This window comes from Lissotriton helveticus (assembly GCF_964261635.1).
Source record: "Lissotriton helveticus chromosome 1_1 unlocalized genomic scaffold, aLisHel1.1 SUPER_1_unloc_11, whole genome shotgun sequence".
NCBI lineage: Eukaryota > Metazoa > Chordata > Amphibia > Caudata > Salamandridae > Lissotriton > Lissotriton helveticus.
The window spans coordinates 309,053-381,141 of record NW_027611650.1 but is presented as its reverse complement, the minus strand read 5'-3'; the positions used below and the strand labels follow the sequence as shown (position 1 = coordinate 381,141).

The following is a 72,089-nucleotide window of genomic DNA, read 5'->3' as shown; positions in this document are numbered from 1 at the left end:
CCAACACCGTTTTTTAGCTCATTGCACCATCCAAGTTTCAGAACCTGGCTGTATGCAAATTAGTCTGTCCCTGGCCCAGTGCATCATGGGAACAGGGCAGACCAGACTACAAAAGCCAATTCTTACACTGGGAAGGAAACAAGCTTCCGGGGACCGGTTTCTGCCATTTCAGGCGTCTTCGGCCCGGCTTGCTTGAATCCTGATGGTGCAATGAGCAAGGGACTCACATCTGAGTATACCCTTCCACGCTTAGGGTGGACAAAATAATTTACAACAAGGGGTGGTGATGGACAGAGTCTCTGAATTAAGCAGAGTACTCTCACCCAGTCAAGAGATCAGGGCTAGATCCAACACCGTTTTTTAGCTCATTGCACCATCCCAGTTTCAGAACCTGGCTGTATGCAAATTAGTCTGTCCCTGGCCCAGTGCATCATGGGAACAGGGCAGACCAGACTACAAAAGCCAATTCTTACACTGGGAAGGAAACAAGCTTCCGGGGACCGGTTTCTGCCATTTCAGGCGTCTTCGGCCCGGCTTGCTTGAATCCTGATGGTGCAATGAGCAAGGGACTCACATCTGAGTATACCCTTCCACGCTTAGGGTGGACAAAATAATTTACAACAAGGGGTGGTGATGGACAGAGTCTCTGAATTAAGCAGAGTACTCTCACCCAGTCAAGAGATCAGGGCTAGATCCAACACCGTTTTTTAGCTCATTGCACCATCCCAGTTTCAGAACCTGGCTGTATGCAAATTAGTCTGTCCCTGGCCCAGTGCATCATGGGAACAGGGCAGACCAGACTACAAAAGCCAATTCTTACACTGGGAAGGAAACAAGCTTCCGGGGACCGGTTTCTGCCATTTCAGGCGTCTTCGGCCCGGCTTGCTTGAATCCTGATGGTGCAATGAGCAAGGGACTCACATCTGAGTATACCCTTCCACGCTTAGGGTGGACAAAATAATTTACAACAAGGGGTGGTGATGGACAGAGTCTCTGAATTAAGCAGAGTACTCTCACCCAGTCAAGAGATCAGGGCTAGATCCAACACCGTTTTTTAGCTCATTGCACCATCCCAGTTTCAGAACCTGGCTGTATGCAAATTAGTCTGTCCCTGGCCCAGTGCATCATGGGAACAGGGCAGACCAGACTACAAAAGCCAATTCTTACACTGGGAAGGAAACAAGCTTCCGGGGACCGGTTTCTGCCATTTCAGGCGTCTTCGGCCCGGCTTGCTTGAATCCTGATGGTGCAATGAGCAAGGGACTCACATCTGAGTATACCCTTCCACGCTTAGGGTGGACAAAATAATTTACAACAAGGGGTGGTGATGGACAGAGTCTCTGAATTAAGCAGAGTACTCTCACCCAGTCAAGAGATCAGGGCTAGATCCAACACCGTTTTTTAGCTCATTGCACCATCCCAGTTTCAGAACCTGGCTGTATGCAAATTAGTCTGTCCCTGGCCCAGTGCATCATGGGAACAGGGCAGACCAGACTACAAAAGCCAATTCTTACACTGGGAAGGAAACAAGCTTCCGGGGACCGGTTTCTGCCATTTCAGGCGTCTTCGGCCCGGCTTGCTTGAATCCTGATGGTGCAATGAGCAAGGGACTCACATCTGAGTATACCCTTCCACGCTTAGGGTGGACAAAATAATTTACAACAAGGGGTGGTGATGGACAGAGTCTCTGAATTAAGCAGAGTACTCTCACCCAGTCAAGAGATCAGGGCTAGATCCAACACCGTTTTTTGGCTCATTGCACCATCCCAGTTTCAGAACCTGGCTGTATGCAAATTAGTCTGTCCCTGGCCCAGTGCATCATGGGAACAGGGCAGACCAGACTACAAAAGCCAATTCTTACACTGGGAAGGAAACAAGCTTCCGGGGACCGGTTTCTGCCATTTCAGGCGTCTTCGGCCCGGCTTGCTTGAATCCTGATGGTGCAATGAGCAAGGGACTCACATCTGAGTATACCCTTCCACGCTTAGGGTGGACAAAATAATTTACAACAAGGGGTGGTGATGGACAGAGTCTCTGAATTAAGCAGAGTACTCTCACCCAGTCAAGAGATCAGGGCTAGATCCAACACCGTTTTTTAGCTCATTGCACCATCCCAGTTTCAGAACCTGGCTGTATGCAAATTAGTCTGTCCCTGGCCCAGTGCATCATGGGAACAGGGCAGACCAGACTACAAAAGCCAATTCTTACACTGGGAAGGAAACAAGCTTCCGGGGACCGGTTTCTGCCATTTCAGGCGTCTTCGGCCCGGCTTGCTTGAATCCTGATGGTGCAATGAGCAAGGGACTCACATCTGAGTATACCCTTCCACGCTTAGGGTGGACAAAATAATTTACAACAAGGGGTGGTGATGGACAGAGTCTCTGAATTAAGCAGAGTACTCTCACCCAGTCAAGAGATCAGGGCTAGATCCAACACCGTTTTTTAGCTCATTGCACCATCCCAGTTTCAGAACCTGGCTGTATGCAAATTAGTCTGTCCCTGGCCCAGTGCATCATGGGAACAGGGCAGACCAGACTACAAAAGCCAATTCTTACACTGGGAAGGAAACAAGCTTCCGGGGACCGGTTTCTGCCATTTCAGGCGTCTTCGGCCCGGCTTGCTTGAATCCTGATGGTGCAATGAGCAAGGGACTCACATCTGAGTATACCCTTCCACGCTTAGGGTGGACAAAATAATTTATAGCCAGGTTCTGAGCTGGGATGGGGCAATGAGCTAAATAACGGTGATGGATCAAGCCCTGATCTTTGGCCCTGATCTTTGGACTGGGTAAGAGTGGTCTGCTTAATTCAGACACTCTGTTCATCACCACCCCCTTTTCTGAATCGTTTTTGGCCACTATAGGTGTGGCAGGGTATACTCAGACATGAGTCCCTTGCTCACTGCTCCATCAGGATTCAAGCAAGCCGGGCCGACGACGGCTGAAATGCCAGAAACCGGTCCCCGGAAGCTTGTCTCCTTTCTGGTGAAGAATTGGCTTGGTAGTTTGGTCTGCCCTGTTCCCATGATGCACTGGGCCAGGGACAGACTAATTTGCATATAGCCAGGTTCTGAGCTGGGATGGGGCAATGAGCTAAATAACGGTGATGGATCAAGCCCTGATCTTTGGACTGGGTAAGAGTGGTCTGCTTAATTCAGACACTCTGTTCATCACCACCCCCTTTTCTGAATCGTTTTTGGCCACTATAGGTGTGGCAGGGTATACTCAGACATGAGTCCCTTGCTCACTGCTCCATCAGGATTCAAGCAAGCCGGGCCGACGACGGCTGAAATGCCAGAAACCGGTCCCCGGAAGCTTGTCTCCTTTCTGGTGAAGAATTGGCTTGGTAGTTTGGTCTGCCCTGTTCCCATGATGCACTGGGCCAGGGACAGACTAATTTGCATATAGCCAGGTTCTGAGCTGGGATGGGGCAATGAGCTAAATAACGGTGATGGATCAAGCCCTGATCTTTGGACTGGGTAAGAGTGGTCTGCTTAATTCAGACACTCTGTTCATCACCACCCCCTTTTCTGGAACATTACGACAAAGCCAAGACAAGACCTGACAGACATTCCGTTACCAGATCCTGACCTGACACTTTATGTGGATGGTTCATGTATGAGAACTAGTACAGGAGAACTAGTAGCCGCGTATGCAGTGACTACTGACACCGAAGTTATTAAGACACACCGCATTGATACCCTGTCCGCTCAAGCAGCAGAGCTAGTTGCTCTGACACAAGCCTGTATACACGCCATGAACCTGAAAGTTAATGTTTACACAGATTCACGTTACGCATTTGGAGTTGTACACGACTTCGGAGTGCTCTGGCAGGAGAGAGGTTTCATGACTTCTCATGGAACCAAGATTCAGCATGGTCTCCTTATTCAAGCTCTGTTAGATGCCATACACTTACCGACATCTATCGCTATCATGAAGTGCAAAGCACATACGAAAGTTACTGACATTATTTCCCAAGGTAATGATCTAGCAGATCGCACAGCCAAGCTTACAGCACAGACTCCAGACATTCAAGTTAACATGACACACACTCCAGATCCGACTACATGTATGACAGTTAAGGACCCTACTCAAGATGTCATAGATATCCAGTTACATGCTACTCCCGATGAAATCAAGAAATGGTCCGAACAAGGAGGGGTCCAGACAGATCAAGGATGGTTAACGAAGGGTAGAGCCACATGGTTTCTCCCCGACTCTATGGTTCAAGTCATCATTAATACCGCACATAGTCCAGCACATTTAGGAGAAAAAGCTATGTTAGACAGTAACCAGAACATTTGGTTCAACAAGCATTTACGAGCTGCAGCCAAGCAGAAAGTCCGTACCTGTATGATATGTTGTCAGTTTAATCCAGGTAAAAGTGTCCCGGTGGAACAAGGTGGTTTCCAGCCTCCTGACCACCCTTTTGAGGTCCTCCAGATGGATTATATTCAGATGGAGCGATGTCGAGGTTTCAAGTATGTCCTTGTAGTTGTATGCGCTTTGTCCAGGTGGACAGAAGCATATCCAGTCCCAGATTATACAGCCGCGACCACTGCCAAGCAGTTGGTTCGTGAATTTTTCCCTCGATATGGACTCCCTAGAGTCGTATATTCTGATAACGGTCAGCCATTCTCATCTGAACTCATGAAGCACGTTTCCCTGTTGTTAGGGTACCAGTGGAAGTTTCATTGTGTACGCCATCCTGAAGCAGCCGGTCTAGTCGAGAGACATAATCAGACTCTGAAAATCCGAATCGCCAAAGTATGTAAAGATAAGGGTGTGGACTGGCTAGTAGCTCTGCCAGTCGCTTTGTTTTATATGCGCATGGTCGCACATTCCAGATCAGGTCTGTCCCCGTATGAGGTCGTATTCGGCCGCCCCCCTAACATGTGGGGTACTCCTAGACCCCGAAGTATTACTGATGTTTCATGTAATATGCTGACAGATTACCTAGCTTCCTTGATGTCTGCCCTCAACTCATGTCGTTCACAGGTTGCTGCCGCATTTCCAGACAATACCGAGGTGGCACCGCATGAAATCGTTCCAGGTTCCATGGTGATGGTCCGTAACTTTGACAGATCAAGTCCGCTGGAGCCTCGATGGAAAGAGCCCCGTCAGGTCCTCCTCACCACCCGTACAGCCGTGAAGTTGGAAGGCCGAAAAGGATGGATACACCTTTCTCACGTTAAACTTTTTAAAGGACTGAAACCCGTCTTTAAGAACATTTCCCAGGATTTTAAGGACTGCCAAAATATTGCTCTTAAGGACTGTCCCGCAAAAGACATTGATACAACCCCTCCCTTGGTAGAGAAAACTCCGCAGCAGGAGTATAAGCAAAAACTACGGTCTAGTAAAATAAGTCAGTCAGTTTGATTGTCTAAGTCCTCCCCTAGGTGAAACGGTTAGACTGTTTCTGACATGTATAAAATAGACCCCCATAGTGAGAGAGTTAGTAAAAACTCAATCAAATGTATCGTTTTTCTAAGTTTCATATTATTGATCAGCATTATGATTTCCTGCACCAGTTATGCCTTTTTCCTATATTTTCCAGTTCTTCATGTAAATAAGTCTGCTAATGCTACAGCAGAGCACACGTTTAGTGATCTGCCTCCTCACGAATATTCATACCGCCTTGCTATGCGTAATAACTCATTTATCCGCATGTTACATTACTCACACCAGACCAGCAATGCCACTAATTGTTGGGTGTGTGGTCGACTCCCCCCTTTCCAGACACCGAAGGGAGTTCTGCCACTCTTTCCTTATCCTTTTTCCCATAATGGTTCGTGTGGAGCATGGTCCACGTTAACGTCATCCTCAACAGATATGTCTTTTCTTAACAGTACATGTTTCCCAGACAAGAAAGGTTTCCCCCACAGAACAGGTTTAGATCTAGAAAATGAAGTATATAATTTAGGTAATTATTCGTCGAATTTCATGGTCCTGAATGTTCAGTCTGATACTACTCCAGACTCACCTGCTATTTCAGTATTACCAGTCAAAGGCGAATTATGTGTCCGAAATTATGGTTCTGTACATGTAGGACATAGTGATTGTACTACTATTGTCAAGTATAGTGACAGTGGGAAATCTATTTTTAAAGCTTCACGTCATTCTTATTTTGTTTGTGGTCAAACTGCATATGTTCGTCTGCCCCTCGATTGGGAGGGAACCTGTTACATTGCCTTCCTACTGCCACCTGTTTTTCTAGCCCCACCTGACTACCATAGGAATTCCTTCCTAGTACATACTAGACACAAGAGAAACCTCCCGATTGTCGATTATACTGAAACTGCTGCAGAACAATTCATTGATATTGATAAAGGTGTGTTCCCTTATTTAGGTACAGTTGTAAACAGTAAGCTAATTCGTAGGTTAACAAGAACCCTTGAAGCAGTAGTAGATGAGACTGCCTCCGCTCTAGGTAACTTAACCGAAGAGCAATCCTTTATGAGAATTGTCGTTTTACAGAATCGTCTCGTCCTTGACGTCATACTGGCCGATAGGGGCGGGGCCTGTAGAGTCCTCGGATCTAGTTGCTGCATTTTCATTCCAAATAACGCGCCGTCTGTTTATTCAGCTATAGCCAGACTTCATAAGATTGCCCATCTGTTACACCAGAATCCAGGCACCTGGACATGGTCCGGTTGGTTGTGGAATATAATTTCCGCCTGGGGATGGAAAGTCCTGTCCTTTCTAGGTATCGCAGTAGCGATCATATTCAGCTGCTGCCTTTGTATACAATGTGGCCCTGCGATTTGCGGTATGTGTGCTACCTCTTGTATTCCTAGTCCCAAGCCCCGTTCTAAATCCCGTTCCAAGACAATTCGAGATGAACAAATGGTACTGTATGAAATGATAGATGGTATCATGAATATTGATGTTTCCTGATGGAAACGTAGTGACAAGGAGGGAATGTGGAAAAGTAAATTTTGCCATGTTCTGTGTCCCTACGTGTCATCCATCATATGTTATGTGTGCATGACCAATATGCATATGTTATTCCCCATGTCCGATTAATGACGCAATTATAGTTGTGTCCACCTCTAGTATGCCAGTTTCCAGTCCTCGTGAATACTACGGATATCAGGCCTATGTAAAGTAATGTTGCCATGTTTCTCAGTGTGTACGTTATTTCATTATAAAGTCCCCGTTTCCAGGCCTCAACAGGGCCCGGACATCAGATTCAGCTCCTGTCTCCTGAAGCCTCGTTAAGGAGCGATACAGCCCCCACCTGTATCCTCGACCTTTCACTTACTTCCTGCCTCGCAGTGCCCGGTGCAGCTTGGCTCTGCCTCTGAGTCTGCCAAGACTATGTTATAGTTCCAGTTATCAGTTCAGTCCTCCTTCTCTGCATTCCTAAGCTACTGAACTGAACTGCATCAATAGTTTCCGTCATTGTCTAGCCTTCTCGTCTCCACTTTAGAGAAATACTGTATTTAATGGTCATTTAATATTCTTCATCACGCACTACATGTAGAATAATGCATGGTCCAGTCTTAGAATCAAGTTAGCCTTTCCCCTCCTGACTTCTAGTTTATATCAACATGTTCCCTAAACATCAGATACTAGATAGGGTTTAGGTACATGTCGCTCCGACCCTCCAGACTTTAGTCTCTGCTCCTAGCACAGAGTTCGTAGCCCCCAGCTTCTCCTCGTAACACGTCATTGCCAGTTTGCGCGCACCATCAGGTTAGAGGTCCCGGCTCCTTAGGTAGCCCCCTCCAATGTTTCCGCCCCATTCATGACATATTCTGTTACGTCTGCACCACATGTCTATGTATACGCCCAGTTACACCTACTTTTACTGTTATCTTTCGCGACTGCTACGCGTCACGCCTTCTGCTCCACCCACTGCTACGCCTACTGCAATGTAATGCTATGTGTTTGCGTTTTGTATATAAGCTCATGTATTGTTATTAAAAGTTAGCGCGCTCATCCCAGACCCAGCCCCAGCAGCTGCTGGGCCCCTGTTCCTATGCAGGTTGTCCTGTTCCTGTCCTTATGCTGTATTAAACCTGCAAAACTCCTACTACCTCGAATCTTGACTCTTATTTATTGAGCTATCTGTTATGATATATGTCTAGTCAAAAATAGGGTATTATTTATTTATTTACCACAGCCAGCGTAGTTTTCGACAAAGTGGCTGGCACTATACGAGGGCTAGTACCGTTTAAATCTGCAGATACTGCATTTTTCGGTTGCTGAGTTTCTATCTGACTTTTCTGGGCACTCTTTTTTACCGTAGTGGTAATACCACTACCTCCGGTAGCAACAAGTTGTTTATTATTGCCTACAAGACTCTCCAATAAAAGGGTATTTTTGGATGTTAAGAACTCTAGTTGATCTAATTTTAAGTTAATAATTTGGGTTCTTTCCACCAGGGGAGTCAATAGACTTTTTACCAGATTTTCTAGACTAGCCTTAAGATCCTTATCCTGTGTGCAGTTTGGATTTTTATCATGCACACTAACGGTTGCTACGTTCAAAAAACTTTTTCCCCTCTCCAAGAGCTGGGTTTCTATATGTGAAAGTCTCACTTCAAGGGGAGTTAACAGTTTTTTGAGTGTTTCCCACACAACAGTCAAAAATTCCACATCTTTCCCTTTTATGATGCAAAGTGGGACATCACTGTTTCACTCTCTATTGCAAGATTATTATTTTCATGAGTTGCTGCCAGTAGTTCAGGGCTGAGTTTTGGTCCTAATTCGGGTAGCTGTGTATTGCTCACTGTGAGTGGATCTAGGGATGGGAAGGGTGGTACCTTGGTGGATAGCTGAGCCCTCGCAATCTTGGCTTTTTTCCTTGCGTATGCTGTTATATTATTACGCTTCCTTTTATTGTGTGACCCTTGTTGTAGGGTGAAAGAAGTACCCCCGCCCGATTCCATGTATTTGGGTATTCTCGACGTTCTCAAGAGGTCCCCCTCACCCACCTTCTCTTTCCCAACTACCTCACCCAGTGAAACACTTAAAGAATTTGTGGATACTAATGGCGACCCCCCCTTTGGTATGGATGTAGTGGATACTAGTGGCTGGTGAATATCATCCTGGGTTACAATCAGGGTAGGAGCAGGACCAGTTGGGCGATCAGGTGTTTTAGCGAAAGCTATAGACCCTAATGAAGATTTTTTGGCCGACACTAACTCCTGCGATAGCCTTCTTGCAGCATCTAGTTCGATAGACACTCTGTGCTGCATTTTGGCAATCTCTGTGTCAATGGCTGAGTGGGTCTTAGTAATAAAGTCATCTAATGTACCATTTTTTAGTTTAGACTTAGCCACCCTGTCTTTGTATTCGCGGGTTGACATGGTCGCAGGTTAGATTTCAGCTGACGGTACGGATATTACAGTGGGATAGGGCCAAGGACATCGGCCCGGTCCAGTCTCTCTCAGCCTCGAACGGCCTCAAACGGCCCGCTCTTTGCCCGGTCTTCGCCCCGAGCTGCGGGAGTCTAAAGCTGTGATATAGGGGGCGTTTTGGGCGGGTGGGCGGGCCAGCAGGGAGAGCGGACCGGATGCTGGCTATCGGTCTCGCAGGGACTCCTGGTTGTTGGAGTCCCCGCACGCTCGCAGCCCCGCTGAAGCCTCTCGCCCAAAACCGCCTTACCGCTCCTTTCCTGTGAGTTGCGCTGCCCCAGGCACTACTGTACGATGCGGCCCCTGAAAGACAATACTGCCCTGTCCACAGCGAAAGCCCTTGTGAAAGAGTACTTCCCTAGATTCGGAATGCCTAGAATGGTCTGGTCTGGTCTGATAATGGGAGTGAATTTGTGGGCCGTGTGATGAAGAGAGTGTGTGAAGGATTAGGTATCCGGCAGAAGTTCCATGCTGCAAATCACCCCCAATCAGCTGGATTAGTAGAATGCTACAACGGCACTCTTAAGTTAAAATTGGCCAAAATTCAAGCGAGCACAGGTCTTAAATGGCCTGACGCTCTACCCTTAGCACTCCTATCCACCAGAATGACTGTGCATTCGCGAGTGAAACTCAGCCCCTACGAAATTATTTTCGGCCGCCCGGCCAACATATGGGGAGTGCCTAGGCCCAAAAAGTTTAGCGAGCTTGAGCACCCCGTTCTACTTGACTATCTGTATGAATTGACGGCTAAATTGCGTGTTTTACATCAACAGGTCAATGACACCCTGCCTCCGGTCTCTGAGACTCCGGGACACAGCATTGACCCTGGATCCTGGGTACTGGTGCGAAACTTCCAGAGGACCAGAAACAACCAGCCCAGGTGGACAGGGCCACACCTTGTCCTTCTCTCTACAAGATCGGCAGTGCGAGTGGAAGGGAAAAAGGCCTGGATCCACGGGGTCCACTGCAAGAAGGTACCTCTTCCTCTGCCATATGACCAGTGGGTCCAGGAAGGTGTCGGCGACTCAGAAACAGACACGGTACCCCGGTTCATACCTTTCAGTGATGCACAAGTAAAAGGAACTAACTCTGAGCGCGAAAACGAGAACATTCTTCAAGAAGGTGTGCCACCGTCAAAACGATTGAACACTTCAGAGCCTGAACTGTTGTTCCAGGACAACACAGTACCGGGAAGACAAAGATACGATTTGAGACCAAGAAATACGAACTAATAAATTAAACTTCTTTTTTCCACTTTAAGGCAAAAACGTATGGACTAATAAAAAAATAATTTTTTCCCTCCAAGTACTTTTTTTAAAAAGGCAGTTCCCCCATCAGAAGAAAACTTGCTCATTTTTGTTTTTCGAACCGCCATCCGGGTTCCGCTGCTAGGGCCGCGGTTGCCAAAAAAGTCTTTTGGGTGCAGCTAACGACGTTAGGTCGGGAGTTCTGGTTGGTCTAAGGGAGTTACCCTGGACTGACAGAAGCATCTTTTAGCAGAATCAACCTACCACCGCGGGCAGCACTCTAGAAAGGATGGAGTTTTCTGAAATGGAAAGGCCTGCCAAACAAACGAACTCTAGACGCCAGTTGTGTACAGTGGCGACAAGAAAAAGTTTTTTAATAATGTGCATTTTTATGATATCTAGTGTGATGATATTTCTGATAGGACTCTCTTTTCATGTAACACTCGCACCACCTGCATCCCCTACACCTCCTCCTACTACTGTTTCCCCTCATTCTTTCCACTCCCTTCCTGGCCATGAATCCCATAGGAGATTAGAATTCATTAATAACTCCTTCATTCAGCTCCTGCACCAGCACCAGTTAGTAATGAACACAACTAACTGTTGGGTATGTGGACTTATGCCTCACACGACGGATAAAGGTATCCCTTATCTAGTTCTACCTTTCAGTCATAATGGTTCTGTGTGGGCATACAGAACAATGTTCATATATGCACGAGAAATCCAACCCCTACGTTCTGTAAAAGACAACCTCAAGACTAGCGCCCTAGTAAAAGGCATAGTTGACATGATTAAGGAAGTAACTTCTTATGAAAATACCCCTAATGACGAGATACTTGCATATGGAGGTTGGAACGTGACCGGATATGGAGTTACTTTAAGTGAGAAACAGCAAGCGAAGAGATCTTCCCCGATCTGGATTGTACCCCATCAAGGTAACTTGTGTCTGCAAGGCATTGGCAGGAATCCCAGAGCTCAGTTAGGGAGAAGTATCTGTACAGAAACATATGTTTTTGGGTCTCAGACTTCCCCTGCGTTTTTAGCAGCTAAGGGTACTTATTTCATCTGTCATGATAGAGCCTATACATGGTTGCCCCCTGACTTCTCGGGCTCATGTTTCGTTTCGTTCCTGTTACCTCCCACCTACACAGCAGCGGCGGATTACCACAGGACAAGGGTAGTTAGAGGTGTCTTGAGTAAAGAAGACACTGCAGGTCAAGAATTTGGGGACTTTGCAAGAGGTTTTCTGCCGTTCTGGGGACCCATGGTAAACAGCAGGGACATAAGGCAATTGACAAGGGTAGTTGAGGCTACCGTGATTGAAACTACTGGTGCCCTTAGTAACCTGACTGCTGAGCTCCAGTCGGATCGTCTTATGACCCTTCAGAACAGGGTTGCTTTAGACGTCATACTTGCAGACCGAGGTGGGGTATGCAGATTGATCCAATCTAGTTGCTGCATTTTTATCCCAGATAACGCTCCAACAGTGTACCAAGCCATCTCCAAACTGCATAAGATTTCCGAATCTATTCATGTGGATAAAGGAGATGGTCATTAATGGGGTGGTTCTGGGAACTAATATCCAGCTGGGGATGGAAAATCCTGATGGTCATTGGGATGGTCTTAGCCATCCTTTTCCTGTTCTGTCTGTGTGTGCAGTGTGCTCCTGCAATATGTGGCCTTTGTGTCACATAATGTATAAGGAAACCTGTATCAAGAGACGAGCTAAGTACTAGGATGATGTTACAGCAACATCTCAATGACTTTAGGAATATCGACCTAAACTCAGATTAGCATGAGAGTAGGTTAAATTGCCTATGTAAGGGCTAAAGGAGGGTTTGTAGTACTGAAAATCCAAACTCGTGTAACCATTCAGACGCAAGAATAAAACTTCATCGTACCACGACAAATTTAGTATCAAAAGACCGAGAATGGCAAGTACATTATGCACAAGCATTTTCGCCGCATTCGAAGGTTGCTTTCACCTCGAAATTGTCACATATACCCTGAACCCTTGGCTTCCATTTTATATACGGCAGCCATTTTGTATGTTGCCCTTCACATAGGCTTAATCCAATATCATAAGGACAAGTACTCCTTGATTGACTTTTTCGTGACCTGGGCAGGTTTAAACCATCGCCCCAGGCCAACCCATTTGGTCAGTTCCTCTCCCAGTGGCCGGTCAAGATAGCATCTAGGCGCACCCAGCCATAAAGCCCTTTCATCACATTCTCACCCTGCCGAATCTTGCCCACACCTGACCCCGCTCCTTCTTTCCTACTTGTTTTATGATGAGAACATGCTCATTTTATTGGGGAACACCGATATCTGATTGAAATACCAGACCTTGCAGAGTAGTTTATTATGTACCAGACAAACGAAATGTGAGCTTGTCATCATAACTCTGTTACTTATTTGTGGTCAAAATATGTGAATAGTATCCTGAAAATCTAGGAATGTTTGCCTGAAGCTTATTATTTTGTATAAAAAGAGAAGCCTGACTTCGTGATTTTGAAGCAGTCTCCTGAGAACATACTTCCGTGTGTTGTACTTCTAGGACACTTGTTACCTTGGTTGCAGCCAATAAACCGATCTTTGACTTCACCTAGAAGACTCTGAGTTTCTGTGGTCTGAATCAGGAAAAGGACTCGAGGTCTTTGGGTGTGTATTCCCTGACACCGCTGGGTTACCGGTTAAGCACCGGTTCTGAAAAACCCAGTACCTCACCTCCACGACGTCATGGCGACCCTAAAGACAATGCAATCCTCAATGGGCACGATCTCAACAGAAGTCTCCCTGATTAGAGCGGACTTCGCAAAAATGTCAGACCGCGTTGTGGAGGTCGAGAAGACAACTACCGACCTCGTAGGGGACACATCGGATCTACAGTGTAGAGTCAAAAGGTTGGAAGACGACAATCTCATGCTGAGGGCAAAGCTGGACAACCAGGAAGGCCGCTCGAGGCGTAATAATGTGCGCCTGATTGGTGTGCCAGAATCTGAACGCGGCCCGGCCCTGGACCTCTACGTTGAGGACCTCATAAATAAGCAGCTCCAACCCAAAGGACTGTCGAACTATTTCTCGGTGGAACGTGCCCATCGAGTACCTGGAGGAAAGCCAAAGACCGGGGCGCCGCCACGGCCCACCTTGGCCCGAATTTTTAACATCAGGGACCGGGACGCCATTTTACTAGCAGCGCGCACTCGACCGCCGATCAAAATTGATAACTCAGAAATCCACTTCTATCCTGATTACACAGCGGCAGTGGCTCAACAACGCCGGGGCTTCACGGAGGTCAAGAAGGAACTACGTGCTCGGGAGCTAAAGTACTCGATGATTTTCCCAGCGAAATTACGTGTGGAACCCGAAGGAAAGACTTGGTTCTTTGACACACCTCAAGCGACCAAGGAATGGCTAGAGGGATGGTGACCGGCGAGAGGTCCGCGGAACCGCAATATGCAACGGAACCACGGAGATAGAAGCCCTCGGCTAACCGACGACACAGACTGAACACGGATCATCGCAATACAAACTCTGACACTGTAAACCGACCTTTTAAACTTGAATTTTCGAATAAGACGTCCGCCCACTCTTTTTCAACAGGAAGAAAGTTGCCGGACATGCAGGGAGAGGGTGAGGCGGCGGGCCGCCACTTGCGGCCGGCCAACTATGGTGAGATTCTGGTCGTACACGACGAGACCCACGCAGGTAGGACTAATAGTTAAGACTGGCACTGCACAAGTACTCTCTGAGCGGAGGGAACCTCAGCGGACACAGAAGTCTCACCCCCACGAACAATCTTCATGTGTTGGGACTGTAAGCACTCTGCTCAGTTGGGGAGGTGGAAGGTTTATTGTCCGCCGGGCAGGGAGGCAGTGTGGGGGGTAGGGGGTTTCTACGTTTTGACTTTGTTTAGTTTATGTTTTAGTTGTACGTTTTTCACATGGTTGGCTCTTTACATGCACACGCAGCATACGCACCAATTCTTCTTCAAGCACTCAGACACAATGCCCTGGCCGCAGCGACCCTGTATGGGCAATCGGGCACGGTCCACGCAACATGACACCCACCTTCACGGCACACTGTTGGAAGTACAGGGGCTTAACCTGAGCTCTTGCACACCCCGGACCTCGGTCCGCGTCTGGAGATATGACGAACATTGCATGATGTGTGAACTAGAAAATGTATAACAGAACGACCTAATTGTATGTATCCTAGAATTGAAACCTGAATGAAAAGTATGATGTGTAACATGTTGAAAAGCCAATAAACAAAAAGTTAAAAAAAATAATAATAATAATAATAATGTTTTAGCTGAGACACAATACGGGTTTAGAAAGAGGAGGGGTACGATCGACCACGGACAAAATTCACCCTTACTGCAGCAAAATATGTTTGTGCAAAAAAGGGCCGTTTTATCTGGCTTTTGTGGACTTGTCCACGGCCTTCAACTACGTAAACCACTCAAAATTGTGGGTTGTTTTGGAGTCGATGGGCGTGGACAACTCCATAATTCTTTTTATTAGGGAGACATATGGAGAGGCTGTGGCAGCAGTCAGATTTGGTAAACAGGAGGAATGTTCAGAATTATTTAAAATTGAAAAGGGGGTGCGACAGGGGTGTGTCCTTGCCCTTTTTCTTTTTTTCCTTGTACACCAATAACTGTGATGAAGTGTAGACCGCGCAGTGCAGAGATGTTCCATCAGCAGGTGGCTTATCGCGGCCTGCTCTCTTCTATGCAGATGATGTGATTTTGATGGCCAGGACACCGCTGGCCCTACAGCGCTTGATTGGATCTTGTTCAATATTCAAGGCTGAACTGGGTCTGCTTGTTAACAAATGATAAACCTTTGTTATGATAGCGGGACTGGGAAGGAAAAAGTATTCCTCTGGAATGAGTAGAGTCCTTTAAAAGGTCGAGCCTGAGCCAGCGTGCAGTTGCTGCTGTGCAGAGATCTGTGGTAGTTCTGTAAGGTTCGGGGAGAAGCTTCGCTCAATCCCCCGCCCTTATTTTTGATTGGCTTGTTTTTTTTGTCCTTCGTAAATGCTGGCTCCTGATTCATTATGAGGCTTATTAGTCCCTCCTTAGTATGGGCATGTAGCCATTTGTATCCTCCTATGGCTACTAGCACCTTTACTTGGTTGTTTTCTTTTTAAAGACCTTGATTGATGTCGAAAGTTGTTGGTCACAGCATGATGCCTACATCCGTTGGCGGGCCGGCAGTGCGATGTATTATTCTGTAAAGCATTATAGGCCAGGAGGTTCTACACAGCAAGCTGCCTACAACCACTTCGGGCCAGCCGCATTAGGTGGGACGCGTTCAATTAGGAGCATTAAATGTCATAAACATTTTCTTTAGAACATAAAGAAAAACAACATTGCTACTTTATGCACGTTTGAGAGGAGAAGGTGCCCATTTACGCTGATTCATGCTGAACATACAATCAAGTATGTGATGTTATCCTGAGTACTGGTGACAAATTGGCTGCTATACTCTGATCTAAGCGAGCTCCCACATGTATTCACATCTCTACCTGTTGTCACCGGTACAAGGCTCAGTAGCCGTGTCTTTGGTGGTGGTGTCCTCCAGGAGGTAGGTCTGAAGGGATCCCATATATCGCGTGGGCAGGAGGACGGTGGTAGTAGTTTGGAGTAGACGTGTAATTGCTCTTGACAATAGATAAGATTGTGTAGCTAATGTTTGAACTTTGGGGTTCTCCCCCTTCCCCACCTGCAGGCAACCCGTCGTTTGGCCAGGAGGAGTGCTAGGGAAGGATAGCGCTGCATCTTACCGGCGAGTGGCTCAGTGTACCCTAGTAGTGTGGTTAGGGGTCAGCAGGAATATGTAGACCAGTCATTTGGTCCAGTGCCAGCAAGACCTCCGTCCAATAACTTTGTATGGGCGGGCAATCCCAGGCAAGGTGTCTCAAGTCCGCCCCGCGCAACCGCAATGATCACATTGATAGTTATATTGAAGGTGCAGACGGTTTAAGCGTGCCGGTGTGTAATAAAGGCAGTGAATTTATTTGTAGTGAATGATGCGCAATCTGCTTCTGGCAGAGATAGCTCCAGTTTGGTGGCAGCAGAAGGACCATTGTTCTTAAGTGAGGGGTGACCGCAATTCCTCCTCCCAGAGACCCTTGGCTGGGAGAAGGCCGTAGTCACGGTCGCTTTGGATGGTGCGGTATAGGAGTGACACCACATGTGTAGGGGTAGTTTGTTGCAAAAGGGTGTTGAGGGGTGAAATAGACCCTCCTGTGGTGGTCACAGGCCACCGAAACACTGTCTGTCTAAAAGTAATGAATACAGATGTGAAACAAAGGTCTTACGTTGAAGTAGCACTTTCATTCATCAAACCCTTAAATTAGTAAATTAACCATGCAAGAATTTACAATTTCAAAGTACATTTAAATGTAAATAAAGGGTGAAATGTCATTGTCTTGAGACACTGCACCAAGGCAGCTTAATTTGAGGGCGTGCTTCTGCAAAACGATCACAAAATAGACGTGTAAACGGTAGAGAAAAATAGCTTTCTGATTTATATGAAAGAAGAACCTTTTTTAAGATTCAATAATGCTAAGAATGCACATGTTAACCCCTTCCACGCTCATGACGAGCTGGGCTCGTCATGAGGTAGCCTCCTCGCACGCTCATGACAAGCCCAGCTCGTCATGAAACATGGGAATAAGTAAATCTCAGCACAGGAGGGGAAAATGCATAGCATCGATGTGGTTAAGTTATGTTGTTATGTTATGTTACATGGTTTGTATAGCGCTCAGCTGCCCCAGCCAAGGGGCGTCCCGGCGCTGTCACTGGCAAGGAGGGTACCTGTCACCACTGAGAGCACAGCAGAGCAACAGCTAAACATAAGGAGCTTACTTTATAGGAAAAGGGTGGGTCCTAATCGCCTTCCTAAATGTTAGCAAGTCCTCCAAACCACGGATCGGGGACGGCAGAGCGTTCCATAGTTTGGCGGCAAGATAGCAAAATGAGCGGCCGCCTAAACGGGAGCGCTTCACCCGAGGGACAGCAACCAAGTGCTGACCCTCCGAGCGCAGTGATCGCAAGGGAACATACGGGATCAATAGCGAAGAGAGCATCGGAGGAGAAGCAAGCTTCAGAATCTTGAAAGAGAGGACGAGAGCTTTAAATTGTATCCGCTTTGCCACAGGAAGCCAATGGAGTTTGCTAATAGTCTCGGTCGTAGGATGGAAGCGAGGGAGACCTACCAGAATTCTTGCTGCCGCATTTTGTATGCGCTGCATTCTCCTGATCTCTGCCTGGTTGGCTCCTAGCAACAAGGAGCTGGCATAGTCCAAGCGAGAGAGAATAGTCGATTGCACTATTAGTTGGTGGGTAGGAGGGTCAAAGAATTTCAGAATGGGCCTGAGACCACATAAGAGCCCAAAGCAAGTAGCTGCTGTTTTTTTAGTGTGGGTGGAAAAACTGAGAGAGGAGTCTATCCAGACCCCAAGATTTTTTACTTAAGTTTTGGGGTCTGGGATTCTTCCTAGTGTGTTTGGCCACCATTGTTCACCCCAGGAATTGGCGTTTAGCCCCACTAACAGAACTTCTGTCTTACTCGCATATAGCTGCAGGTAATTGGCAGTCATTCAATTAGCCACGGCCATCAGGCCGTACTTAAACCTGGAGGTGCTCAGAGTGGAATCATCAGTCAGAGCAACCACTAACTGCGTGCCGTCTGCGTATGAGATTATGGACAGTTCCCATTTTTTGGCGACCGCAGCCAGTGGCTGAACGTAGAGATTGAACAAAGTAGGGCTGTTCAATAATGCTAGGAATGCACATGTTAAGTTAGGAGCAATTGCAATAATGTTTTAGAATAAGGGCAATGCAGAAGAAAGAGAAAGAGACAATTTTAAAGTACCAGAAACAATTAGAGTTTCAGCCAAAGATGCTTAGATAGAGGGCTGAAGGAGACCACACAGGCATCAGTGACCCAAGGTGTCACTGCAGCGGGGTAGTCCATCGAATGGACTGAGGAGCAGATCTTTATACTCTTTCAATGATGAACCATTGACCACAAAATGACAACATTATCAGGTTACTTTGACCTAAAGGACAGGATTAATTTTGTTCACTTCTGGGAAATATTTAAGAAAATAGAAGTGCCACCCACTGCAAAGGGATTCAACAACTGTTAAAAGAGCAATTTCAGAGCTGTGTGATCTAAATCCATTTTGCGAACAATCTAATATTTGATTACGTTCAAAAACATTTTGTTAAGAGAATGTTTACATGTTTCTCCACAACCTTGGACAGAAACAACAGAACAGAAATGGGTCGATAGTTTTCTGGCTGAGTGGCATCTAGCGAAGACTTTTTTAGAAAAGTGATAACCTTGGCATGTTTCCATGATATTGATACTTCTTCAGTGCTCAGCAAGAGTTTGGCTAATTCTAGAAATATGGGTGTGACGCTCTACTGAAATGTAAAAATATAATCAGGTTTAAATGGGTCATCCGGAGATCCAGATTTCACTTCACGCATTAAGGTGGAAATAGAATCTGCGTCAAGTAGAGCCAATTGGTCCAGGGTAGCCCATTGCGAGTTATGTTATGTTAACAATCTTTTATATAGCGCACGTACACCCAGAGGTTTCATGGCGCTGACTTGCAGATGCCCGGGTGGTTGGAGGATTATGCATGGGCCTGAGTGAAAGGAGGGGGTGACCAGAAGATGGAGATTGGCGGACCGGAGGTTGCGAGAAGGGACGTATCTGGGCAGAAGAGTGTTGATGAATTGGGGGCTGCGGGAGTGAAGCAGGGATGTGGAATTCCTATAGCCCGACGCCCAGGACATATTGTTTGGGGTCAAGGGCAACAAGTTTGAATGTGTATTTTGTCCGTGGGACAAGTAGGCCCAACCCCCTGCAGCACAAACCCTTTGGCTGCCAGTTTGCAGTAGCACATTAAGGGCCAGGGAAGGGCACTGCCTGAAGTTAAGTTATTATTTGTGTGCCTATGTTAATGCTGTTCAAACTTGTATTTATGGTTCAATAATTGAAAGCCTTTATTATTAGGGTGAGTGCTCTAAATAAACGTAAGTTCTGATCGCACTACTGACAGTGGTTACAGTATAAAAATGTGTACTCACAGTTTCAAAGTTTAGCAATATGAGGCTATGCATAATGCTCCCAGAATGCTCTCTGATTAGATGCAAATATTTGCAGAAGCTTGAGAGCAAGATTAATGACTCTTTGCTTTCAATATAAAGGGTTCCTAAATAAATGAAAGTAGGCAAAAAAACACATTTTGCTAAACTACTGTGAAGTTTCAGGTACCGTTTTTTTGCAGCATCATTTAGTAAAATGTGTTGATGCATGCTAGTATTTCGCAAAAATATTCATATTGGAAAATCAGTGTAACCAGTTTCAATAAGATTATGAGAAACGTAAGAATAAACAAGCATTGGCAAAGCCAGTAGGTCTGAAATTAGTGATCAGCTTTTTAGTTTTGCCAATACGTGACTTGTTTTGCCATGGTTTTTGTAAAGCCTTCTTCATGTGAGAGCTGCCAGGCCCTCACCATTATAACAAACATTGGCAAAAGCGACAAAAAAATGGGTCTAAAAAAGCACACACTGCCACATTAGTTACTGCCACTGAACAAAACTACTTTGCGTGCCAATATACTCCTTGTGAAAGAGCTTAATGCCGTCACTCACATTGAAGCCAGCCGATACAGAGAGAGGGAGAGAGAATTTTAACAAACACAAAAGGTTGTGGTTAACCCCAGACCAAATTAGGGGCCGTATTATTAAAGAAAGTCTCAAAAGTGCACCCTAGGTATATGTCCTTGCATTAAGTTCAGCTGTATGGCTTTCGTGAATTTACAAGAATTTATAGAAGTAGGGCAAGAAATGTACTCCTGGAAAATATTTGTGAACTGCAGTTTATCATGAGCAAATTTGCATGTGTAGATTTGCTCATGCGAAAACCCGAGTGTTTGGAAGGTAATTTTTCCATCAAGCACTTTTTCCTAACTCTGGAAAAAGGTTTACGTCTGCCGTTGTCAGGAGTAAATTTCCAACATTTCTCAGTATGGGAAAAGATTAGAGAAGAGTTGTTGAAAACCCTTAAAAAATGCAAGTTAGTAGATTTGCACAGACTTACAGGGCATTTCAACCCTGGAACTATTGCTTACCACTACCTTCAGTCCCAGTATGTAGATCTGCAGAAACGTGGCAACATAAAGGGATTGCTAGTATTCAAAAACTGCTATGGTATGAGCCCTGGCATAATCAGAGAGGCTCAGCGGTATTCGTACAAGCGCCGAGATGCCTCCGGGTAGTCGTGCGCTATGCAAGTACCTCTACATACATTTACATAACAGCTCTTATATAATGAGATTGCTGCCATAATTTGTCGCCAAACCACATGGCACCAAAGGGACAAGTGGTTTTTGTTACAGGACAAGTAGATTTATGAAGCAACTTGCCCCATGGACAAGTAGATATTTTAATAAATTCCACACCCCTGTGAAGAGACTTGAAAATGATACAGGCCGTTTTGAATGCAACTCGTTGGGAGATAGGGAGTCAATGAAGTTTTTTTAACAGGGGCCTGGCTGATTGCCAACGAGGCTGCTGGTGGATCAATCTGGCTGCTTGATTCTGAACCAGTTGGAGACGTTTGCTGAGAAAAAGCAGTCCCGTCCCTTGTTGGTCAGTATCAGTAGATCCAAGCCTGTATTTTCTCCCTTGTAGAATGATGGCTCTGCTAGGGTGAATTTGTGACTTTTGCTCTTGTCTGCTTTGCCGTCCCAGAGCCATCATTCTACAAGGGAGAAAATACCGGCTTGGATCTACTGATACTGACCAACAAGGGACGGGACTGCGAGACCCAGGGTTCCGCGCAGGACTAACGAAGCGCACCTGGAGTCTCTTCCCGCCCCCTTGCTCCTCCTATAAAGCCACACCTCCAGCGCTAAGCGGGACGCGAGCGGGACGCCAGACGAAGCCCGGACAAAGGGCGGACAGTCTAAGACAGTCCGAGACAGAACGAGACTGGACTGGGCCGATCACTCTGTTCCTGTTAAGTTCGGGACATCATCTTTCTGGCGTAAGACATTTATTAGTCCTCTGAATTCCTTATGGGAACTTAAACAAGAAGATAGTTGTTGTTGAGTGTTGATTTGCTCGTTTTTCTCTATTTCACCTAAGTACTTCTTGTCTATTAATCCGGGCATATATCATATAACATTTTTTTTTTCTATCCTTCGGTGTGGCGCATACTAGCAATTGTTTAACATGCCGAAAAAACTAGTTCCAAATGCGTCCAATACGATCGACAATTATATGGTCCAAGTAGTATCTAAAATAAACAATGAAAGACACCAGTCCTTAGGACTAAGTCAATCACCAATTCTCCTCCCTGTAAGTCCGTCCCAGCAACTTACTGTGCTAGATACATCTCTAGAGGCCACCGGTAGTGACGTCCCTGACGTTGATCTTCACGTCAGTGGGGTACATGACTATAGTACACCACCAGTGGTCGATCTGGAAAATGACATAGAGGTAAATGTGGAAAGTGATGATGACCTGGATACAGAGGTACACATTCAGGCTCCGGAGGGAGATGCATCTGTTGGAGAGCAGGATACTAGGGTAGATAGGAAAGGCAAAAAGACACTACCAAAGCGGGGTGGGTTACGCTCAGGGATGAGAAAGAAAAGGGTTTCACCTCCGCGAAAACTTAAGGATACGAATACGGATTCTGTGGAGGTGATTGCTAAGCACAATATTGATGATGAGCTAAAATAAAAGCCATTATCAAACCAATGGTGGCAAAGATAGATAAACTCACAGCACAGGTGAAAAAACTTGGTGGGATTCAGAATACGGTACATGGGGAGGTTGGTAATATAGCGTCTCTGGTCTCTAACCTAACAGTTTTACAGGGGGTGAATGGTTCTACTACGGTGGAGGTAGAAAGAAGTTCGACAGCAACCATTCCACCAGGTCAGGTACCAGTAAATGTAGATATCCATACTCTAGCCAGAGAAAAGGCGATGTCCTCATCTACTGCTCAACCTGCCTCTAGCCAAGAAACTGACTTCCCACAATTTATGGTAGAAGCTTCCCCTTTGGTGTTGGTGCTGGCAAATGTTCCACCTCTGACACCTGGACAGTCAGAATCTCCTACTTCCCTTTCCAGTAAGGCGTTACACTGGCTCTCAAGTAATATGCAGTTGGCCCCTGGAGGAAAACAGCAACTGGCAGGGCAGATTACGTCGGCCAGAAGAACAGCATGGATAGGGAATAAACCAAAAAAGTTCAAAGGGGATTGTGTGGTGGTGAACTTTTCCCATTCAGGAGTCCTCCCCAATGTTTTGCCTAACATTCTTCCCCCCCAACGTAGGAATGGTACTGTTGTTCCCCTTACCCTAAAAGTCTTTTATGGAGAGTGGCAAAACGTAACATATCCCAAGACTCCAGGGTTAAGGTGGGACACCCCGTGGAACAGGTGGGGAGCAGGTGCCCCAACTAGCGAATGGGGGATTAGCTTAAGAAATAGGTTTGGTATTTTGTCTGGCCTTAACGATTGTGACTGACTCAAAGGGGATTTGACCATTGCCAGTACGACATTGCCCCAGGTGAATGTAAATGAGATCCCTTTGGTTCCCAGTCCTACCCATCCCAGTGACACTTGTGTGCCCCGGAATACCATACAGGAGCTATGTAATACCGTAGAGGTTACTGAAGGGGCTAATGGGATAAACCAACTAAATCACTGTACGTCAACAAATTCTGCTCATAACAATAATGTTCCAACACAGGAGGCCTTGGTCACCAGTTTAGATGGGAGCCTAGCATTACCTTGTCAAAGCAGGGGTGGTAATGCCCCTAAGTCCGGACCTGATGACACTGGCTTATTAGTACTATCTACTTTGGTGTCATGGAATGTGGCCGGGCTGAGAAGTAAGGTAACATCCTTAGATTGACAAGCCTTTTGGGACAATAAGGATATAATACTTCTCCAAGAAACATGGCAGGCCAATCCGGAATATAAGCAGGGATACCTAAATTTCTATACCTCTGCCATCCCCAGCTTAAGGGGAAGATCGAAGGGTGGTTTGCTGACATGGGTGAAACAGGATAGTAGATACTCTGCCACTCGGTTGAACACAAACAGCCCAGATATTCTATTAGTTAAACTCAAATGTTTAAACCATAAGGACGTACTTATTTTTAATGTTTATTCAAGGGGACTTCCTGGTGGCAAACCAACGGAAGCAGTTGAACAGTTAGATATTCTCCTTGAGCAATATCGTACAACAGATTATAATATTATTGTCGCAGGAGATTTCAACTGTTGTTTTGAACCACTAGATAATCATGATGTGGATCTCACAGTGGAAGAGGATTTCATCTGGAATATCCCCCAGTTGGTAATTCCACCTATTAAGAAATGGTCAGAGGCAGCATTACAGCTTAAAGTCCTCAACGTGGAGCATGGGCTACGTGCCACGAATGGAAGATCGGGCTCTGACAAGCAGGGAGCCTCTACGTTTCATAACGGCATATCACATAGTCGAATCGATTACATCCTGATGAACAAGGAAAATTGGTCTACTATGGTTGATATGCGGATAGAAGAACGGGTAGAAAGCGACCATAACCCACTAGTCCTCGCATTTAGATTATTTAATTTACAAGAATCTGAGTGCATTGGTGATAGTGTGGAAATAGCCCTCTCAAACAACTTGAGACGGATTAGATGGGCAAACTGTGCTACAAACGAAGAGGGTTTAGCTGCCATAAGGGATTTAACAGTTCAGGCCATATCAGAATTAAGGAATAATTCCACTGATGAGGCGATAGTGCAAAATACCAGTCGGATTCATGATTCTTTCTTTAAGAAACTAGGATCTTTCTTTGTAAAAAGGGCGCCAAAAAAACAGTATAGACCAGCTAGGAAGGAGGATCAATGGTACGGAAAATCCTGTAGAGTTGCATACAAGGCCCTATCAAATGCAGTAAAGACTAAAGAGATAGCCAAGATTAAGTTTGCCCGAGTCATGTATAAAAAAGTCCAACTTAAGGCTAAAAGTGATTGGGACAACGAATATTGGAAGGAGCTCCTGAATGCCAGTAAAGAAAGATCTATGTGCTCCTTTTGGGACATGGTAAAATGGGGTAGGGGGTAAAAAGGGGCGATCCTACTAATTATGTATCACCAAATGCTTGGGTCGCTTTGTTTACGTCTCAGTTTACCGCTCTTGATACAACGGAAGCAGTGAGTGAGGCTCCCCTAAAAGTAAAAAAGGGTACCAACCACCTATCCTTTACCAAAGCGGATACCATTAGAATTCTGGATATGATCCCCAAAGCTAGGGCACCAGGCATGGACTCCGTCCCAGCAGATCTTTTTATGCATGATAAGGATCTTTGGGCCACTTATATTTACCTGGTTGCAAATGGCACCAATACCCGACTCCTGGAAGGGAGCCAAGATCATTCCCATCTTTAAAAAGGGGGAATGCTCAGACCCAGGAAACTACAGGCCAATCAGTTTGATTGCATGTATACAAAAGGTAGTCGCAAGGCTTGTACTGCAGCGTATTCAGGGCTGGATAGATGAAATGTATATGCTGTCGCCTCTACAGGCAGGCTTTCGTAGCCATACAAGTACCATTGACCAAGTTTTTAGATTTGTTTTAATATATTGGCGTGTAGTGTTATTAGGTGGGGGCATGCTTTTTGCAGTCTTCGTTGATCTTAAATCAGCGTTTGACTTGGTGCCTCGCACCAAGTTGTGGGCAGCCCTTCAAGAGCAGGGTATCCCACCTGACATTTTGGCACTCCTAATTAGACTGCATGAAAATAACTATGCCCGGGTACGCTGGAACCAGCAGGGAAGTGTAACCGATAAATTCCCAATTGACAGGGGGGTACGCCAAGTGTGCGTGCTCGCACCTACCCTCTTTTCGTTGTACATCAACAGGGTGATCAGCTACTTTGAGCGGCAACCAACTGATGCTCCTAAACTGAATGGCAAGCTGGTCCCCCTGTTGATGTTTGCTGACGACACGCTGTTGATTTCGAGAACGCAGCAGGGACTCCAAAAAGCTGTTGGTGTCTTCGAGGTTTTCTGTAAGGATCATGGCCTTGTCATTAACACATCTAAGACTAAGTTCATGATCCTCCACAAAAGCAAAATCGTCAGAGGGAAGATGGTTATGGATGGGGTCCAATTGGAGCAGACTCAGGTATTTAATTACCTGGGCATAACCCTATCATCCAAATTAGACTGGAAACAGCATACCAACCAGCTTCTTACAAAACACGCCCAACTGACAGGAGCCCTCACCAAGGAATTTTATTTATCTAATACTAGGCCCATTACCCCGGTTCTAAAGATATATGAGGCCAAAGTAGGAGTGTCAGTTCTCTACGGGGCAGAACTCTGGGGATTTAGCAATCTGAGAAAACTGGCGGGGGCGAAAAACAAATTTATCCGCAACATAACAGGACTACCACCCTCCACTCCATTAATCCCTCTTCAATATGATTTAGGGTCTCATAGCCTCGAGGATATGGCTATGTGATGTATTCCTATAGGTACTGTATCGATTCCCCTATTCCTGACCCTGGTTTGGTTAATAATTAACTAGCAGCCATCCAACGGTGCAAAAACCGTTATCTGATTAGGCCACACCACGGCACAGAAGCGCGTTATCTGATTAGGTCATAACGCATGCCATCTAATTAGACAAGCGATATTCCTCCAGCCCCTGATAAGGCATACGGAGTTCTCAAAACAAATCAAACCTACAGCGACCTGGGAAATTCCCATAACCATTGTTTTGATTTCACCGAGAACTTCAGCAAAAGAATGTGCGAACGAGCCCGTTCATATGACATCCTTATTGACGTATATATGTCCATCCTTACGTCAATCTTGGCACCTTTCAGGTATAAATATTACCGACATTGCCTTAAGCAAACACATGCGGTGGTGACGAGATCGGAGCAGCGAAACGTGCTGAGGAGCCCAGCAGAGAGCGAAGCCCACAGACGCTGCCCCGCCTTCCTGACGCGCTGAGAACGAGACGCTGCCTTTCTCCTGCCGAGAAATCCAGCTCCGGCGCTTCCAAGCAGCCCTCGCAGGCAGCTGGAATATCAAGACCTGGGATAAGAGATACCAGCCCTCCATCATTCTAGATCTCAGGTACAGAACTGAATAACCCCTTGCAGAGAATTCTCGAATCAGTCCCTTGGCAAAACAAACTTAACTTAAACTGCTACTTATCTACTCCCGCCCACGTATTAGGCTTAGGTCAGGTACATTGGGGTAGGCGTGGTTAGAAGCACCAGTTGAGTACGATTAGTCAAATGTATATATGTATGTATCTATTTTATCCATTTTAAAGTATCATATGGCTCAGAAACCATATCAATGCTTTTACAGTATTATTTTATAATTCTGTCTCTACTGTATGCACTTTACTTAACTACAAGTATTGCAATAATAGCGATTCATTTCTCTTGTATGAGAAAAGAGACTGATCAATAAATAACATATTTTATTGAACCACGCCCATCTCTTATTTCTCTACAAACTGGTGAAACTAAGAATGCACGTACTGACTGAGTAAAATAAGTTGTCTATTGTTTTCACACGACTCTAGAGATACACTCTTGATTAGGGGAGAGCAAAGTTGTCATGTTCTATGGTTGTCAGAAACTAAATCCCTTCTTGTCTATCCAGGGAGGTTAAAATCCTCCTTGCCTATTCGAGAAAGTTTCTAGTGAACTCTGAGCTAGCTGGCAAACACAAAACTTTAAGTCTAATATCGTCGGTAGAAGACCTAGTTAACCTCTGCCCTAGGTCTATACTATTGAAGATATTATTCCAATGCGCAGAGCCTATTGGGATAATAGGAACTACACTACATGGCGCCCAACGTTTGGATAGGCGATAAAACTAACGCAAGACATTAGAGTAACTCAGTCGTGCTTTTTCACACAGAACCCCTTTTTTCCCATAATACTCCAAAGACGTCTGGAGTGGGTGAAAGGTCATATCCGCCAAACCTCGCAGGAGGAGACTCCTATGTATGGTTCTTGGTTTATTCAACTTTGAAGGATACACTGTTCCAAAATATTGTGCATCTAATCTTTATATTCCGTGGAAACTTGATCTGCAAACAAACAGAATAACCTTCATGTCAGTAAAATGTCAGACACTGAAGAAGAAAGAGAGACAGCTAGACTAGCAGCTGAACTAATAGCAGCTGATAATACTCTGCTACAAAATGACCCGGATATAATACTCATCCCGGTCAACATAAGAAAATCTATAACTTTAAAACGTATAGAAAATGGACTGACACCAAGAGGTGGTACAGTCATATTCGTAATTGAGGCACACGAATATCGGCAGACAGAGGTATTCTATTCATGGATAAACTTTCCAGCAGCAAACGCTGTAACAAAGGACTTCCACTATTACAAAATAGAGGAACCTCCTAATGAGTACACTCCTTTCGAGGAGGTGGAAATACCACTCAAATTCCAAGAGCATCTGCTCTTGTTTAATGGCGCCCTAAAACATAATAATCACATCACCAGGCTCGGTCCACTAGGTAGACCAGGAGCAACGTGGCCGGTCCTAGCCGGATACACACCACATCCAGACATTGAAGAAATGCCTGCACCAGAACTTTTAGCACAGCTAAAACAATTAATAAACAATCCAATCCTAAAGAAAAAAGATTCCAGTCCAGAGGAAGGTCTCCTTGGCGGAGAGAAAGATCTCCCGACCAAGGACGCAAGTCTCCCCAACGGGAGCCCTCTGTGAAAAAATACAACCTTAGAAATAGGGATAATATAAAGAAACCTGATAGATATCAAGATATTGATACACGTCCCTCTCAATCTTTTCAGACTTCCTCGCAGAAATCGGAAAGAAGAGGACGATCAGAACAAAGGGAAGAGCACGTCAAGTCAAAAGACAAAGAACCTGCTCATCTGAATAAAAAATTACAATTTCCAAAAAAGAAGGTAGCCAGTATTAAAGTAATCAACAATGCCGAGAATACTGAGGACACAGCTGAAAAACGGAGAATGGGCTCAGACAATGCTAGACAGCGCAGCAGAAGTGAGCATAGCTCGCAAAGTCCTTATGAATCATCTGGAGACAGTGGACACGAATGAATACATTCAGGTGGAAACTGCAGATACCAGAGTTAGCAAACCTCATAAAATATATGAAATAACATTGCGTATAGAGGGGGATAAGACTAGAAAAATAAGGGGACTATTTTGGGATAATCTGTCCAAGGACTATGACATCCTTCTAGCTGAACGAGACTGGCCTCCAGAGTTTGTCAGGGAGTGCCCACATGGCGAAGAAATAATTATGCCTGCCTTCTCAAACCATATTCCAATTCATAAAAAATATACACTTGCAAGAAAGTGGGCAGTAGCTCAAGCCCCTGCCTTATATAAAAATCATGTGGGATGGGATGAGGACTCTCCTCCTCACAAAATCCAGTTAAAATCACAACCTACTGCACAGAGGCAGTACCCGATTAAGCAAGAAGCTAAAAAACAGGTAAAAGAGATCCTAGATCAACTTGAATACCAGGGGGTGATTGAAACCTGCACCTCACAAATGAACAACCCTTTGTTTCCTGTCTCCAAGCCAGACAATTCATATCGTCTTGTTTTGGACTACAGACACCTTAACTCATGTTGCAAAACATTTGCAGTACAAAACTCGCATAGTGCTGCACTAATGAATAACATAGTGCGCAAAAAATACAAAACAACCTTAGACATTTCTAATGGTTTCTTTTGTCAAAATATAGCACCAGAGAGCAGATATTTGACGGCGTTCTCAATAAATGGCACGCAAAAAAAATTCTGTTGTTTGCCCCAGGGGTTCAAGAACAGCCCAGGATTATTCTCAGCGAGAGTAACAGAATTACTACAAACATATGATGACGAGGCATTATCTTATGTCGACGACATCTATCTAACAGATGATGACTTGGATACTCACTTAAAAAGAGTGAACACCATAATACTTGGGTTCGCAGCAGAGGGTTACAAATTTAACTTTAAAAAGTCAAGAATTGCCCATCTAACAGTCCTGTTTTTAGGATATGAACTATCAAGTGAAGGCAAAAGCCTGGCTGACAATTTCCTAGAGAAATGTGCTGTAATCCAAGCACCTAGAACACTAAAAAACTTACAATCAATTCTAGGCTTCCTAAATTTCGGAAGAACTTACATTATAAATTATGCAGAGAGAATTAAACCTCTCTATGATCTAATAAAACCAGATTTTAAAAGAATCAATTGGACTCAAAAACACACAGAAATTTTGAGATCTTTACAAACGGATATGTTAGTTAAAACAAAATTACAAACACGTGACAACACACGCAACCTTGTGATTCGAGTCATCCCAGGAAGATGCGGATTCACATACCTGACCTCTAATGAGGGAGAGAAGGTACCAATAGCATACAAATCACATTTGTACACAGAAGCTGAAAAAAGGTTCAGCATTAAGGAAAACATTGTTCATGCGGTTCAAACAGCTGTAGAAAAAGAAAAATACCAAGCAGACGGTAGACAGGTTACAGTCAGAACAGCAGAATCAGCTTTTGAGGCATTAACAACACCATGTAATTTACCGACAACTGCACTAAATCCAGAATGGATACAATGGGTAAATTTTGTTGCTACAGACAAAGTAAAATACTATTTTGACCCGGAAATGAAAGAATTAAAATATCTAGAATATGAGAAAGAATACCCTCTGCCAATCGACATTCTGCCTTTACGACAGTACGCCTGTGTAATACATACAGACGGGCATGCTCAACCCTCAGTTTGGGGAGAGCTGACTTACAAGGCCACATGCGAAATTGTAAAAGAAGTGTGGCGCGGAGGTAAATTAAGACCTCTACTTACAAAAACACACTCAGTGGAAAATAATTCAGAACAACAAACTGAAATAATAGCGTTAAAAATGGCGCTAGATAATGCCGATCGCGAATTCCCGACACTTATTGTGTGCGATTCGTATTACTGCGTCAAATCATACAATAACGATTTACAGAAATGGATTTAAAACGGTTATAAAGATGACACAGGTGCAACAATAAAGCAAAAAGTGCTTTGGGAACAAGTAGTTCTTTTACAGAAAGAACTACCAAAAACTCATGTGATACATTCACGGAGTCATCAGCGTGATGGCGTTCACGTTGCAGGGAATTCATTGGCTGAGACAGCCACAGCGGTAGCAACTAAACCGGCTTCCGTAGCTACAAAAAAGCGTACAGTAAAACACATTGACGGTGAAACTGTGCTGGCGGTGAAAACGTCATCAAAAGGCGACTGCTCGGCGCTACCGATCAATTATCCACTCAATTATACATACATAATCGATGCAAACTCAGTCCCTTTTGCTCGAATACCTGGAGTGGGGGATAGAGTGATTCCAAACACGGACAGGAGAGGCTTGTTAATAGCAGACGCACATATGGGTGAGGGTCTCAGACACCGTAAACAAAAAGATTCTCTGGAAGAATGACAATCAGTGTACTGGTGGCCAGGCATGAGCCTGCATCATCACATTTTTGTAAAAAACTGCCCAGACTGCAATAGAGATCGCAGTGGCGAGCGGGGAGGACTATTGCCATGGCATTTCACTCCAGATAAACAACAACAATAAGAAAGCCCCCATCATGAAAAAAAAGCGTTATATTAACATAAAAAGACTAATTTTCACTTATAATGTAGACCCCAGCGCTCGGCTGACGTCTGGACTGTTATAAAAGGATTTGCGAGTCTATAATGGCATATACGCTAGGAGCATGCTACGTTTTGACTAATGTATTCCTTTTAGCCTTCAAGCTTATGGGGAAGCATGGCCAAATGAGCATAGCATAGCGGGACTCTTCTCACTTCCTTCCTGAGGGATACGGGATGGTGTAAAGAAAAAAACAAGACATAAAGCAATCTATAACGGAAAAGGTATTAGGTTCGGGTGCTGGGTGGGTCAAACATCTAATAAGTGTCCAACGTAGTCTAAATAACCTGCCAAGGAATTCTCTGAAAGGGTTCATTCCGTACGAACTATTGTTCGGGACTAGAATGATGATCCAAGATCTTGATAGTCAGACTTCAGTGGTTAAAGACAAAAGCTTTGATATCAAAGATCGTTTGGCTATTTTACAGGACTTAAATGAAACAAGAAAAGACCTGAGCAACATAAAACTGAAACAACAGCCAACAACCACTGAAGAGAAACCACCTGTCCCAGCAAGGCCTGTCTGGATTCCAAAAGTCGGGGATCTAGTCAGAGAAAAGATCGCGGTAAAGAAGGAATTTGGGCCTTCTTACAGAAAAGCAGTTCCTGTCTTGTCTATCAACGGGACAAGATCAGTAGTACTACCGCCCCTTGCTGGTAAAAAGGATAACCGAGTCATATCCATCGACCTGGTAAAACCACAATCATGTGGCCGATAACAAACAGTAGGCCAAGTGGACTCCCGAGAAATAGCAGAACACCAATGTTTGCTACAAATACAGAGGCTCAAACTGGAAGACTGATCACATTTGGAAAATCTACAGTGAATCAACAAGGACTATGCAACAAAGCAATGGAACTTGAACCTCTTAAAACCCAAATTAAAACTTTTCATCAAGAAACAACAACCTATGATGATGTAACTGCAGACTTTGCTAATGAAACAAAGCAAAATCCAAAAGCAATTGGAACAATTGACAGAACAGCATCCGGCTACTTCATCAACTTCGATGATTCATCTGAAGCCCTGAGTGAAGCAAAGAAACAGCCATCAACAAAAACTTTTAAAGACAAAGCTAAGGAACTTTTTCAACAGCTGAAAGAAACCTATCTGATCTCTCCATGGATTGAATTTTGGGTGGCCTTCGGTGCATTTATCCTCATTCTTTGGCTCATCTTAGTACTATGTTTGGGACATTTCATTGAAGGGAAATATGCTAAAATGGACACAGCAAGCCAGAAAATCAACTTGGTCCTTAAACCACACACATCTTCACACATCGAGAAAAGAGAACTTTCTTCAGTAAACTTCACAGCCAATCCTATACCAGGCGGTGTAGCATGGGACAAAACTGATTATGAAATCTATGGTCCGGTTGAAATCCTGAAGTATCCACACCAATTCAAGATCTCATTGAGTGACTTTGTAAAACCAAGCTCATTTGCGGATGATTGGGACTTTGAAAGTATTAATGATATGATGTCTGATCTTGTGATGTCTGCTAAATTTACAGAACATGATTATTTGCAGGGTTCGTCTAATTATGATCAGATGTTCTACTACAACCATTATGGTAACCATTATCTACATAAATCTGCTCAACCTAGAAATGTTTTAAATTATAACCAATGGGAACATTGTGCTACTCCTCCAAAAGATAGCTCGAAAACATTTTATGATAAATATTCATACTTTTCAGGGTTTAACACAAGTAATGCAGAAACTTTTTATTTCAAATTGTCAAAGAAGACAGGTATGAAGACCATGCTTACAAACACAAAATTGATATATTCCGATTCATTCTTTGAACAAATGAATACATTTGGGTTTGATTTCTGGAACAATAATATTGAAACAAAAACTGTTTGGGGTACAAGAGTTTGGCAAGTACAAGGTATAGAATCATTGTTTAGAGCCTGCATGATCCCAGAACAAATTATATTTTTGAACGACACTATTCAACAAACTACCTGTCTTGGCTTAGCCAAAATCAAAGATTTGAACAAACCGTCTATTCCAAAGCCAACAGTGAACAGTAATAGCTCTATAGCTGTTGAGATAGACGTAAACCATATATTAAACCAAAACAGAACACATCCTGAATGGAAAAAATGGTTGATCTGGCCCACAGATACAAATAACTGTCAAGACAGATTCCTGAACAAAGTACAGGGGTTCACATTGACTAGGCCAGACCCTAGATATTCCCAAAGACAACATCCAGGGATAGTAACCACCTACAGCGTGGGCAAGCTCTGCCTTCAATGGCTACAAACGTCCACACTGGCTGAAATTAAGCAACACCTAACTTTACTTACAGAAGGTGCTGACTTGCGTGATTTCATATTGGGACCACGCAAACAGCGTCAAAAACGTTTCATAGCGGCCTCTATATATGCAGCTTATAACGAAGTCTGGAAAGTAACTCAAATTGAGACAGCAGAAAAAATACGGGAAATTGACCGTATTAATTTAGAAAAATTACTTTCTGTGGTGGACAATGGGTTAATGACTCTGTCCTCCAGAATATATTCTCTGGACAGCATTGTGTCTTCAGCAATCGATATAATATCGCAAGACTTACTGATGTTACAACACGGTCAGTCCCAATTGCGTTCTATTGTACAGCTTGGCTGGACGTTACAAAATTTGCGTTCTGGCTATGTGCCTTGGCGTTTAATCAACACAACGTCATTATTTAATATCTTTAACCTCACTGATAAACAAATCAGTTTGGCACAGAAGGGTGCTGACTATACAATTCTGAGCATTGAAAAACTTGAGAGATTACCATTGACAATGTCAGAACGACCTGTCATTGAATGGATAATACATGGAATAATAAATATTCCGATAACTACTTTCCAGTTTCAATTCTGCCAAAAATATATACAGGCAGGCCAGTATGAAAGGTTGGGTAAAGGATACATTAAGTCAATATGGAACTTGCCCTATACACACGAATGTGTCAGCAATAAAGGCCAGAAAGTGTTTCTCAGTGGCGATAATTGTGCAAGATCACTGAGCGGTACACTTCTGTGTCAGGGTATTAGTTTGCACGGAGCCTGTGAAGGGACTTCAAATAACCTTTCATGTTACCAGCTAGGCACACCTGCAACACGAATAGAACCATTCTTTAGGAGACTCTCGAACGGGAGTTACATTCTAATAGTAGATCGCAGATGTTGTAGTTTGCTGCCCGGAAAACATTATCTCATAACTGTGACTAGGAAGGTCATGTGCTGTGAACATGTATTGTTCCCCAGCGAGTCTGCAGACAGGGAGGCAAGGTTATGGCCCGATTTGAAAATTGCTTCTATTCGAATAGATACTTTAAGCAGAATGAAGACTGTGCTCCTACAGACGCCGACCAGGCTCACGTCATCAAAAGAAACGTATGATCTCCAAGTTGCAAGGACAACAGAAGAGATTCATTCATTATTATCAACTAATTCCCCCATACATTTCGCAGAAATACTGAACAAAATCTTAAATATTTCTGATACCACTGGTATCTCCAGTGTATTTAAAGCAGTGTTTTCGGGTGCTTTAACTCCATTCAAAGCCATCCTGGGTATTTTTCCAGACTTTGTCCATTCCATTTTTGGCGGACTTCCTCTCCTTTTAGGACTAGTAGCGGGTATTCTATTTTTGATCCTGTTATTTCGCTATGGCAAACCATATCACAGACAAAACACCTGCGACAAGGGAAGAAATGATCCTAGCCATTGGCTACCGGGACCGGGTAACTAAAATCCTTGGACTATCCCGGCTTAGAGACCTGAACATGACTTGGTTTCTTTCATTTAGACCAATGTGGCAAAGTTGTGTTATGCCTGTATTAAGGTGCTTGCTATGCGGCGAAGAATGCGTGTTGGACACCTGTCTGGCACTACAATCGGATGTGCCAATGGACGCAGATACCTTGTTGGGTCCGGTAACGGCTCATGCATTGTGCTGTCCCCAGCGGATACCAATCCTGATGACGGCATTCGTGGAGTCTTCACCACTACGATTGAGGGGTAGTGAAGTACAAGATGAAAGCAGCATCAATCAGGTACGACCTTCAGTCAGCTATGCTGATCCAAACATCAATGGAGGCAATCATGCTCAGGCTCATGAATGCATGGTAACAACCTTTTCCGAATTAGTGGAACTTACGCAATAAGCTGTTGACAGTTTTTTCAACAGTCTAAATGATATGATGTTTTCACCAGAGCAGCAGGAATAACTTTGAGCAAACTAGCACTTGGAGTTCCCTACATGCTGAATTTGGCCTTCAACTTTTTGAAGAAAAGCGATATGAACATTTTTTCTCATAATTTTTTTTCAGACTGCAAGAACTTTTTCCCCAATTCCAAAATATTTACGATTTTTGAGACACTTATCTTCTGCTTAAAGTAGACGTTATTCTTAGAGAACTAAATTTATATTTTTAGGTAGTCACAAGACATTCGCTATGCTAGCACTGTTATACATAAATTTATGATTGTGATGAAATGGTCTCGCACTTTTTTTCTGTATTAAGAGCCATTTCATGTGTGGTTTTCGCATTTAGATTATGCTGAATTTTTAACATATGAGTAGCATTATTAGACTGCTTGTGCTTATAGTATACGTGACAGTACATGTGATTGTGTTTCGTATATTTTATAAAATCCAATTTTCGGAATGCATATAAATGTATTTTGGGGTGGTACGGTATACACAAACGCTACTGATATTCACTATGCCTAGATTTGTAAATATGGACATAGTCTACGTGGAGTGGGTGTGATGTATTCCTATAGGTACTGTATCGATTCCCCTATTCCTGACCCTGGTTTGGTTAATAATTAACTAGCAGCCATCCAACGGTGCAAAAACCGTTATCTGGTTAAGCCACACCACGGCACAGAAGCGCGTTATCTGATTAGGTCATAACGCATGCCATCTAATTAGACAAGCGATATTCCTCCAGCCCCTGATAAGGCATACGGAGTTCTCAAAACAAATCAAACCTACAGCGACCTGGGAAATTCCCATAACCATTGTTTTGATTTCACCGAGAACTTCAGCAAAAGAATGTGCGAACGAGCCCGTTCATATGACATCCTTATTGACGTATATATGTCGCGCTGAGAACGAGACGCTGCCTTTCTCCTGCCGAGAAATCCAGCTCCGGCGCTTCCAAGCAGCCCTCGCAGGCAGCTGGAATATCAAGACCTGGGATAAGAGATACCAGCCCTCCATCATTCTAGATCTCAGGTACAGAACTGAATAACCCCTTGCAGAGAATTCTCGAATCAGTCCCTTGGCAAAACAAACTTAACTTAAACTGCTACTTATCTACTCCCGCCCACGTATTAGGCTTAGGTCAGGTAGATTGGGGTAGGCGTGGTTAGAAGCACCAGTTGAGTACGATTAGTCAAATGTATATATGTATGTATCTATTTTATCCATTTTAAAGTATCATATGGCTCAGAAACCATATCAATGCTTTTACAGTATTATTTTATAATTCTGTCTCTACTGTATGCACTTTACTTAACTACAAGTATTGCAATAATAGCGATTCATTTCTCTTGTATGAGAAAAGAGACTGATCAATAAATAACATCTTTTATTGAACCACGCCCATCTCTTATTTCTCTACAAACTGGTGAAACTAAGAATGCACGTACTGACTGAGTAAAATAAGTTGTCTATTGTTTTCACACGACTCTAGAGATACACTCTTGATTAGGGGAGAGCAAAGTTTTCATGTTCTATGGTTGTCAGAAACTAAATCCCTTCTTGTCTATCCAGGGAGGTTAAAATCCTCCTTGCCTATTCAAGAAAGTTTCCAGTGAACTCTGAGCTAGCTGGCAAACACAAAACTTTAAGTCTAATATCGTCGGTAGAAGACCTAGTTAACCTCTGCCCTAGGTCTATACTATTGAAGATATTATTCCAATGCGCAGAGCCTATTGGGATAATAGGAACTACACTACAGCTAGATATAGATAGGTTGCCTATTGGAGGAGATTATGGGTCACACCAGAACTCTCCCAGTATGCACAGGCCTTCATCGAGGTAAGAGACCTTGATAAAGCCCGGAAAATATCATGGTTGAGGGAGGTAAAGGCTACCTACAGGGCTATGGGGCTATCTCCACTGTGGGATGACCCTGTAGATAATCCTTTCCCACCAAAAAAGACCTTTCAAGATCTGTACTGGAGTATGCTTGAAGCATCGAGATTCGGCCGTTGTACTGAACCGTCACTTACGGCTGATTTTCTAGTTTTCAAGCATTCCCCGGTTTTCGAGGCATATTGGGATTGGATTACCGTTCCGGGGGATAGGAAGAAGTTCCACCAGTTCAGGGTAGGGACATTGCCTTTAAATGCTTTTACCGCCAAATGGCGAGGAGGTCAGGGATCTGCCTGTCCCTTCTGCCCTGGCCAACGGGAAGGTATTGGGCATGTCCTTTTTGTCTGTCCTGAGTACAAGGTCCCCAGGAGGTTCTGGTTAAAACCTATCTGTCTCCAGTTAGGACTTAAAACGGGTACTGAGGCACTCAGGATTTTGTGTACTGACAATTCCCAAGCTGTAGTAATAGCAATAGCAAAATTTCTCCATTGGCTGTGGATAACACGGGCCCGTAAAATGAGCCTACAGTAATTTTGTTTATAACATAAATATGAATATGTTAAACGTATTTAGTGTTTAACCTTCTTGGTGATGAATTTCCTCTCATATTTGAAAATATTTGAAATTTTTTATAGAATAATAATCTTTTTATTTCTTTTTTATTGGAACTATTTATTGATTGAACTGTATGGTTTTTTTTTATGATCTCTGGTTGGTCAATGCTAATTGTTTAAGGATGAATTGTGGATCTTTCTAGTCACAAATGATGTATTTCCCCTATTTGCATCAATTTCTTTCTTTTCTCTTTAAAATGTTTTTTATGTATTGTCTTTTATGATTGAAAAATATCGAAATAAAGACTTTTGAATTTGCCTCTGGCTCTCTCCTCACTGTCTTATTCACCACTATCTGCTTCCCTCTCTCGTTTTTCTCACGTGCCTGCCCTTCTCTGTGACTCTTAGAGTATATCCAGTCATATCCCTTCCCTATGTATATAGAGATAACTCTAACGACTAGTCTCCTATGTGACTGTTAGAGTACATCCATGTGTATCCCTTCCCTATGTATATAGAGATAACTCTAACGACTAGTCTTATATGTGACTTTTAGAGTATATCCATGTGTATCCCTTCCCTATGTATATAGAGATATCTCTAATCACTAGAATATGCAGTAGTCCGCTATACTCTCTACCATTCCTATGTGACTCTTAAGAGTATATCCATTCGTATCCCTTCCTTATGTATATAGAGATAACTCTAATCACTAGTATATGCAGTAGACCTTTGTACTCTCTACCATTCCTATGTGACACTTAGAGTATATCCATTCGTATCCCTTCTCTATGTATATAGAGATAACTCTAAGCACTAGTATATGCAGTAGACCTTTGTACTCTCTACCATTCCTATGTGACACTTAGAGTACATCCATTCGTATCCCTTCTCTATGTACATAGAGATAACTCTAAGCACTAGTATATGCAGTAGTCTGCTGTGCTCTCTACCATCCCTATGTGACTCTTAGAGTTTATCCATGTGTATCCCCTCCCTATGTTGATAGAGATATCACTAGCATAGGCCTGAGTTTGTATCTCCTCCTTGTGTGACTTTATCTCTTGTACATTTGCAATTTTTTCTGTTTGTACCTTTTTTTTGTAACGCATGTAATCCTAAATCCGTATGTTTTCAACTGGTTCTTATGTAATGCAAAAATGTTCAATCATTTTTACGCATGTAACCGTCAGTCCTTATGTTTTCAACTGGATCCTATGTAAAGCGCTCTGACACCTTCGGGTAAAGTTCGCGCTATATAAAATTGCACAAATAAATTGCACAAATAAACCAGTAATCAGACACCAGGGACATCACCTGGTATTCCACAAACACACACACGGGGAATGGGATTATATGGAATTGTTTGACTATGGGATGACGTTCATTGTCTCTATTTTGTTCTTCATAAATAACAACAAAAAACATAAGATCCACTAAAAATATTATTAAACACACACACATGGTTGGCGCTTTGAGGACACCTCACCTCTGCTTGAGCTCCGGTCAGTGGGGGCTGCAGGGCCTGGGGAGAGGGGGGGCGCCGGGGGCCCGGCTGCCTGTGAGGAGTGGGGCCCGGTGTGTTATTCCACCGAGCGAACAATGGCATCTCACGGTTGCGCAGGCGCAGCACCGCGCGTCACAGCTGCGCATGTGTTGAGATAAGACACTACTACCTGTTGCAGAGTAATTAAAATGTGCTACACTGCCTGCAGACTGCGACCTGCCCTGGACAGAGAGCGCGCAGCCTCACTGCGCCTGCGCAGAGGAAAGACACACCATAGACTAATCGAACCGAGGAGCTTTGAACTTCAATACATCTCTGCGCGTGCTGTGGCGCGAGGCAGTTGTTGTTTCTCATTCATTGTGTCCCCGCGCGGACACCGTCATTCTTGTGCTTCTTTGAGTCCCTCTGAGGACCCCATCCCACCTGTACTGGCTCTGAGCTGTCGGGGGCTGTGCTGCGCTCCGTGCTGTCGGAGCTTGTGTTGTGAACTAAATAAAGAAATATTTCTTGCAATGACTTCTGGAGTTCGATTGCCTTAACAGCGGTGTCTGTCCTCAGCGCATGCGCAGTTGTTGATCCATCAGTCCCTCTTCAACCCGCGCGCCGCTGCAGAAAGCAGTGTCTGTCCTTAGCGCATGCGCAGTTCATCTAAGGTTACTTTAACCCGCGCTGTGAAAAGCAAAGTCCCTATCCCCAACGCATGCGCAGTTGTTTATCCATCATGCCCTCTTTAACGTGCAGGAAACAGTATATGTCCTCAGCGCATGCGCAATTTATCCAAGGACTCAGCCCGCGCCATGGGAAACAGTTTCTGTCCGCCGCGCATGCGCAGGTGTCCATCCACAGGCCTCTTTTAACCCGACCCCAGCAGGGCCCTCAGCACCCACATGAAAGCCAGGTGAGGTCAGAGATACAAAGACTGTCTGGTGCTGGAGGGTCTCGAGCCTGCTCTCCGGGATTCATCTGTTGTTGTTGTTGTCTGCATCGATCGGTGATTATTTTGTCTCAGCAATGCTCATTGGCCCTCACTGCTGGAGTTGGGTCACTCTTTTCAAGGCCTCAGGAAACTTTGACTTTTTTTTCACCTGAAAAGTCTGTGTAATGAGAAGATCGACTTGAATCCCGTTTGTGGCTTTCACCAGAGGAAAGGGGGGGCAGCCCCGTCAATCGAAAGTGAAAGAACACACTCCCAGCCAGCACCGACTGCGCCTCATTGTACCTGGGCCTGCACAGCATCATCTGATGAGGCTAAAACACCCCCAAATATGACTCCACCTCACTAGGGCCTCAGTAACCAGGCAGCACCGACTGCGCCTCATTGTACCTGGGCCTGCACAGCATCATCTGATGAGGCTAAAACACCCCCAAATATGACTCCACCTCACTAGGGCCTCAGTAACCAGGCAGCACCGACTGCGCCTCATTGTACCTGGGCCTGCACAGCATCATCTGATGAGGCTAAAACTCCCCCAAATATGTCTCAACCTCACTAGGGCCTCAGTAACCAGGCAGCACCGACTGCGCCTCATTGCACCTGGGCCTGGGCCTGCACAACATCATCTGATGAGGCTAAAACTCCCCCAAATATGACTCAACCTCACTAGGGCCTCAGTAACCAGGCAGCGGTCAGCCAATGCCCATCAGGTAAACAAGCATTGGCATCGCCAGTAGGTCTCGCCTATGGGACCTTATAAGTATTTAGTTATCCAGCATAATATCCTTGGTGCAACAACATCAACTGTTGCATGGCTAAACACGTATAAGGTCCCAAAGGCAAGACCTATTGGCTATGCCAATGCTTGTTTTCATTGGTTCCTGTTTGTGCCTTTTAGAGATGCATGCTTCTGTTTCGTCCTCGTGTCTAACTACTTCTGCCTTTTGTTGATCTAGATCACAGGTACTCACAAACATTTTCTCGGGGCCGCAAAGTTTGGTCTATGGTGTGACCGAGGGCCGCACTGATGCCAGCGGGGTGTAAAGTCTGGAATGGGGAAACAAAGCATGTATATCTAGTGGCTGCCTTTAAGAATGAAGGTGTTCCTAAAGTTAAAGTCTTTTTTCTTCATTTTCTTAACTGCAATTAACCTTTAAATAAGTGTTTGCTGTATATGTACGTTTCTTGTTCATGTTAGTTCTGACTCGAGTAAACAGCAGCCCAGTGCTGCTGCTGCCCATGGGTCCGCAAGTAAAGACCTGAAGGGCCTTATGCGGCCCCTGGGCCGTACTTTGAGTATCACTGATCTAGATCCTCCCAGCGACCACCCCAGCTACACGTGTATTTCCATGTTCTTCAAAAAGGGGTCGCAGTTGAGCAGACAGGCTTGTCAAGTCTTCAAGGAAGTGTGAGTGTGACGAGGCTGGTGTATTTATTCACCACTTAACTAATCAGTCTCCTGTCCCTCCGTCCTCACGTAAGCCACAATTTGTGACACATTTGCTATTTTAAGGATTGTAATAACATCACTTTTGTATATTTAAGTCCATACAGATACTGAAAACAGCAAACCGCAAGTACAAAAATGAAAAGTACAGGGGGCACGAGCCCTAAACAAAACAAAAAATAGGCTTCAGAGGGGCAGGGTTTGTTAATTAGCATAGGCAGTGTGCAGTAATGTCACAGAGAGGGACATCGCAAATCTATTATGCCTCTCTTTAATGGTAATGAACCGTCATTCACATAAATATAAGCACGCACATGAGCAGCGTATATCCTCATGTACATGAATAAAGAAGTCTTAAATGTATTTTGTACAACAATGTGGGAGAGTTTTAATGAAACGTGGGGGAACATGTTAACATTGACTTTCATTGGGCAGAGCAAGTTTCCAGTGGGAGAAAGCTAAAATATTGAAATGCATGATATAGAATGAATATAGTGCTCTCTGAATCTGACTTGCATATCTATGTACTTTTTTTACTGCATTGCACAGATATTCTATGCAGTAGTCTATTATTATTTTCCTTTTGCATGATAGCTGTGCATTACAGTTAGCTTATAGATGCCACTTCTTCAGCTATTCACTAATGGTGAGCATTTTTATTTTGGTGCCCGTAAATATTCTCTATCTCAGTGCGACCCTGATAGTTAGCAGCCCACTAGCGATTCATTTGATGTTTACTAAATACCAGGCAGTTGGAGTAAACCTGCTACTTGCTACCAAATGGGTGTTTGGACACACAACAAACTGGAACAAGCATTTGCAATGCAATTGGTCTCACATTTACGCAAGTTTGAGCTATTGGCATTGTAAATGACAATGCCTTTTATTTATGTTTTGGGTTTCAAAACATAAATAAAATGCTTTGTCATTTACAATCCCAATAGCTTAAACTCGTGTACATGCGCTACCTGTTGCATTGCAAATGCTTGTTATCTTCAGTCTCATGGTCTTTTTAGTAACATTAGAAAACTTAAATTTGAAGCTTTTGTGTGGGCTCTTATGGCCTAGGGCGCTGTACACACAACCATACATTTCTAATTCGTTGTCAACAAAGTTTGAATTTGAATGATTCTGCCCAGGTTTAACCAAAAGCTGTCAGTTACTGAAACATTTTGCATAGTGTATTTTCCTGTCAACAAATAAACATGTGTGTGGCATAAATGCCTTAGTGGCCGCTTACTTCCTTGAAGTACTATTTTCCTTACAGTAAAGTCCCCAATTTAATTATATTCAAATGGCATTAGATTTATGGAATTCCCCCTTCCCACCTCACAACAGAAGCAATTCTATGGATTACCTAGATACCTGTGTGTGTGGTTTGATTGCCACAGTTGTCCTTGAGGACTCCGGTTCTGGTGTGCATTACTGGGTCAATGGTGAAGATGGACATATACTGTTTGAAGAAGTTATGTCCAGTGGTCCTTTTGGCAGCGGCTATAAACCACTCGCGCCTCTTTGTCCCATGCTCCACTGGCATCCCACTGATTTTTCATGGAAGATTAAATCTGCCCCTGTAAGTGTATCCCGCCCCTGGGAAGCCCGTGGGATCTATTCAAAGCCAATGGCCTGTTACATTAAACCACGCGAGCTACCGGGGCAGAACCCACAGATGGCCGCCGCGGTGCGTGCATCTGCGGCGCGGCGGCCGTGCTCTCAGGGCTTCTACGCACTTGGTTTCTTGGCCTCCAGGTGTAATATTACTGTAGCACCAAGGCCGCAGGCCACGGCTCTCATTCAGTCATTTTTTTTCGTAAATGTATTGTTTGGGTGAGGGGTTAAGTTCCTCTTAATTTCCAACAGGAAGAGGACTTTTCTGCAGATGCGCCACTGAAAAATCTTTTAACGTTATTCATTGCATAGGAAATTAAGGTGGTGGACATGGTGGTGGTGGATGCGGTGGTGGTGGACATGGTGGTGGTGGTGGACATGGTGGTGGTGGTGGATGTGGTGGTGGACATAGTGGTGGTGGTGGACGTGGTGGTGGTGGATATGCTGGTGGTGGGGGTGGTGGTGGACATTGTGGTGAACATGGTGGTGGTGGACGTGGTGGTGATTGACGAGGTGGTGATGGACGCGGTGGTGTTGGACACAGTGGTGGTGGACGCGGTGGTGGACGTAGTGGTGGTGGATGTGGGGGTGGACGTGGTGGTGGACGTAATGGTGGACATGGTGGATGTGGTGGTGGTGGTAGGCGTGGTGGTGGCCTCGTGGTGAACGTGGTGGTGGACATGGTGGTGGTGGATGTTATGGTGGTGGATGTGATGGTGGTGGATGTAGTGGTGGACGTGGTGGTGGACATGGTGTTGTTAGTGGTTGTGGTGGACGTGGTGGTGGATGTGATGGACATGGTGGTGGTGGACATGGTGGTGGTGGACATGGTGGTGGTCGACGCGGTGGTGGTCGACGCGGTGGTGGTAGATGTGGTGGTGGACGCGGTGGTGGTGGACGTAGTGGTGATGGACGTGGTGGTGGTGGTGGTCGTGGTGGTGGTGGACATGATGGTGGTGAACATGATGGTGGACTTGGTAGTGGTGGACGTGGTAGTGGTGAATGTGGTGGTGGACGTGGTGGTGGTAGTGGGTGTGGTGGTAGTGGATGTGATGAAGGACGTGGTGGTGGTGGATGTGGTGGTGGTGGTGGACGTGGTGGTGGTGGGTGTGGTGCTGGTTGACGTGGTGGTGGAGGTGGGTGTCGTGGTGGTGGTGGACATGGTGGTGGTGAACGTGGTGGATGTGGTGGTGGTGCACGAGGTGGTGGTGGTGGTGGATGTGGTGGTGGATGCGGTGGTGGTGGACATGGTGGTGGTGGTGGACGGGGTGTTGGTGGATGTGGTGGTGGACGTGGTGATGGTGGTGGACGTGGTGGTAGTGGACATGGTGATGGTGGTGGACGTGGTGGACATGGTGTTGGTGCTGGACATGGTGGTGGTGGACGTGTTAGTGGTGGACGTGGTGATGGTGGTGGACATGGTGGTGGTGGACATGGTGGTGGAGGTGGTGGTGGAGGTGGTGGTGATGGACGTGGTGCTGATGGACATGGTGGGGGTGGACGATGTGGACGTGGTGGTGATGGATGTGGTGGTGATGGACATGGTGGTGGTTGTGGACGTGGTGAATGGGGTGGAGTTGGTGGTGGACGTGGTGGTGATGGACACAGTGGTGTTGAACGCGGTGGTGGTGGATGCGGTGGAGGATGTGGGGGTGGACGTGGTGGTGGACGTAGATGTGGTGGTGTCCTCGTGGTGGCCGTGGTGGTGGTGATGGACATGGTGGTGGTGGACATGGTGGTATTGGTGGATGTGGTGGACATTGTGGTGGTGGATGTAGTGGTGGTGGATGTGGTGGTGGTGGACATGGTGGTGGTGGTGGACAAGGAGCCTCGTATACCACACATATAATAATACAGAACAGAGCACCCTTTCGAGTGGATGACAGTGTAGGCCACATAAGTTTCAAGCCAGTAACCCCCCCATGCATGCACTCATCCTGCACACACTTTCCTTAAAGCGACTTCCTAGCTGGTGACCCGCATGCATGCACTCACCCTGCAAACACTTTCCTTAAAGCGACTTCCTAGCTGGTGACCCCCATGCATACCTTCACCGTGCACACACTTTTGTTGCAATAACTTCCTAGCCAGTGACCCCCCATGCACGCACTTACCTTGCACACACTTTCCTTGCGGTGGCTTCCTAGCTGGTATTCACCATTAACGCACTCACCCTGCACGCACTCTCCCTGCAGTGGCTAGTGGCTACCTAGCTGGTGACCCCCTTTGCACACACTTTTCTTGCAGTGACTTCCTAATCGGCTGTGGTGACTTCCTAACTGGTGACCCCCATACAGGCACTCCCCCTGCACACACTTTGTTGTAGTGACTTTCTGCAAGAAGCCTCTCTGCACAATCTCACTGACACACTCCCTCTGATATAACGTCTGCACAATAGTTCCCGGTGCACACATTTCTCTGAAGACACGCGCCTTGCACGCACTTTCCATGAGGGGTGTCACAGCGATATATATACCGCCAGCGCGTTTTCAGGGCATCGGTGACGTATCACGCACTGCTGGCAGACAGTTGTTCTCAGACACTACCTGCACTCACAGTCCCCTCACAATCACGCTGCACACACCTTCAACGAGCAGCCCCTCATCGCTGCCCACAGCCCTCCAGCAGACAGTCATTACACACACTGGTTCACCCTCTCCTTGCTTCCTCATCACCTGCACGGATGCAACCTTCACTTGCTGATTCCATACACTCACTATCACCCGTGCACACATCCACTCTCCCCACAGTGACTTCTTGCAGTGTGCGCCCTATTCACACCTCAACCACACGCGTGCACACACAGTCCCGGTAGACAGGGACTTCCCCTCCCCCCCATACAAACTCACTCCTTTCAGTGACGGCTCACTACCAGACGCGCACCTCTGATCACTCCCCGAGTTACACCTTCAACCAGTGACGCGCTGATCGGCCTCCCTCCGTGGGGCATCCAATCTCACACCAGAGGGGCGCCCGTTTACACACTTATCACACTATCTGCTCCATCCTTTTATTGTTGTTAGCCACTGCCATGGCACTCCTCACTGTGGTAGTGCCCCCAGCCTCCCCTCTTCAATGCCCTCGATGAAGCCTGCAGCGATCCCCTCTCGTGCACAGCTCCCAGGTACACGTCAGTGCCCTTCTCCCACCAGCAATGTCCCCTCTCCCCCCTTGCAGGGCAACCCTTGCCCCTGCAGCTCCCGTCCCCGAATCCTGTGTCACCCTTCTAACCCCCGAATTACTGCTTGTCTACTACAGTGCCCTTTCGCTCCCTCTTCAGCACATCTGTTACCCCCACCAGGCCCTCTCTCGCTCAAGCAGTGCAGCTTTCACACCACCTGGAGTTCTTTCTCACCTCTAGCAGAGCCCCTCTCACCCTTAGTAGCGCCACTCTCATCCCCAGCAGCACCCCTCACAGCGTCCTCTCACCACCCCACAGCACCTCTCACATCCTCACAGTGCCTCTCACATCCTCGCAGTGCCTCTCACATCCTCACAGTGCCTCTCACACCCTTGCAGCGCCCATCACACCCTTGCAGCGCCTATCACACCCTCGCAGCACCCATCACACCCTCGCAGCACCCATCACACCCTCGCAGCGCCCATCACACCCTCGCAGCACCCATTACACCCTTTCAGCGCTGCTCTCACACCACCTGGAGTTCTTTCTCACCTCTAGCAGTGCCCCTCTCACCCTTAGTAGCGCCACACTCAACCCCAGCAGCACCCCTCACAGCGTCCTCTCACCACCCCACAGCGCCTCTCACATCCTCGCAGCACCTCTCACACCCTCGCAGCGCCCATCACACCCTCGCAGCACCCATCACACCCTCGCAGCACCCATCACACCCTCGCAGCACCCATCACACCCTCGCAGCGCCCATCACACCCTCGCAGCACCCATTACATCCTTGCAGCGCCGCTCTCACACCAGCTACAGTTCTCACCTCTCGCAGCCCCCTCTCACCCTTAGCAGCCCCCTCAAGCTTTGAAGCCATCGATGTTGCATATTTATCTTATGCAACTAACAACCATTGACAAAGCCAATAGTCCTGGCTTGTAGTAGATGTAATGTTACTTGTTATATATGGATGGAATGGCGAAGCAGCAAAATACCAGTGGGGCGACACACTATGCCGAGCATGTATTTTCAGTTTGGGTTTTTAAGCCACACCCTTCATTACATCGACCACGTCCCTCTGGGAGCCATCACAAGGTTTTTCATTCCACTTAAAGCCCTTTCTCCGGTATAGTGACTTCCTGCTGAACTGAGAATACAAGTTCACTCAGACTTGGCAGTCAGCTCCAGAGAGACTAATCCATGCCCGGGCCCCTCATCCATTGGCACCTTGTGATTCTTACAGCGTTACAGTTCATATCTCATTCCCCTTATTGGATTTTGTCATTTTAGTGTCATTTTGTTCAATACATTTGACTTTTTTTTTTTTTTTTTTTTTTTATTGTTTTGCATTTTGACTTTTACTTTTTTGGTTTCTGCATAAATATTTGACATATTACCTTAAGTTAAGCCTGCCTGTTCCGTGCTTAGGTACCAGGGGGTTGATCCTAGGTTAATTGAATGGCTTTGAAAGTTCATTCTGACAACGGTTGTGATTGTTCCTCATCTACCGTAAATAATAATTCAGTTTCTTACAGAAACTATCTGAAATTATCTGCAAAACAGGCAGGAGACAACCTACCAGGCTTGAAGCACCCTGTGGACAAACTGGAATATGGGAATAGTATTGTGTGGCAATAGAACCTCTAAAAAAAATTCAGCTTGGTGATGAACCAAGAATCACGCTTGAATGTCACAACTTTTTAAAACAAGGTAGTCAGGAAAGTGTGGCGAATATATTGCAGCTCTTTGCATTTTGGCAGCCCCAAGCAAATTTGAGAACAGAGTGGATGTATATAGCAGAGGCGAGTCTGTTCACCCAATGTGAGTGGTGAGATCCGCTTTGCTGGTCTGCCTGAAGTTATGATGCTGCTGACAGTGGCCTGTCTGCTAATAGTGATGGCGTGACTGGTGGATCTATGAAGCCAAATAAGTGAAAATTATCTTCCGACACCACAGTCTTCGTGACTGAGACCAGTAATACTGAAGACTCTGAGACTCACAGCAGTATTTTCTCCTTTCAGAGCGTTATTGCTGCAGATGGAGTGAAGCCCAGAAGTAAGCTCATTACTAAGGTACCAACAAAGTTTAATATTGTTCATTTGTATTAACAGTTTCTCTTTTGCAGCTTTTGGAAATGCATTTTCTAATTTTGTTGCTTTTTGGTTAGTTTTTTATTGTAGCTGTTATCTTCGGTTTAAAGGGAAAGATGTTGTAGTGTGTGACTGTGGCGTGGGATCAAGAAGAGACCTAAGATCAGTTCGGGGTAGGTAAGGTTTTATTTTGGAAAACGTCTTTTTATGACAGGTTGTCAAGGTGTCTCTCTGAAAAGCTCCGGGGTGCGTGATGGCGTCTGGTTATGGTCTTGTTTCCAGATGGTTAAGAAGCAGACTTCAGGGGATTTTCCGTTCTTCCTAACTCCTCGTTGGACTCCGCCAGGGAAAAGAAAAAGGTACAGGTCGTCAGGATATGTACTCTATCTGGACTCTCCCACAGGGAACCGGGCAAGTGCAGCGGACACCCGTGCTAAGGTGCTAAACACTTTATTAAACGTGCAAGGGTGCAGAGGCGTGATTACTGGTGAGAAGGGGTATATTTACACGGTGAGGACAAAGAAAGGTTGGGCATATATTGTGGCACACACGCGGCTACGGTTTACAAGAACCCCGTCTTCCATGGATTCGGTGGCCCCCTGGCTTACTCCTGTCATCCTCGGGTTCGCCTCCAAAAGCTACGTTCTCTGCTCCTCCGGGCCGCTCTCCCACTCTTGATCCTCGGTCGGTGATGTCACACGCCAGGACATCTTCTTCCGCGTTTTTACCCACTAGGAATCCCGCGTCGTCATCAGGGGCCGGAGCTGCGTACTCGTGTGTCTTCCAGTTAAAGGGGCCGTCATCCAATTCGTCGGCTAGGTCCCAGGAACAAGGTTCTCCCCTGTTCCAGTTATGCTGATAATGAGGCAGAGAGGGGGAGGACGTCAGTTCACTACGCCACCACTCAACATTATCCGGTTCTTTTCCTCCCGTCCCCTGTCCAGTGTTACAGTGACCTTAATGCTGCAATTTGCATTTCATTACCATCATTTGCTTACTCTGGAGAATCTCCAGGGTGTAGGAGGTTTGCTGTTCCAGAGTTCTTTCTTCAGCTTCTGGGCAGTTATCACTCTGTGGCGATCTGTGGTCCTGTTTCTCTGCTCTTCTTATAGTAGCTCTTATCAGAGCTTCATCCATCCGTCAACGATAATAAGATGCCAGGCATCACCCAGCACACAACACAAACTATGTTGGGCTACGTCGGCGCAGTTAGAGCGAGGATAAAGTTCTCCGGACCCATCAGGCTGTGAATGTAACCTAAGGGCTTAAGATGAAATGAAGAGCTTACCTCCTTCCTGAGTGGCTCCAGACTGCTGTGTGCAGACCTGATAGCTGGCAGCACCCTGGAGTATGTATGTATAAATCAGATTATGTTGCAAGTAACCTGCAATATAGTGGCAGACAGCACCCTGCCATAGAGTAGGATTTCTCATAGTATTTTATTTCCTGACGCTTAGGAAAAGCTGTGCTTGGTTTAAGTACGCGCGTTAGTGCAAGCCTGTGTTTAGACGCGCAGCGCTGTTATATTTTAAAAAATTACCGCTTTTGATATTTTTGTTAAAATTTCATTTCTTAACCCCTGGTTTTATTAATCATTATAGCGCCCACATACTCGCACGTTAAACTGTGCCCCTCACCGCTTGTAGAGCGGATCACTTTGTGTATTCCTCTGTCACTCGAGGCGCCTCGCCGCCATCTTGGGGCTGTCTTGGACGTTGATCGTGCCACTTGTCTGAGCGCTCTAGTGCTCAGCCTGCACACCTGGTGAGCCTCTATTTAAGGCGAGCATTTAGAGTTGCTCGACCTTAGGAAAAGCTGTGCTTGGTTTAAGTACGCGCGTTAGTGCAAGCCTGTGTTTAGACGCGCAGCGCTGTTATATTTTAAAAAATTACCGCTTTTGATATTTTTGTTAAAATTTCATTTCTTAACCCCTGGTTTTATTAATCATTATAGCGCCCACATACTCGCACGTTAAACTGTGCCCCTCACCGCTTGTAGAGCGGATCACTTCGTGTATTCCTCTGTCACTCGAGGCGCCTCGCCGCCATCTTGGGGCTGCCTTGGACGTTGATCGTGCCACTTGTCTGAGCACTCTAGTGCTCAGCCTGCACACCTGGTGAGCCTCTATTTAAAGCTCACACCTCCCCGCGCAGCGGTGACGCGCAGCGGAAGCGCCTGACTCGCGCCTGAGTCAAGCCAGAGTCTGCCCGTCTGCGCCCGTCAGCGCTGAGGAGGCGTGAGAGGCGGGAGACTCTGAGCTCCCTTCGGTCGCTCACGCAACTTTTAGATTCAGGTATGTCACGGGATTACCTATTATCCTTTCAAGAACCTCAGGCCCCCTGTCATGGCTCCTTAGTTCCGTTAGATTGGTATGGCCCAGTTAGCTGTGCCCACTGCCATCAGACTTTAAGTCCTACATTACCAACTCAGACACCTATAGACGCAACGTTACTTCGGGGCGGGCTAATTAATGCACGCTCCTTAGCGAAAAATGCTCAGAATGTCTATGACCTAATCACTGAATCTCAGTTGGATTGTCTTTTCGTCACGGAGACGTGGCTGAAGCCATGGTGTAATCCTGCCTTAGCCATAGCCTTACCCCCTGATTTTCTTATCCAGCGGCTGGACAGACATGAACAACGGGGAGGGGGCCTTGCAATTATCTACCGGAACACCTTCAGATGTTCTATAGAACAACTGACAGAAATAAAAGAGGCAGAAGCATTGGCTTTTTCTATGACAATCCATAACTCCCTTGTGTTTTCTGGGGCTCTCATTTATCGCCCCCCGGGCCCCTCTACCAAATTTTTGGACTCTGTTGGGGACGTGTTGAGTGATCTGACCCTCAGGTTCTCTAACTTCTCGGTGTTGGGTGATCTCAACCTGCATCTCGAGGCCCCAAATGATCCTGGAGTCAGTTGTTTCCTGGACACAATTGAAGTGTTGGGTCTCACTCTTGTGAATCGGGAACCAACCCATCAAGCAGGGCATCTACTAGATTGTATTTGCTCTAATTTTTCTAGTTTGACAACCAAACCCCCCCGGCCTCAGGTATGGACAGACCATTTTTTAATTCCTTTTTATATAGTTGGGATTTGGAAACCCACTATAAACTTTTTAAAATGTAATGACAAACCCTACACGAAATTTATCCCAGACTGGAAGACATTAGCCAGCAGACCTGATATTGCTGATGAACTTAAGAATAGGCTACCAGCCTTTGTTGACTGTACCTCGTCGGACTATCAGATCTTTTGTGATTGGATTGCTGGAGTAGGCACGCTGCTCAAACCATCTAGAAATGAGAATTTTAAACCTAGGATGAAAAAAAAAAAATGCCCTCTGGTTTTCACCAATGCTCAAGCTTGAATTAGGTAAAGTAAAAACATTAGAACGGAGATGGCGTCGTAATTACGACGCCGCTGCACGTACCACCTATCTAGCAGCGAGACGGAAGTATCACATAGGAATAAAATTAGCAAAAAAAACATATTATTTACAGGCTATTTCTTCAGCAGGCCAGGAACAAAAAGCAATCTTTAAGATTGTTAAAGATTTCATGCATCCTTCAGCTCTATCGCAAGAGATCCCTCCATCGCAAGATCTCTGAGATGCGATATCTGATTACTTTGACAACAAAATCCTGACCATTACAAAGACTTTTCCACCTGTAACTACTGCAACAATAGTTGTTGACGAGACAGTGAAGATGAATTCCCCCCTCCGCTTTGATGAGTTCGCCCCAGTACCTTTGGAGGAATCTGCTAAAGCCATTTTGGCCAGCAAATCAGGTTCTCCGTTTGATCCCTGTCCCCCCCCGGTGTTGCATTTTCTAATAGAGATGGTTAATCCTATGATTAACAATATCATCAATTCCTCTCTAGCAACAGCTAGCATCCCTAATGATTGGAAATTGGCAGCTGTTAAGCCACTCCAAAAAAAGGCACTCGCTGATCCTACTACCCTTTCCAACCTACGCCCGATTTCCTTGTTACCCATTCTTTTTAAGCTGACTGAAAAGTTTGTCAATAGTCAACTGACTAACTTTTTGGAGAAGAATAACGTTCTCCATCCTAATCAGTCAGGATTTCGGTCAGAACACTCCACCGAATCAGCCCTACTATTCACTGCTGAAACTCTAAGGGCAGCAATGGACCAAGGAAAGCAGGCCGTCCTTATCCTACTTGGCCTGTCGGCAGCCTTCGACACAGTATCCCATAACATCTTAATGGACCGGTTGGCTGCCGCAGGAGTAGGAGGACAGGTGTTGGCTTGGTGTAGGAATTTCCTTACCGACAGACGCCAAATAACTGTGTTAGGCCCATATCAATCTGAGGCTAAAAACGTCAGCTCGGGGGTGCCACAGGGCTCTAGTTTGAGCCCTGTTCTCTTCAATCTTTATATGGCACCTCTGATGAGTCTGATCGCGTCATTCAGGATCAGCTCTATTTCTTACGCCGACGATACCCAGTTGATTTTGGTGCTGGATAGGGAACGGCCAGGGGCCGAAGAAGATCTTAGGGATTGCCTTGCAGCAACATTCAAATGGATGAACAACAACCATTTGAAGTGCAACGCCGGAAAAACGGAAATTCTACCTATAGGGAACCACAACCTTTTCTCTCCCACAGCATGCTGGCCACCAGATGCTGAAGTGCCACCTAACACAATTGCATCCGCCCGCAATTTGGGCTTTAAATTTGACAACCACCTATCTTTTAAACCCCAGGCTGTAGCAGTAGCAGGTATGTGCTTTCAAATTATAAAAGCACTTAGAAAGTTTTTTGACCTTCTGCCTCTATCGGCGAGGAAAACTGTCGCAGTAGCCTTAATAAATTCTAGGCTGGATTATTGTAATGGACTTTATGTCGGAGCAAACAAAATCGTCCTCCATAAATTACAGATGGTCCAAAATGCGGCAGCACGCCTCGTACTACGCCTGCCTCGTAAATCGTCAGCCTCAACAGCCTTGAACACTCTACATTGGCTGCCAATAGGGAAAAGAATCTTATTCAAACTTCTTCTAATTACTTTTAGGGCTTTCCACCAACGTGGCCCAACCTATCTTCAAAATGGGTTTAAAAGATACCATCCAGCGCGCTGCTTGAGATCTGCAAATCAGAACCTACTCACTCTACCTCATTTCAAACTGGCCACAAAGGGTGGCAAATCCATCTTTGTACTGGGAACTAAAGCTTGGAACAAACTTCCCCTCTCCTTGCGGTCTATTCCACTAGAAGCCCCCTTCAGGAAAGCATTGAAAACCTGGATCTTCTCTCTGCCTGACGTCTTGTACAGGACCCTAGTGTAATGTGTGTGCAGAAATTAGGACATTCTTTTCCTTTTCCAACTCGTCCATCTGAGTTGGTAAGCGCCAAGATACTCCTTGGAGTGGAAGTTGCGCGGTATAAATGTCACTTACATTACATTACATTAATGGAGATTGTCTTTTAACAGGCAGAAGAACAACACTGACTGTACATTTTTCTGGGTTTGTCTTTAAAATGACGTACACATTAGGAATGGCATTTTGTTCTGCTGGAATAATAACACAAGTTATCTTGCACTCTATGTTGTTGCATGGATTTTTGGCTGCAATGCATTCCATGTTTCATTCAAACATGCTTTCTGCAGGGCACATACATGATTTGCTGTTGTAGAGAAATAATGCTCCTGTGTACTGTGGCAGACTCAGAAATATTGAAAAACGTAATGATTTCTCTTTCAGCATTCATAGTAAAACTTTCAATTTTTGACTCAATCATTTGGCAGAAACATAACTTAGTACCCTTAAAATAGTTGTGATGGGGAACATTCATGTGGGGACTGGCTCGCCCAGAGTGCTTGCTGACTTGGAGGAGTATGGAGTTGACCACATTGCCTGGTCCGGTGTGGAACCAAGCCAGCGAGGCTTTGCTGCAGGCTCATTTGCCCTGATAGCTGGTCAACAGTTTGAGGAGGAGGAGGTGAAGAGCTGGCTAAGTGTGCCATGAGGCTGGCATTTCAGTACATCCCTGAGAAGTGAGCTTTGAGTCGATGTGGTGTTCCTCTTATACCACGTGCAATTCACCCTCTCCAAAGCCTCAAGAATTCCTGGGTGTGAAGGGCGGCTGATTCTGATCGGGTGCTTGATAGTTTTCCAGAAACTCATGTTCTTGATTGTTCATGTTTGTCAGTAGTTAATGAAACACGCCCAGGCGTTTTATCTCTTCAGTTGACAGAAGCTACAATAAAAGTTTCTTTATCGTTGCAAAAAAATATGAATGGCCAACGAGCCTCTGTAGGACAAAGAATGGAAGGGCTGGGGAACTGTCATTCATCTCACTGCTCAGCAGAGCAGTGTCATGCTTCACCCTCACTCAGGCCTCTGATTTTAACCAACATCGCTTAGAACACTGGGACTTTAGAACCCATCCTTTTAATGAGAAAAACAAAACTACAAGTCCCATAAGCAATAGTGGTGGAAGGTGTCATGCATGACCTGGGGCAACATCCGATTCAGCACATCCAGTTCCATTTTTTAAGTATTTGACACAATATTGAATTTATAACCTTTGTTTTTTATGGTCATGAGTCACCAGAATACTAAAAACGTGTCTTTTATTTTCAAGGTCAATTAAGTAATGGTCACCAGATTGGAAGCTCTGTTAATTCTTCAGTATTGGTCATTGATCCCCACGTGTGGCTGGTTTGGGTCTGCCCCTACATTGTTCCCGATAACTCGCACAGGTAAGGAGCTTGTAGCAGCAACATAATAACCCGATACTCGTCTGTAAGAAGTGCGCTCTGAGGCAGGTATCTGATCATGTTTGTGAAACAAGGACCGGCCAATATCTGCTATGTACATTTGTTAAAATAAAACACAATCATATGACAGTATACTGTTCCGGAGGTTCAGTCCCAGAGGCATTATCTGTAACTGAATGCAGACACCCTAGAAAGCATGTGCTTTTAAGGCAAGTTGCGTTCACTCACCCGAAGATGACATGCTTCATCATTGGGCTATGCTCCTCACCAGGCCAGCGCTACAATGCCTGGCGGGCACCACAAGAGGGCACTTTGTCGGAGATCTTTTATTAAGTACGCCGGATGAGCATAGTAGGACAGAGGATGTTGTGTCATAAGATGTGAGATTGGTGAAAGCCTGAATATAAGATCAACTATCGACCAGTTGCCGCAATATAGTTAATGTGATCATCCTGGTAAATTGTAAATGTAAATGTGCTGGACTTGTAAAGCGCACAGCTGCCCGTGAGCGTCCCGGCGCTTGCTTAGGGAACCCGTCCTGGTATTCCCCTGTGAGAAACCCCGGCAGGGTGTCCACAAGGTGAAAGCCAGGCATCCCGCCGCGAGGGGCCGTAGTGGAGATTAAGCAAGCTATTGCCCAGAGTCGCAGAGTGTGACCCTGTGAGTTGAGTAGGCACCAGAGCGAGAATTGTCGAGTCCGTGGAATTTTGAGCCCGAGACCTGCCGAGGCGGGGAATCGAACCCTGGTCCACGGTCGATCTCAGCTTCCGGGTCTGCCGCCTCTAACCACTGAGCCACGCTTCTCCACCTTGTTGAGATTAAAAACAGTGGCAGAGAAATTGAGGAACTAATGGCCCCTATCACTGTGTGAAAGTATCGATCACCTATGGACCTGCTGGTAAGCTGGGGTCTATACTTCAGGGCAACTTTTTTCATGCCTTGTGTAGTCATGGAGCAATCTGTTGGCATTACTTCAGGACCAAATATGGGAAAATGGGTAAATGTGACCTAATCTTCTCCACAGCGTGAGGAGCTCTGTAACTCAAAGCCCTGCACCGTGCATAGGTGATAAGGTGCCTATTAACATCTTACAACCACAGGTGAGCACTGCCTAACAGAGTGCACTAGATACGGTAACCCTCCTAAAATTCACAACATATTGACTTATCCAATAGCGAGGACGCCGCATCAGAAGGCAACTGGTTTGAAAAGCACATGCTTCCTATGGTGTTCAGTTAGAGATAATGTCTGTGGGACTGAACCTCCAGAACAGTATACTGTGAGTTGATTTATATGAAGAATGTGTATACTGGACTGTCATTTTCCTCGTCATCTCTTATGATATGTAAAATAAAACACAACACACCGGGAGGCCAACAAATCTATCATACATTTAATACAAAAATAGCAAAAGGCCAAGCAAACTAACAAGTGTCAATTGTCTTTGCAATGGACGAGAGCATCCACCCTAAAGCAAGTTGGAGTATATAATGCTAATGCTCCCCACGTATTTTTATACACTTTTCTCCTAATACAAGTCAATGAAACCTGAACACATCATAGAAACAGTTACTGAAACAACACTAATTAATAGGAGGCAGGATCTTCTCTCAAGAGGAATGTGAGGAGTCTGTGAGGTGCAGATAAAAGATACACAGACAAGCTGCAGAATTCACTGTTTCTGGAAATAACACTTCTGTTTGTCAGTATTCCATTTACTACAAGATGCAGGAAAGTGTGCAGATGGACATCACTAAATAAAATGGTTCTGGGCCCTAATAGAATCATATAACTTTGCAGGCATATTAAGGCGAACACTCACATCACATTAATATAAGAATATTGTAATTTGGTAATGTAATACTTCAATGCACGTTGTGGCATTCATGTGTATGATGTGTAAACAATTATCGGTATTGAAGAAACCAGTATATCCAGTTATGTTTTCTCAATTCCTTCTTCCCAGTGGCCACCACTGCTGCTATCCAGCTGTGTTCAGCAGTGCCTCCTGTGACCTGGAATCCTGTATTTAATCAATAGCAAATGTTGTCAATGCTTCTAGCCAACCCCGGTCACTGGTGCCACTCGCACCCCACCATCCTTGGGACTGTTATTCTTTTAGCTAGCTCCAGTCAGTAGTGGCCCCTTGGACCTGTATGTAAGCCTACTAGCCAGCTCCTGTTAGTACTGGCCCCTGGGACCTGTTATCATTCTAGCCAACTTGAGTCTTTAGTAGCACCTTGGGACTAGTGATCATACTAACCAGCTTCAGTCAGTATTGGCTCCCTGAGACCTATTATCCTGCTAAGTTACTCCAGTCAGTAGTGACCCCTGTACCTTAAATCCTGCAAATATTCAAAACCAGAGGTCAACTCTACTGCCAACCAGTTTCAGTCAATATTGACATGTTTGTTACACTGCTTGTAATAAATAACAGAGGCCAGCGTTGTTGCTAGCCAGCTCCAGTCACCAGTGCCCGTCACATATTATCTTCAATAGGATCAATGCCCAAGGCCTGTGCAGCTGCTAACCTGCTCTAGTCAGTAGTGACCTCCCAGACCTGTTATTCTGCATATAATCAGCAAGGCTTCGGCCCTAATAGCACTCACCCCACATCCTTATGGTATATTAGCAATGTAATTTATTTAAATCATACAGTAGGTACCGCACTATATCACACGATCCCAAAAACAAAGAAAATCAAAATTTGCCAAACCATTCAGCACTCCACCTTGTCAAAAATGACCAAATCACACCAAGCACTATAGCCTGCACATCACATGGCACACTCAGCCACAACATGACAAGATACCACGGCAGGGATTTGGGGCCATTAATCCTCTGTTCGAGGCATCTATGCTGTAGATGCACATGCTTTGCATACTCCTGCCATCTTGTGTTGGGTCCAGATGTTTGCAAGTTGTTTCATTATTACCCCTAGATTTATATTCCATCGCAAATATTACCTGCATCACTCCTTCTTTTTGATTGGGGTTATTTAATTTAATTTGTTGCAGGCTATTTTCACCTTGAGCATGCTCAATTAACCTTCCATTATGATTACTAACAGTTTGAGACAATGATTGTCGATGTTTATGTAACTGCTTCGTTTCGGTTTCCAGATCTTGTGGTAATTTAATATCCTTCCAGGTTTTTAACAAATCTCTATTCGTTTCATCCCCTCTGATACTCTCCCTCTTTGCTCTATTTGTTTCCAATTGTGATGGCTTATTTCCACTTGCAGCATTTCTAAGGACTGAATTTTCCCATTCTCTATCATTTTTATATTAGCAGCTTGATTGTTTAGGCAATTATTTTTCATAACTGCTTGTACCTCCGATAGATCCTTATTAAATAGAGGGTAGAAGGGTTTTGTTGGAGACATTTGTTTACCCTTACCTTCACAATATGATGTTTAGTCATGGTTGTTTCCAGTGTTCAATCTCACTATATCTGATGCATTAGTTTTTTAAAATACTTTTAGAAGCTTTATTTCTTGCTTTCTGTTGTTTTTTCCTCTGTCTTTTTGATAAATGAACTTCCGGAGCTGCGTCTGTCATTGTTGATTGTGTCGAGCATAGGTTTATCACTTCTTGATCTTTTGTTTTATCATCTATTTTTTCTTTAACAACAACTTGTTTTTACATTTTATTGTATCTTTAGAGGGGCAGTCGGTCTTGATGGGTTGAATTCCCGCATCAGGAAAATTCCCTTTTACATCGTCAATTATTGTTTTTAAAATATCCGGAATGGTATCCAGTTTAATTAGTGGGGCACAACTATACTCTGCATACGTAGATATTGGCTGAGATTGTGCCCTTACTATTAGATTATTTTGTGGTGTTATCTTCTGCTCAGTTCCGGCAACAGAGGATGCCGTAGCGCTCAAAAGATCTATTTGGACCTCCTTTTTGTTGGACTGATATGTTAAAGCTTCCAGAGTTAATTGCGAGGTTTTGAAGAATAAATTCCAAATTGCTCCCGCGTTCCCACTTCCTGGTACCTAAGTACCTAGGCAATGGTGTTGCCCATTTATAAATGGTAGGTCCTTATACTCCTCTTTTAGCGGTCCTTGAAAATTATGTTCCTCGTCATGAAAGAATTGTGGACTACTATTCAAACCGTCTTTTTGATACGGAGTACTCCAACGCTGCAGAGTTTCTGGGTTGCTGGTGTATTCATCCTTATTAATTTGAGATCCGTTATTTTGATTACATTTCGGCTGGTGCTGTTTTTGAACTGAATTTATTTTAGACAGAGTAAGATCCGATTTCAGTGGGGTATTGGCTTCCCTTATGATTTTTACCCCACCATTTAGTTCATTTGCAGCTTCTTGGTCTGATTGATTTATTTGGCCCAAATTAGATGGTTCCCCTATACCGTTAGCTTTTCTGATTTTTACTTGCACTTCTATTGGCATTGGCTGCCTAAGTTGGTAGTAATTGCTGAGTATCTCCCAATGTTAGATTTGTGCATTTTGGGTCCTTTTGTTGTGAACGACCAGTAAGTGGAATAGTTAACATCTCTAGGTCCGTTATTTGACCCCAATGGTTGACTTGGTCCTTAGTTCAATTTGACATTCGTTCGACTTCAGCTTCAGACTCAGGGTGGCCTGGTTCACTTACTCCTTGCTTAGGGGATATAATATTTGTTCCACTCAGTGGTTTAATTGGAGTTTGGAGATCACATGGGTTAGTTAGCAATGTTAGCATAGCACCAGTTGGATCTTTCATAAAATCAAACTTTGACAGCGACTTTCCCAGTTTCCCAAATGTATGGACCTTAGATGATTTAAAGGACTATATGTCACCTGCCTGTTTTATTTTAAACGTAACAAATATTGGTGTTTGTTGTATTTTTCTTTTCCTTTTGATAGGAGGGAAAGGTGGCCGCTCCTTTCCTGAGCTCATAATACACCCTCTAAGGTGAAGAAGTCTTGCTCCTTTCAGAGAATCAAACGGGCCAGTGACAAGACCATAGGACAAAAACACCACCAAACACCTCCAGGGGAAAACACCCAAAAAGCACACCTCCGTACAGAATCTGCCGGTACTGCTGGTTACTTAATTAATTAATTAATTAACCGATTGATTAACATCCGGGCACCGGGTAGGGCTGTAGTCTAGGCATGCGGAGTAATTCAGGGGCCGAGGGGTGCTTCAAGAGGGTCTAAGTCTATTGTTACTTTCCTCTTTCCATAATTTCTCAGATTTTGTATTACAGACTTATTACAGACTCCAATGGCTCAGCGACTTAGGGACCGATCAATCTTAGCTACTCGCCACACGCCACACACCTCTTGCCACTTGTCACTCACCACTCACTGTTCATTGCTTGTTCGTTGCTATTCATCGCTGACAAGAGTGCAAGGTAGAATGCTGGCAATCGTTCAGGAGCAAGAGCGGAATCCAGAGCTAGTCCCACTACAGACGGCAGATGTGGGCACTTCCCTCCACTCCTCGGCTCAGCTCTGTCTGCTCTGCTCAATTCTTAGTAAATACGTAAAATCAGGCGGCAGGCCAAGGCTCCTCTGTTCTCCTCTGTGCCCTGCTACAGCCGCCGCACCAGCAGCACCACAGGCGAAGGCTCCTTTGACCTCTGCAGCGGCCGCGGTGCCGGCAGCGGCCGTTCCTGCCCCCACAGCAGATCCGTAGAACTTAAAGCGCCCGTATAACAGGACGCAGATGAAGCAGAAGAAACCTTCAGGAGCGGGAACGGGTCATAAAACAAACGCGGGCAGTCGTCCCAGGCTCCGCTCCGCTTGCTCGTCAACTCCTCCTCAGCTCGGCCCCTCAGCTCTACTCTGTACGCTTTGCACTCAATGGCGAATCACAGGCCGATAATGACTGTGAACACCAACAGAGGGAAGAATTGTGTGTTTACCCCAGTTAGTAAAAAAACACAGCATAAGTCTTGGCTGCTTCTGCTGCACCCAGAGTCTTATGCGTCTTTGCAGTCTAATTTTTCTGTCTGGAAAAAAATTGTGGCCTGGTTTACTGCACCCAGTAAATCCAGGTGCAGAAAAACCTAACAACTGATAATCAGGTGGAATAAAATGAACACATGAAAGTACGCCTTAATTTCATTGCCCTTGATTCATACTCTGGACCATATTTGAGGGATTGGTCTAGGCATAGTCCTCGCAGCACACAATAGATTTGTTCAAGTCAGGATGCCAGATACAAGTAGGTGGTAACTCGGGACAGGGGAATACACCTGTTGTCCGTGGGGGAGTCATTCCCGTCCCAGAAATCTGCATTACAAATTAATTAATAGTATATATTTTTATATTATCTGTTTGGTACCAGTCCATATGACTTTAATATCTGCCTTTGGGATTCTATGTTACAACTCCATAGGGTACATGTATCCTTTGTGAGCTTAATAAAATGTTGAAAATTCTACAAATCCTCCCTCCTACATCCAAGTACTCTCATGCTACCATTCTACGCTCTGTCTGGAAAAACAGCTCAACATATTCCAAATTCTGCATTAATTTGGCTAGTAAATTATATTTTTGGAAATGTACATGTATTAACTATTTCATTTTAATACTATAGGTGATTGAAATTACGGACGAAGAAAGCAAGATTTAGCACCAGAAGTCAGTGCCATAAGAAGGATTATCCAGCATTCTACGTTTAAACAATTTCCAAAAATCTAGGTTTGGCGAGGAAAGTACTATACCTGTAAGTGAAGTCTCTAATTTTGCATTTCATTAACCCAGAGCAAAGCCATATCTGTGCACACAGCATCAGAAATAATGTAGAAAGACCACTTCAGCATCCTCATCTGAAATATTATCAGAAAGACAAATTGCCTCATTATGACAGAAAAACATTCATCTAAAGCATCATGTAATTCCAGAGAGGAAGCACACACTGCATAAAAGAAAGTTATAACAAAAGGTATCCTCTGCATACCATCAAAGAAAAGACACATTGGCAAGCAAAAGATTGAAAAATCACCTTTGTTCAACAACCATTTTTAACCAGTTACACAAGTTTGAGACTATCTGCCTCTGGATAGAACACCACGGCCCACTCTGCTCACTCTGGCGAAAAATCTTAAAAATTCACCACTTTATTGTGTTCATGACCTTCTCAGATTGTTTCCTTTTTATTGTGTACTGTTCTGTAATTCTATGTAAATCGCCTCAACATTATCTGCTGTGCATGAGTGATATGTAAAACTGTTAATTATAAAAATGGATTAGATGAGCACCGTTGCGCTATAGGTAATGTAAATAAATCCTCGCCTTCGGAACTACAAACCTTAACCTTACACCAAACATAGAAAGGATAAAAGGAACTGATGTTCTGCGACTGGTGAGCCACAATAGTACTGTGCATGTTCTAACACCCTCAGTTACTGCCTTTACGTCAGACCAAAACCTCATTACTGCAGTGCTAAGAACCTATATAAATAGATTGGAGAAAAACGTCAGTCACAAAATAATGTTCTGCCGGAGAGGCTATTACCTAAAGACTATTATCTGCTTGAAACATTTCGACAGGTGTTACAGGACTGCTTCCAGACATATTTTGCTCAATTCAAGTGTTAAGAAGATTACACACAATTTCTTTTAGAGATAAATGCTGAACAATATCTAAACAAGCCAGACTCTAATATCAAGTTCACTCTTACCGTGGCATAATAGCAAGAGAAAACTAAACATAGAGATATTAACCCTAGGAATACACCTTATAAAAACACGGACTGTGAGAACAAATTCAATGTTCAAACCCGCCTCAATCAAGGCAAACTAACTGAAATTGGGGAAAAAAGTTACTTGTGCCAAAAAAGATACAGCTATAAATCTTATCTCACAGAATTTGACAGAATGCACACTGGGCGAAACCACTCTCAGTGCAAAGTATGCCAAAAAAGTTTCAGGCGTAAATCTTATCTCACTGAGCATATGAGAATCCACACTGGGGGAAACCACTCTCCGTGCAAAGTGTGCCATAAAAGTTTCAGGCGTAAATCTTATCTCACTGAGCATATGAGAATCCACACTGGGGAAAAACCTTATCAGTGCTCTGAATGCCAGAAAAGCTTTAGAGTCAAACCGAGTCTATATCAACATGCATTAACCCACTCTGTGGAAAAACTTTACCAGTGCGCTGAATGCCAAAAAAGTTTCAACCGTAAATCTCATCTCACTGTTCATATGAGAATCCACACTGGGGAAAAACCTTATCAGTGCTCTGAATGCGACAAATGTTTCAGTCTAAAACCCAGTCTCATTCATCATATAAGAACCCACACTGGGGAAAAACCTTATCAGTGCTCTGAATGCCAGAAAAGGTTTTGGAACAAACCAAGTCTTTCTCGACATGTAATAACCCACTCAGGCAAAAACCCTTACCAGTGCTCTGAATGCCAGAAATGTTTTAGTCAAAAAATCATTCTCACTCAGCATAGAAGAGCCCACACTGGGGATAAACCTTACCAGTGCTCTGAATGCCAGAAATCTTTCATTTACAAACACAATCTCACTCTGCATAGAAGAATCCACTCTGGTGAAAACCCTTATCAGTGCTCTGAATGCCCAAAACATTTCAAGTGCAAATCACTTCTAACTGAACATTTGAGATTCCACACTGGGGAAAAACCTTATCAGTGCTCTGAATGCCACAAATGTTTCAGTACAAAAAGGAGTCTCACACAGCATATAAAGATCCACACTGGGGAAAACCGTTATCAGTGCACAGAATGCCACAAATGTTTCAGTGAAAAAAAGAGTCTCACGCATCATATAAAGATCCACACTGGGGAAAACCGTTATCAGTGCACTGAATGCCACAAATGTTTCAGTGAAAAAAGGAGTCTCACACATCATATGAAGATCCACACTGGGGAAAACCGTTATCAGTGCTCTGAATGCCAAAAATATTTCCGAGACAAAAGAAGTCTTTCTCAACATATAATAACCCACACTGGGGAAAAACCTTATCACTGCCCTGAATGCCTAAAAGATTTCAAACTTAAAACACTTCTAACTGCACATGTCAGATTCCACACTAGGGTAAAACGTTATCAGTGCTCTGAATGTGACAAATGTTTCAGTGTAAAAAGCAATCTCACTCAGCATATAAGAACCCACACTGGGGAAAAACCTTATCAGTGCTCTGAATGCCACAAATGTTTCAGTACAAAACACAGTCTCATTCATCATATAAGAACCCACACGGGGGAAAAACCTTATCAGTGCTCTGAATGCCAGATATGTTTCATTGAAAAAAGCCGTCTCACTCATCACATAAGAACGCACACTGGGGAAAAACCTTATCAGTGCTCTGAATGCCAGAAATGTTTCAGTGAAAGAAAGAATCTCGCTCGGCATATAAGAACCCACACTGGGGAAAAACCTTATCAGTGCTCTGAATGCCACAACTGTTTCACTGGAAAAAACAGTCTCACTCATCATATGAGAATCCACACTGGGGAAAAACCTTATCAGTGCTCCGAATGTCAAAAATGTTTCAGCCGTAAATCTCATCTCACTGAACATGTTAGAATCCACACTGGAGAATTTTTTCTATCAGTGCTCTAAATGTCGGAAAAGATTCAGAGGTAGAGATGGTTACAAGCGCCATAAGAAAACACACCATCAAAATAATTCAGTGCTCCGAATGCCAGAAAAGCATCAATTTTAAACTCAATCTCACTCTACATGAGCAGACGCACACAGGGGAAAAACATTACCAATGCGGTAAATGCCAGAAATTCCTATTTGATAGGCACAGCCTCACTCCATACGATGAAAAACCTCATGAGTGTTCTGAATGCCAGAAAAGCTGCAGAGAAAAACGCTATCTCACCATGAGAAACTCCACACTGGAGAAAATCCTTATGCCATAAAAGCTTGAATCTGAAAGACAGTGTTATGCTTTATGAGCGATCTCACTCTGGGGAAAAACTTTGAGTGCTCGAAATGCAAGCAAAGTTTTGGGTACAAATTACTTCTCACTTGACATGAGCGAACTCACACGGGACAAAACTCCTTAGTCTTGAATACAATGTAATTTCACATGAGAGAATTCACACTGGACTAAATAAAGCCTTATACAGGAGGGGAAAGCCAGAAACGTTATACTCAGAAAAGAGAACTCAGTGTAGCCATGAAGTGTTTAGAGGGTAGGGGTCAGTGTGGAGGAGTATTTTAGGGCAAGCAGAAATGGCCAGTGTTTTGTGGGAACGGATGATGGCAGTGTTTTGGGGAAAGGGCCTATGGTTTTCAAGGCTATTGGGGGGGGGGGGGTTGGTGGCAGTGCTGTGGGGTAGGGTGACATGGAAAAGGGCTAGGCTATTCTAACTCCTTTTTGTTCTTGTGTAGGGTCTTGGAAGGTAGATTCTGATTGTTCTAAAGCTCTTGAGCTGTCTGATAACTACAATATACTCTTGCTGCTTCAAGGCTCCGGTCGGTCTGGGGTTCAGTACACTTCTGGAAACTCAGAACCTTGTGGGCTGGATCCATATTTTTGAACTCCCACTTGAAAAGGGTGGAGGTAACATGTGTGCCCATCTCACTTTCACAATTTGCATCATGCCTGTCCTATCTATCCTAGACAATTATTGCAAGTGTAAATCAATCAATCAATCAGTACATTTATAGAGCGCACTACTCACCCGTGAGGGTTTCAAGGCGCCGAGGGTGGGGGGGTGGTGCTGCTACTGCTCGAACAGCCAGGTCTTGAGGTGTCTCCTGAAGGTGAGAAGGTTGTGGGTCCGTCGGAGGTGGGTGGGGAGGGAGTTCCACGTCTTGGCAGCGAGGTAGGAGAAAGATTTGCGGACTGTTGTTGTTCTTCTGGTGCGTGGTACGGTGGCGAGGGTGAGGCTGGCTGAGTGGAGTTGGCGTGTCGGGGCGTAGAACGAGAGGCGTTTGTTGAGCCCCCTTTCACAGGACTGGCTCAATGGAAACTCTTTGTTTTTTAGCACATTTCTGGGTTTTTTGTGTGCATTTTTCAAAGTATTTGATTTTGGGGATATTAAGTGTTTACAACAGGGATCTTCAACCTCTTTTCTGTAGTGAGTGGCACTTCTAATCAGTGAAAATCTTGAGCTACTTAAGGCTAAACATCTCGCGCATTGTTACCAGACAGTTTGTCAAGTACGGCCTATTAGATTGAAGTCTAATGATCTGCCTGCGCCTTCCGCGCCATGGTACTCCTATGATCTCAAGAAATGTAAAAGAAAATGTAGGCACCAATAACAATTTGGGACGAAGACTTACAGTCTATTGTTCAACACAATTAAATCACTTTCATCCTTTGATTATAAAAATGTAGCAACTCCCAGCCGAAAAGCTGTGATGAACTAACCGAATTCTTTTTTCCAAAGTAAAAAAAAATTCCTGAATTTTAAGATAACACCTGATAATCCTTAGGGACAGATACAGTGGAGTAACGTATGGTGAATAAACTAACTTACCATTTCCTGGTAATGTGTACATTCACCCCACTCTCTGAAGAGAAAGTCTCTAATCTTATCAACACTATGGAATTTGGACTCTGCAGATTCTTGCCCTCCATTCAGTTTCAGCTACCATTTCTGCTCATCTCAGTTTGTTATTACAATGGTGCTCAAGTCCGGCTTTTTTCCAGACGCTTGGAAAAAGGCTTTGATTTTGCCACTTCTAAAGACTCCTTCCCTCGATCCCTCAGATGTAAAGAACTACAGACCCAGATTGGTCTTTCCTCTTCCTGATGAAATTTTAGAAAAGGCCATGAATCAGGAGATCACCATCTTTTTTGAAAATACGGACTGTCTGGATCCTGCTCAACATGGGTTTAGACCCTACTACCGTACAGAGTCAACCTTATCGGCAGTAGCTGAAGAGATCAGATCCATTGTGGATAGAGGAGATTAATGCAGCCTTGATCCTATAGGATCTTTCGGCCACATTTGATACGGTTAACCATTTCTCTTTGGTAAGCCGTTTAGAAAGTATAAGCATCAACGGTACTGCTCTCAAACTGATCAGGTTATTTTCGTCAAACAGAGAAGAATTGGTATCTTTGGAAGATTTTACCTCTGCTCCATTTTCATTTCCTTGTGTGGTTTCGGGGATCTTCAATAAGTCTGACTTTGTCTAATGCCTACAGCACTCCATTAATTGGACTAGTTCGATCCTGTTGCTCCGCTACATTATTTTATGCCAGTGATACCCAAATAGTGGTATCGGTTACTGCAGAACCTGAAAAGTGGCAAAAGATTTTAGAACGAGTATGACTAGCATCGCTAATCGATGCAGAAGAATTTCTTAAAATTAGATGCGGAAAAAACAGAGTTAGTGCTATTTTGTAAGGATTCCTCCTTCTGGAACACCTTTTGGTGGCCACACAGTCTCAAGCCCCTTCCACTCCCAGCCCGGAAGGCTAGAAATTTGGGTATTCGTCGTTGACTCAAAACTCACTTTCATTGACCACTCCAATCAGGTAACCTCTTCCTGTTTCCTTATGTTAAAAGATTCAAAGAAAATCTTGGCCTTCCTTCCCATGGAGCTTAGGAAAAGTGTCATCCTGACTCTTCTCGAATCAAAAATGGATTATTTTATTGAACTTGATATGGGCTCCCAGTTGTCTTCTCAATAAGTGGCAAACAGTCCAAAATGTGGCAGCAAGACTGCTGAAGAACCTCCCCAAATTCTGCTCAGCCTTTGAATCCATTTAAGACCTCTATCGGCTGTTTATTAGGGAAATAATTAAATTCAAAGCCTCATGCTGTGCCCATAAGGCACTGCATCAGGTTGGCCCTCGCTTCCTACAAGATGTTCAAATGATATGCCCCTTCTCTTACTCTATGGTCCAGCAATACAAGGCATGTATGTGTACCCAGAATAAAAAGTGTCCATTGGGGAGGGAGACGTTTCTCCTACTCCGCCTCCAAATGGTGGAACTCTATCCAATCATTTGAGGTCAGCCTAAACTATTGAAGTTCAGGAAGGAACATAAGTCTTTTCTTTTCAGCCCATAGTTTAATGTTCTCATCTAACTGCTAGGCCAATGTTTAGGTATTTTATATCCCGTACTGTCAGGTTTCAACTAGTGCCAGGACGCCTTTTTGGTAATCGTGCGCTTGATTTAAAATTTATTTAAAATTGTTGATCTCCAAAAAGGCCTAAATCAATAAATTGAATTGAAATTCAAGTTTATCATTTGAATCCTATTGTTGGAAAAGATGTGATTTTTAACCCCATGAGGCGGTTCCTCTCCAGAAAGCATTCAGGTTGTAATCATGAGTCAAATAATGCTCAGGAGGTTAAAATATTCAAATTGAATTCTAATTACATATGAAATGTTCAATGTTCAATATATTTCTCTTAGTATTTTAATGTGAGGACTTTATTGCTTAAGGAAAATAATTAGTATTTCCGGTTCTTTATGAACGTTTCTATTGTTGAACTTTAAAGATTGCCCAAAATTAAGAATTGTGCTCTACATAACTTTGCTATGTTACAGTATTTTGATTTTTATGTACAACTTTTGTCTCTTATGTGTATAGCAACTGATGTTTTGTTTTGCTTTAATAATCAGCTTATGTGTATTAGGTTTTATTATTCAATAAAATGTTTCAAACACAACAAATGGTGGTTGATATGTATTTACAACTGCAGCATTTTTATTGTATGGGCACTTTCAAAGGGGCCAAAAATATGGTCTGCTGGATGACGGAGGACCACATTGCCATCAGCAGGGAGAGGTTTGGGCTGGTGATTGGGGGTATATGTAAGGTTGGAAGTAGGGGGAACAAAGCATGTACATTGTGTGGACTGTGACTCCTGGAGTTATTGTGAGGGATACCATGCTACCCTGTAAATGAATCCCCTAGTGATTATTATCAACAAACTTTATGCGGTTTTATAAAAGAAAACGATAAAAGTCATATATAAAATGATAAAACATCTTCCAAGTTACAGATTGACAAATATAGTATGTACAAGTTAATCAAAACACAAGATACAAATTCATGAATTACAGTACAGAAGTTCATCTCAGCTTGACCTGAGTCTAACAGCGACCAGTGAAAAGTTAAGCGTATGTAAAACAGTGTCATTAGAGAGGAGTTGTAAAAAGATAAGAGCTGGTCTCACCCGCCTAAAACCCAATTTTTGGGAATGGGAATAATCAATAACTTTCTAGGAACAGCATAAAAACTACAAAACATTATAAAGTGCATCATGTCCTGAGGAGACTCACTGATGCAGCCACAGGGCATGAGGCACTGGCCTCTGTGGGAGCCGCGAGGATGTGCCAAGTGGTAATGGAAGAATCTGATCCGAAACCGGGTCAATAGAAAACGATCATGGATGCTTTTAAGCCCTAGAAGATAAGGTTCCTTGGTTGGTACAGTTTTTGACACGATGTACTTACGCACACTAGGCTAACACAGCTCATTTCCCTCTCTTTCACAGCGGCTCATTCTTAAAAAACACTCTTTGACCAGAGAAAGGTCCCTCTTACATATGCACTCAGGGTAAGCAAATAGTTCCCACCTACCCTGGCAAGGCCAACTCTTATATACTGGAGCCATCGGATGCTTGAGACATGGTCAAGAGAAAGGCATTCCCATAGGACGTCTTTGTGAAGTGTTTCGGCTAGCCCAAATATTAAGCCACAAAGCCAGGGGACGGAAAGTCAGTACATCTGAGAGGAAAGGCATCCCAAACTCTTCGCGCACGACATAAAACGGGGTGCTTTGTGGGATTGAAAGGCCCATCGCAGGAAAGAGTTTTCAGCACTTTGCACTGCCCCTACCCCAATGTGGCCCAATATCTCACTCCCATAACTAACCTTTGAAATATAGTTAACTTCATATATCTTCAAAAGAGGCCCTGTTGGCTTCCCTCCCACTCTGCTGGCAAAGTTAAAAACAGCTGCAAAATCTTTCTGGTCCATGAAGGCTAGGTATATGGGGCTGTAACGAGCCACAGTGTATTTGTTTAGAACCATGTACAGGTTTAGACACTGTCCCACAGTGGAACGACCTGAAAGAAAGCCGTTTTGGATATCGGATAAAAAGTTGTTTTCATCAACCCAAGATACAAGTGTGTCAAGTACCATGCGGGCCACCACCTTTACCACAGAGTCCAGAAGAGAAATGAGCCTATAACAATAGATACTGTACCGATCTCCCTTTTTAAATACCGAGAATATAATTGATAAAGCCCAAGAATCTGAGCGGCAACCTGGACTGCTGCATTGATAACAGCTGTGAGGACAGGCACCCAGGTTTCTATGTGGGCAATGTAGAGATCTGGTGGGATTCCATCTGGCGCGGGGGCCTTGTTTTTAGAAAGACCCAGAATACCAGCACTCACCTCTTTCATGGTGAAGTGAAAATAAGTTCCTTCCACCCATTCCTGCCCCTCAATTGAAGGGGTATCCGACTGGAAGATACCCTTGAAATGATGTATCCAATCGTCCTCTCTGATATGGGCATCTAGTAAATTAGCATTATTTCCAGATAGAAATGGGCTGTTAAGAATGCCCCAGAACTTTGAACTATTACGCAGTGTACTAGCCTCCACTAAATCGATCCAGGCCTCCTCCTTCAGGGCAGACTTGTGAGTTGCTAGGGCAGCCTTATATGCTCTTCGTAGGCCTTTGACCGCCACCGGGTCTTGGCTTAACACCCAAGGCCTGTCTCAGGTTCCTGGAAGCGTGGGAGCACGTGAGTCAAACCATCGTGGACCTGGTTGCTTACTGCCCCCACCCGGGGCCTGTAGTAACTATGACAGTAGACATGGATCCAAATGCACCCATGATGTCTGGAGCACTTGCCTCATCGTCGAGACAGGTGGCAATCTCGCTGCGACACAGAGTTAAAAGGGACTCGTGGAGTAGCTCTGGGACAATACACCCTCATGTTACGCTCCTTCCCGCTTCCACCGCTTTAAGGGGAACACCAGCCCCCCGCCCACCTTGGTGTGTCCGAGTGTTCGGGTCCAGCCTGTTAAGACACAAATTGGGTTGTGGTCACTACATTCACTCGCCTGCACAGAAAAATCGGTAACCAGATAGTAAAAGGGGGTAGATACAAAGGTGAAATCAATAACGATCTCACACCCTCTCCCAATAAAGGTGGGAGTAATGTCTGTTTTCCCCGGAGGCAACTTATTCATTACAGATGTTAAATCAAATTCAAGCAAGATGGAGTTAAGCTCAATACCCTGGGGAGTATGTTCCATGTGTAAGCCTGCTTGTCATGCACAGCCCATAGCTTCCACTCCTCCTTGCATGATGTCTCCACACATATGAGTGTTAAAGCCCCCTGTTAAAAAATGTAGTGATAACTCTGACCTTTCAAGATGCTATCCTGAAGTACAGACCCCAGCAGAGTTATATTGCCCTGTATACTGCACCAAAGTGAGGTACAGTGTGTATAGAGTCCAAGGGTCTCCAGAGGTAGGCAGAGGTTAAAGTTAGATAGAACCTTACTCTCTAAAGTGGTAGCTTGGTCAAGCAGTAAGGCAGTATCAGAGGACAGTGTTAAGCATTTGATGTACACACTCAGTCAGCAAATGAATTCACACACTCAAGAACTGAACTCGAGGCCAA

The 72,089-nt window shown here is 44.6% G+C and overlaps 1 protein-coding gene across 1 annotated transcript; it reads left to right on the top strand.

Annotated features, from left to right (window-relative positions):
* The first annotated feature begins 40,435 nt into the window (after nucleotides 1-40,435).
* On the top strand, nucleotides 40,436-65,745 carry LOC144805486 (uncharacterized). The gene is made up of 4 exons (XM_078672030.1): nucleotides 40,436-40,475; nucleotides 48,709-48,759; nucleotides 55,389-55,506; nucleotides 62,085-65,745. The coding sequence occupies exon 4, from the start codon at nucleotides 63,368-63,370 to the stop codon at nucleotides 65,081-65,083; it is 1,716 nt and encodes a 571-aa protein (XP_078528156.1). The 5' UTR covers nucleotides 40,436-40,475; nucleotides 48,709-48,759; nucleotides 55,389-55,506; nucleotides 62,085-63,367; the 3' UTR covers nucleotides 65,084-65,745.
* Nucleotides 65,746-72,089: the final 6,344 nt, after the last annotated feature.

Excerpts from the sequence above, each read along its gene's own strand:
- LOC144805486 (XM_078672030.1), top strand. The coding sequence starts at position 63,368 with ATGCACACTGGGCGAAACCACTCTCAGTGCAAAGTATGCCAAAAAAGT.